The sequence below is a fragment of the Strigops habroptila genome, chromosome 7, assembly GCF_004027225.2.
Source record: "Strigops habroptila isolate Jane chromosome 7, bStrHab1.2.pri, whole genome shotgun sequence".
Lineage (NCBI taxonomy): Eukaryota > Metazoa > Chordata > Aves > Psittaciformes > Psittacidae > Strigops > Strigops habroptila.
In genome coordinates, this window is record NC_044283.2 from 39720011 (window position 1) to 39789961 (window position 69951).

General features: G+C 39.1%; 1 protein-coding gene across 7 annotated transcripts; it reads left to right on the plus strand.

Moving 5' to 3' along the window:
• Positions 1-37330: 37330 nt before the first annotated feature.
• Positions 37331-54152, plus strand: AADAT (aminoadipate aminotransferase). 7 transcript variants are annotated; one of them, XR_003992338.1, is made up of 16 exons: positions 37331-37540; positions 38538-38606; positions 40282-40450; positions 41539-41671; positions 42324-42398; positions 43687-43884; positions 44395-44460; positions 45627-45709; positions 46948-47044; positions 47878-47939; positions 48464-48626; positions 49652-49699; positions 50088-50152; positions 51040-51146; positions 51797-51898; positions 52884-54152. XR_003992338.1 is itself a non-coding variant. In XM_030492785.2 (14 exons), the coding sequence occupies exons 2-14, from the start codon at positions 38540-38542 to the stop codon at positions 52923-52925; spliced, it is 1266 nt and encodes a 421-aa protein (XP_030348645.1). In that variant the 5' UTR covers positions 37331-37544; positions 38538-38539; the 3' UTR covers positions 52926-54152. The 7 variants fall into 7 exon arrangements, 5 of the variants coding, with proteins under 5 accessions (XP_030348645.1, XP_030348648.1, XP_030348646.1 ...); XM_030492785.2 differs by lacking the exons at positions 48464-48626; positions 49652-49699 and having other exon boundaries at positions 37331-37544; XM_030492786.1 differs by lacking the exons at positions 48464-48626; positions 49652-49699 and having other exon boundaries at positions 37461-37540; positions 51040-51096.
• Positions 54153-69951: the final 15799 nt, after the last annotated feature.

The window sequence follows — 69951 nt, forward strand, 5'->3', positions numbered from 1 at the left end:
ACTTAAACTGGTTCTATAATATAACCAATTTACTGATTGGGACTATGTATTGGGATTCCACTCTGCAGACTCCATACATGAAAATTTTCAGTTCACGCAACATTGTTTCCTGTCTTCTCTTCCTTTCTGTTCATTTCTTTAATGAGACATTAATACACCTTGGCTAAAGTACGCAGTAAACACAAGCTTTTAAGTGTTTTATACACCTTCAGAATACTGCATACTCATTTGGTGTCTCTAGAAAAGCAATGTTGTTTTGTTTGACTCCCTTAAAATAGCAGACCCTTCTAAGTAAAGACTTGCAACCTCTGAATTACTTTCCTGACAAAAAGGCCTGATTTCATCTAAAATCCTGCTTTCAGTGCAAATGCAGATTTTCACTTTCATTTAGCACTTTTTAACCAGTTAGCCCAGTCATCTTTGCTCAGAAAACAATCAAAATCAGGAAAGGCTTTTTGGCTGTTGCAACTGATGCGTTAAGGGAAACTATTATACCATCTTGCGAATATTTAAGTAATCAACTTGCCCCACGACTAAACAGGGACCAAACAAACATATGTTACAAAATGGGCCATAATAAAGCATGGCCTCTGATCTATATACAGTGGCCAAGGGGACACTGTTACCCTAGTTTCATAGCCAGCAACTCCCTAAGGCATAAAAACAGGCTAAAAACCCTGCCCCAAATATTATCTAAATCAAAGAAAAGCTAATAGTAGATAATGAGAAAATATGTCCCATACTATGTCTTGCATTGGTGTTTAATGTACTCATCTGCCACCCAGAAAATCCAGTGCAAGGTTCTGCTTCACATCTCACATAGCCAATTTTGACCCTACTTGAAACCGCAGGGTCACAAATCAGATGTTAATGTTATAAATTTTAAACTGCCCTGTGGTAGGGGCTTTGTCCAAAACACATTCAAAGTTCAAGAATGCTACTTCAGGGAACCTTGGGCTTCAGTCTAAACAATAGGAGTGCAACGCCTGAGGAGCTGAAGCAGCCCTCTAGCCATGACTGACAGCAGAAACACAAGAACCTACAGGGTAAGATGGCAGCTGAGTGACAGCACCTGACTAAAGGATTCTGACCAAATACATCTAGGGACCTGGCTGTTTCAACCCATTTCAATGAGATATTACATCATTTAATAATCTATGATTTCACTGAGATAAAGACTCCTTTCAGAAGAGGCTATGCTGGAAGCTATCTTGTTGTGCGCCCCAGAACGGCCTGTTAGGCCAAACCCACAACAGCAAGTGGAGGAACAGTCAGGTGGATTCACTCAAAGCCACTTTCCAAGCAGAACTGATACTGTAGTATAGCCTGCCAGCATTAGCTTCTAAATTTTCTGACCATCCCATTTCTACCAATCTATAAAATTGCGGTAGTCATTCTGCCACCGTCTGAGGAAAGATTAATGCATGTGACACTATGCAAGTGGGAGACAATTCTAAAGACATTTCTTTTACCTATAGGTATGGGGACATCTTCCTGCACACTCATAGCTTTTCCTTTCATTAAGAAAAATATGAAGTTGCAGTATTTTTCAATAAGTATGACTGTTTCAGTCATACCAGTTACAGTTTGAACAGCAACTCAAAGTTATAGCTCTTCTAAAACATCACTTGCCTTTTTATTTTTCTCCCTAAAGTAGTCCATCTTGATCACATAACAAAAAAGTCTGAGCAGAAGCTAATGACATGTTTCTATAGATTTGTGTCTTGTGCCTGATTGATATTTTTAACTGCACTGTAATGCAGCAAGGCAAGGTTTATACAGAGTGGCAATACTAGTTTAGATCAACTGATACCACTGACGAAGAGGCATAGTTTTGAGCGTACAAGCCTTTTTCAAAATCCGCAGTTCTGAAAGAATATCAGCTCACCCCTTATTAGACAGTAGACAAGAAAAGCATGCCTTATTAGGGATTACATCCTCTGACTTCTAATACAGCACAAATTTTATTGAAAAACTTTAGGTCATTATTAATAATTTCCCTTTGAGAAGTCTGCGGTAAACAACAGGGCTCAGTTGACACTGCAAAGCCCCAGTTCTCTGGAACATAAAAAGATATTTTCTTTGCTTAGCTATTTTTTTCCCCTCATGAAATCTGAAGGCAATCATTGTCTTCTCGTTCCTCACCCTGTCAAACAATTCAGTCAAAATTCTAGTTACCTTAGGACTTCAGGTCAAAGAAAATACCATACAATCCCCAGACAGGAAGAAGTACTCGAGACTGGATTTATTACCACTATATATAAATCAAAAGTGTTATTGCCCATAACATTTCCAAGTCAATTGTGGAATTAGAATCTGTAGCTAGGCATATAAAATTTCCAATCTTAAATTACCATCCAGGTATTACAAGCATGAAAAAAAAAAAAAAAAAATCTACAGTGTAATGCAGTTTGTTCTTAATATTGGCAGAAAATAGTAACTAAAATCAGTGGTAAACTTCAGAACACTTTAATTGTATAGGCAGTCCAGTCTGATTCTGTACTGTTAAACCAGCAAACATGAGGGGTTTGGGTTGATTTGGGGTAGGGCTTTTTTTCCTGGCTGAGTAAGGACTACAGGATTCAGTTCTTTGCCACCTAAAGTGGCATTTTGAAAAATGATGTTAGTTTGGTTTGCAACCTCAGCTGACAAAGGGAAAATGCTAAGATGAATTGCTAATGTTTCTGCATGAGCTCTGGACAGATGATGCAATATGCTGAAACAACTCAAACAACAGGAAGTGGCACAAGTGCAAACAAACAGCGAAAGCAGCCCAGGTAGTCCATGAGTGATTAACTGCCTGCTCTGATGAAACTGGGAAACAAAATCCAAAACTTAATACTCTTGAGTATGCCCTTAATACTCTTGAACAGAACCTTCATTACTGCCGTCTATGAGAATAGATATGTCTGCAAGGCACAATGTAAGATGCATAATGAGGAAGATGTAGCATGATCATTCCAGGAAAAAAGTATCTGAAAGATTACAATGTGATTTCCAGAGCAACCAAGTAACTAATTCACGGCAGCAAACAGGTAGATTTCTCCTTAGAATATCTTGTTTAGGAAAATGAGCTGAAAAGGAATTTGTTTCCTTTAAACTTTTCATGTTGTAGATTTAACTATCAGGAGTAGAGACAGGGATAAACATAACCACCTTCCTGCCAGATCACACAAAGAAAGAGAATGATCTTGAAAGAACCAAAGGGTATCAAGTGGGGATGAAAAAATTAATCAAGGAAAAATAACATGAACCTGAGTTGATATTTAGGGGTTGAAAGAAAACAGAAGTTCTGGCACAGAATAAGTATGTATATCCAGAAGACATAACAATTTAGATTTACAGAGAACTTTGACTGGCAGGAAGCTAAAAAGCAGCCTCATTGTTTATCCAATATCCACTTTTAGTGGCCAGATTAGGTGCACTTTCCCCTAACAATTGTGAGTGAAAAAATTTTCTACATTTTTTTCAAAAAGGGTTAGAAATCTCAGAACTAAGCCACAACAAATCCTTCCTAAAAATGTTCTAAAGATTAAGTTTTGTTCTTATGTGCAGTGGAACTTGTATTGTCTGTGTTCATCCAGCACTTTAACTAGCCTTGCCTCACTTGTTTCATGCAAATTAAACAATTCAGAGTTCAATTTGCTGTTGGGTGTTAAACAAAATTGAAACAAACAAAAGGAAAACAAAGTGAGGCATTACTAATTATGTGAAATACGAGCTGCAGCTCTTGGATTTGTATTTTGATTATAAAAACAAATTGCTGTAGTATTATTATAGTAAGTATTATTCTGCCACAGAGAGGAATTTATCTCCTAATGTGTTGAATAGGACTGTATTGTTCCTCCAGTAGTCTAACAAAAAAACATGAAAATTCTAAATTATGGATAGCAAGATCTTCATTATTCAGGATGTCCATTCAGGCTCTCAACTCTTCCTATAATACATCTTACACAATCCTAAAGCAAGACACTGACAACGAAAACAGCTTTTGTTCCTATCATCACAGGAAAGAAGGTAATCGAGAAAGCAAGCAAGCAGACAGGCAAAAAGAGATGAGTGGAAAATAGCCTTCTGGCCTTTCATATGCATTTCAGGGCTACAGACACTACATGCAATTTTTTAATGCCACATTTAGAGTTGGCAGTGGCAGGTTAAAGAAATTAGGCCTCCTCTGCACATCATATGTCAGCTGGATTCAAGCAGATCAGTAGACAGGAACCTCATGTCCTCAAGAAAATATTTCAATTGAACGAACTGGTAAATGAGTACAGACCGAAGCAGCTCTGGTAACTGATGAACCAAAAGCTCAGATAGTTTGAGGCCTGGTAGGTTTTGTATCAGTGTGAGTGCAGTACATCACTATTGCTACCGGCCAGCTCTAAATCAATACGAATAGGGAGCTGTGCTCCACAGCACACCAAATATCCTACTTCCTTCATCATTCAGATGGTGGGTTTCATTAGAAAGGCTTCTCAGTTTCCTTGCTCAGAAAGTATTCCCACATCCAAAAGTTTCAGACACACTCTCTAATGAGATATTGATCCCCTACCTAGCAAACTAAAAAGCTTTAACAGACCTATGGTTGCACTTCTGCCATACCCCCTTCTATTTTTCCTTTAATGCCTATCCACCACATGCCATTGACTCTTCACTACTTACATTATCCTTATTTCCATTGCCTTCATATACCTGTATTAAATGTTAACCAGAGTTGACTCCCCACCACCGCCTCTTATTACTACTATACTGTCGCATAGGGTCAAGGGTCTCCCACGTTTCCTAGTGCTGTTCCTTTCCTGTCTACTTCAGACCCCTAGAAGTGAACAAAAGCACTGTAAAACCATTTTGTTAACTGAAAACACAATCCTTTTACAATTGCTGTGAGGTTGCCTTGTCCCATCATCTCTCAGGCATTTTCAGAATATAGCTTTATAAAGCAAGCATTACTGGAGTGTTGCATGTCTGGCTAGTCAAGCTGTTTCAGATTTTGCTCTGTCAGTACTGGAGTACCCAGGAGACTCAGTAACCTAGGACTGTTCTTTTTTTCCAATCCCTCAATCTACCTGGTCCTAGATTAACAACTCAGCAGAGCCTCTGGTATCTGACTAATGATTTGCAGTGCTTCAGTCCTCCCGAGAGCCCAGGGCTGAAGAGGAAGGCAGAGATGAGAGAACTGTAGTGGTAAATGGAAGGAACTGAGGCTTAAAAACAGAACAGCATCAGCTGTCAGTGACACAGTGGATGCACATTACTTATCTTCATAATCTATAAACTCCCAGAGCCCATCTGCTGGAAATGTAGCAGTGGTCTCAAGTAGCAAACTGGATCCAGATCCAAACTTGCCAGTACCATTTGTCTACACAGAAGACTTCAGCTTTTAGACTGTGTTTTAAAAAGACCAGGAGTGTTTCTGAAGTCCTTTTCTTCTACAAAGCACACCCACATCAATCAAAATAAAGCAATCCATCTCTCATGGTCTGAATGCAACTTGAAACATACTGCTGGGGACATCAATCACTAATATAGCTCCACAGCTCTGCTTTTAACACTATTAGAAACATTTGGTTTTCATCAGGTGTAGTTTTAAAGAGCTAATAATGACTGGAGTCCCTGTTCTCATTAACAGGTTTATAGAACTAATTTTAAATCTGTTCATGACCCAGAAGAACGTATTTAAACTTAGTGATATCCAGAAAATCATGCCAGAAAAGGAGGCCCTGGCATAGGGTGAATACATTGTGATTTTACAAAAAATGAACTATAGGGCTAGCTGAGGTCCAGCTCCTTGGGAAGCGCATTCTCAGAGTGTCTCTTTTTTTAATCTATTTATTACAATGCGACTTCACCTGCCAAAGAAACAGGGTAGAAGATAAATGCTCATAACCAGGTCAATGATCAGAACTGAAAAATGTCAGAAGCACAAAGGGTGATCCTCTCTGGTAAAGGAGATAAGGGGAATATCTACATGAAGAATCTTGAGTAATTATTTTACAAAGAGACACCTAAGGACTAAGGTTGTCCAGGCAATAGTATATCAGCTCTGGAGAACCATGAGAGACAGCCTGGGAGCAGCTTGGTTTGGCAGCCTGCTAGCTGAAACAAATAAAAGGAACACTTCAGAGTTAATCCTGAGTCACAGGTAGCTACTACATTAACTATTTTTCAGTGCTCTGAATCTATCCCAATACACACTGGCTGAGAAGAGCTTTGCAAAGCACTACAGAGTGTCATGCAAGCCCCCAACACTCCAGTTCCGAGGAAGAAGAGATCCTGAACAGGTGCCACATTTACAGGATCTGGCACCCCAGGGAAAGTCATCACTATTCAGTGGTAACCCTGCACTATAAAGATCAGAGAAAGACATCTTTCAGTGACAGGAACAAATCAGTCTCCTTTAGCACCAAGCAGCTGAGTGAGAAAAGGGATTAAGGAAGAAGATTAAATTGCAACATCGATATTTAAAATAAAGTACACCTTTGCTTCCTCTAGACATTGTATCTTTCAATTAGCAAGCTACCCACAAAAATCAAAAATTTAAGGATAAATCATTTAATCAGCTGTCTGCTACACCTTCCTTTCTTGAAAGGACTGCTCAAGTGAAAAATCCATTCCTCAGAGGTATTAAGAACTTCTGGGATCAAAAGGGCTGAGGACAACATGGATTAACTTCAGATGTCCATATAAGAAACTTTAATTTATGCCAATATTGAAATGGTTACATTGTTCTGGTATAGGACTACAATTTCTAAATCTTTTCAAGGTTGGTGGGTTTTTTTCCTAAAAAAGGAAAAAAGCGCAGTTATCTCTATAATGGAGCTTCTGAGCATCAGAATGACTTTTGCCATTTCTCAGAGCTGCATGATAACAAAAGGTCACAGGCTGGCTCCAGCTCCCTTGTATTTAGCAAAATAATGTGGTTCAGAACAAAAAAGCTCAACTTAAAGGTCACAACAAAATCTATTTTCCTCCACTGTATTAAACAGAGTATTTCCTTAGAGTTATATTCCATCCAACAGCAGAGTGAGCAGGTTTCAAAATGAACCTAGGTAACACATTGTACATGCCATTTCCTGAAGACTATCACTTTTTTTCTTTTTTGGAGGGGGCAGGCAAAGCTTAGTATGTAAAAATAAAATTTTGATGGAAAATTACCAGAACACTTAAGGTAGCTAAATGCTACAGCAAACCAAATTAACACCTACAAAAGTCAGCTGTCATGACTTTAAAGGCTTTAGGAAGCAATTCTTGTCTCTCTGCTTGGACTATTCTTAACAAAAAGCAATCAATAGTGATAAAAGGGGTTATTGCATCATCCGTTTCCAGACCTAAACAACTTTCCACATGCAAATGCAAAAACAGACAAAACCAGACTTTTGGGTTTATCTTCTCAATTAAAAGAGCACTGAACTGTGAGGCTCAACCTCTTCATCCTGGTCTGTTATTATTTCTTTAGGACCAGTTGTGAGTAAGAAAGCCAAGAGAAGAATTACTAGAACAGAACAGGGGTATTTTAAGGGTTTTCTACTGAGTGAGAATCAGCATTAACCTTACTGCCTGGAGGAAGCTTAGAGAGTAATGATACTATCGGTGGCTACTTAGGAGGGAGACATGGGATAAATCTTATTCCCACATTTTTTTCCTAGTGCTTGTGAAAAAGTTGCCACCCCAGAGAACGCTGTAACAGTGCAAAACTCAGTGAATAAGGAGTGCAGCTAGATTTTAGACAAATAAATGGATGGAGAATCTCTTTAAATCTTTGAACCCTTACAGTTTACAGACATCCTGTGAAGTTCACCTTTTTGCTTCTGTTTACTTCCTCAAGTTTCAGATACATTACAAAACACCAAAACCAAAAAAAGTTGATATTTAGGGTGTATGGGAGATCTTTTGTCATCTTCATTTGTGTAGAGGCTTATGGAATTATAGAATGGCTAGGGTTGGAAACGACCTTAAGATCACCCATTTCCAACCCCCCTGACATGGGCAGGGATACCTCCCAGTAGACCAGGTTACTCAAGGCCCTCTTCCTCCTCTCATGCTTTAAAATAAATCTGTTTGACATAGATTGTGATTCATTGCCTTCTTTGGGGTGGGGGCAGGGGAAGTCTCAGACCACAACCACTACCTAGATATCAGGTACTCTATGGAAAAACAGTACATATGTAACAAGTATATTCACATATGTATCACTAGAAAGATCTCTGTTCACACCAGAGTGACAAAAACAGCAGAAAAAGAGGCATACTAAGAAGATTCTGATAAAGCAGTGCAAAGGTGAGGCTATTTCATGTCTGGTAAAGATAAACCAGTTCTTATTAAGAAGCAATAACCTTTACAAGCAGTGATCTCATATACAAAATATTTCAGGGCACTTTTTAATCAGCAGGATAACTGAAATTACAGCAAAAAGCCTGCTAGCCAAGGATGTAATTTTACTGCAGAAGAATCAAAGTATATGTCTGAATTTTCACCTTTCTTGTTCAAATTAAAAAGAACAACTGTAGCTCTTGCTATGGACATGTAACGTTATAAACTCACACCAAAGAATGAGAGCACTGATGCATAACACTACTGCATGTAAAAGCCTGCAAAATAAGAGCTACATGACCAGCCTGTAACGGAACAAGACACAAGACTGTAAGCTTGATTTCTATTTTTTATCCTTAATGAGTATAGAAGCCAGAATCTAACCAAGAGTTATCTTGGAATAAGTGTAAAGGGTATAAAAGAAATCAAACTTAGCTCCATATAGGATGTTTTAGCTTGCCTGGGGTTGGGGGTTTTTTTTTCAATTTATTTGAAGGAAACTATTACTGATTAAAACAGAAAAAGCACCTGGTATGCCCACTTTAAAGGTGAGAAATAAACAACATTAAAGATATTCTTCCTTGAATCTTTCACAAGTTTTATTTTATGAGCATCAACAGTTCTTATTCAAAAGCAAATCTTCAAGTAGCAGCCTAACTAGAAATATGTGTGACTACAAATTTGGACATATTGTTCCTGTCTAGCTGAATTAGTAGCCAACCTACTCAAATGAACATGAAAAATTTTTGCTCACTTGAAGATTTTAATAAATCAGGAGTGATTACTGTAATTGCCATCAACTAATATTTTTTCCCATCTTTAGAGGTTGATGTTTGTTTACCTCTGAAATTAAGCTTCCAGATAACAGCCAATTTTAAAACATGATTGAGATGGGAAATCTAACTAGTGACAGAACTGTCCTGCTAAAAGCAATGAGAGGCTTCTGTCACCCAGGTTTCTGCTCAGCTATAACATATACACACTTTGGGTCTCTTTAAGGAAGATGAATTGAAAAGCAAGTATTTTTCTTCCTCCTCATACTTATAAAGGATCAGCAAAAACTGATTGGCCTCTTTTTATATGCACACTTCGTACTCAGCTCTATTTAGCATCATGCCATCTGGGCCTAATTTTTTTTCCATCTGACATCAGCAAGCTTCATAATGCAAAGCAAATTTCTCTTAATGCTAAGGCTACATGAAGAAGAATGAGCAGGCCAGCATGTTTTTCCACATTTAGACAGCCAGATGAACTCCTACTCATCTTCACCACATGCTACTGAAGAGTCAAGATTTTCCTATACAGGCTTAATGTCTTACAAGAAAAAACTGATGCAATATTTAGGAATTGTTGTACTGTTAACAGGTGGTAACTTTCAAATTCAGCAACTGTCAGCAAGCGAATTGTCCCAGCTCCTTGGATACTCACGGAGTAAGCTATTCCCTTCACAGACTTTTTTTTAATAAGTAAACAGAGGCAAAGTTTAGCTCCCAGACATACCTATAAAACCACTAAACAAGATCGCTTCCACCCTGTCTCCTAATCAGCACGGCTTATCAGCATTTGTTTAAGCATCTCATAAAAGAAAGGTGTCAGCAATACACATTCATTTTGCCAAGCCATGAGCTTCTGGTAAAGCTCTGCCAGCTTCAAGGTAATAGTGTTCTTGATTATAGCTTGAAGTTTGTTTTCACATACAGAACAAACTTACAAAGACAATATTTAAGATCTTCCTTTCCCTTCATCATAAGATTTTTTCAGTTGCTTGAAACTTAGCACGTACTTTAACTGCTCGGTTGAAGTCTGAATCTTGTCCAAATGGATACATTTTTTTATATATATTTTTATTTCAAGCAAAACAATGCAACCACTTAAGCTAAAATGCCTTCTCCATGTCAAAAAAATAACACATCAATAATCAAAATCTCAAGCATGCACATAGTCTGCAGCCAAGACTTGCTATAACACAGCTACAGGTCACTAAGCCTAATATACAGCTTTTGCCAGCATCATTTGCGTGCTTTGAAGATCAAGATTTTCCAGAGATTCAATGCCAAAACTTTGATAGATGCCACTTACACTGATCCAGTTCAACGCACAACTGATGAGGAATTTCTTTACAATTGTAGCTGTGAACTGGAGTGAAGCCAAAAAACAGAACTGGGAACTTTATCACCACACTCAAAGGAACAGACTGAACCAACACTCACAGAAACCCCTTTGTACATACTCTTGCTGTGGAAGAAACGTGTGAGCTGAGGGCTGGCTACCTGAAAAACAATAACAAAATACCCTCCATGCTTTAACAGCAGGTCTGAAAGGTCAAAGCTTTACACCAAGGGCAGGCACAGAATCCTGTAACGCTGAGAATCTCCTGCCTGTCATCTCTTCCCTTTTTTGATTGAAAGGAATCTCTCTTCCACAATCCCACTCATAAGATGACAAGAGAAAGGCAATCACTCTCAAAGGTCAGTCCCAAGCCCTCCTGTTTAAACTACTGAAGACAGAGCTGCAAACTGCATCTTTCAGAGCCAGCAGTGTGGAGCTCAGAAAAAGACTGCATATCGTATGAGAAAAAGTTCCCAAAAGGCATTCTGTCTATCTGATATGGACTAGTTACTGAAACTAGCATATTTCTATACATCACTTATCAAGTAGTTTACTCTAGAAAATACTTTCTCATTACATTTCTCACTATATGGTACACGTAAGGCTTGCGCAGCAAGCAAAAGATAGCCTCCTTCTTCCATTAAATAATTCTCTTAACACATGCTACAAAAGTTCTTCCAAACACTAAACAATTGTACTGTGCTATTTCAACAGTTTCTAGAGCACTATTACTAATGTAGCAGCACTCTGCATTCTACAGCACTATGGCTTTTTTTTTTTGCTGAGTGTTTTATCTTTTCTTAGTGGTATGCTAGCTTTGCTAATACACACGTGATTTATGAGATATCTGAAAAGGAATAGCTTTCCTTCCTGAAAACAAGGTCTGCAGAAAGATATGCAATTTATTCCAACTGTAATTCAGATTATACGCCTCTTCCTTGATCAAATAAACATTCTCTGCTTCCTGCTTTTCAGTAAAAATTGACCTGTTCAAGCCAGAAATAAAGTTTCACTTTTTGCCCCAATGTTTTACAATTTTACTCCTTGCCCATGTTAAAGACTAGGAATTAGTGACAAACATACCAAAACTCCTACAGAAAGGTAAAAATTACTACCAGCACAAGTTTCTGTGTACTGCAAAATGCTACCAAAGAAAACTTAAATTTAAAATGATAGGGTATTTGTTGACCATTAACAGAGAAAAGCAGTGTGCAAAGAGGAGGATGTATCTGAACTGACTTATTTCATGACTGATGAAGCTGCCATGAGTATGGCCTGCAGTCCTTCTATCCATTGCAATATCAAAGTTAAAAGCACAAATGATCAGATGAAAAATACATACTAAGCAAATTGACAATGCATTTCAAATGGTGTAATTCTTTACTGGCCCTGGAATGTTACTCAAGCAGGACTGACTGCTTCTAAGATTTATAACTGCAAATACAAGTTTGTGTACCAATCCAAAAAGTAGGAATGATACAAGGATAGTAGTACCAGCATAGTGCTACGTAAAATTATCAGAGCCACAACAGTTCTGAAAACTAGAGCACATTAAAATTACTAGTGAAGTGGCTGCCATCTTTGGCACACAACTAACTGAGAAGTAGAAAAAACAAACCACCACAGATTGTTTATTTCTTAAAATTTTCAAATATGCATTGACAAAAACACGGCCATATGGAATCCAAATTTACAAACATTTTAATAGTAAGCTTTTAAAGAGGAAAATGACCCATTTAAAACAAAGAGAAGAAACAGAGTTAAAGGTAGTGCACTGAAAGCCTGAGTTTCTTCTAACTATAAATCACACCAATTCACTACTATAATAAAACCAGCAAAAAATAATATTGTATTTTTCATTCATAAGCTGCAAAATCGACAGGAAATTTTTCCCAGCAGATAACAATAGAATTCTCTCTTGAAACTAGGTATGGATTTGGCGGTATTTAACACCATTTTGAATAATAAAAATGTTAGTTCTTTGTTGTAAGGAACACCTTACGACCTTGCAGTCAAGGTGTCACCTCAGAGCTGTAGGCCAGGGATCACTACTAGCAAAATCACTTATGCACAGATGCAGCTCAAAGACAAAAATTTTGTTTCCTGCCAAGATGTAAGTGGTTAAACTTAAGCTAAACAAGAAACAAAACTGAAATACCCAACTAGACAATGAAGAAACACCTGACATAAAGGATGCTACTGGTAGTTTTTAAAGCATTCCTGGTGATCACAGGAGATGAAACCACACTGCAGAAAAGCAATAATCATTACTTCTATTAGCTGTGATTCCACTTGAAATGCTGTGTGCGACTCTGGTAATATTCACCACCAAGCTGTGAAGAGTAACATGAATGATAAGACTGAGAAACCGATTTACGGGGAAAGATTAAGAGTTAAACACATGGATCTTGGCTAAGAGTGAAGAGTGAGCATAAGTACCCATGAATATTTGACAGATGTAACTTCTAAGGAGGAGGAGATCTATCTAGTGTGACACACAAGGATTAGAAGTAAAATGATGAAGACCAGAAAAGAGAAATTTTGATAAGAACTTCCTTATTGAAATATTCCATCAGTGAAATAATTACACTGTGAAACCACTTCATGTTTCAGGCTATCACAGATAAAAGTTTTTAAAGTGTGTTGCAGCAAGGATTTTCACTTCAGCAGGGATACAGACTAATATAGTCATTTCTCCTAGGCCACTGGATAGGTCTGTTTAAGTTTGAAAGGACAAACAACAACTGACATGTCAAGAAGAATGTGCATTACCCATTCCACTGTCATCTTATCTTTCTTAACTACCCACTCCCCACATACATGTCCAACTACCTCAGTTGCTTTTCTTGCCTATTCCCTTTACAAGCACATATACAGCTGCTGCTCCTACCCCTGTACATAGCTCTATAAGCAATGGACAGAGACAGGAACTGGTACAGATACGTGGAACAGCACATGTTTGTGCCCACCAGCATAATAAATTGGTGCATGTGTAGAGTCACTTAGTAGCAATGACAGAGGTTTGTAAGTGGGGAATGAGCAGGGGAAAAAATTAAATGCCAATTGTGAGCCATAAGCACTGACTGCAAGGGACTCATCAATAAAACTGGCTGACAAACGGTGACAAATTAATGCACGTCTGCCACGCTTTTGATGCTTCCATGTAGGTTTCCACCTGAGTTGGACTGCAAATGTAGAGCAGAACATGCCTTACTCTTGGTATTTTTATATCTAACAATGAACATCATTGTCACAATGCCACAAGCCAAATACAGGTAACCAGCAGATATTAAGCTTGGTGTTCACAGATACATCCTTCTAACATCACAAGCTTTTGACACTAATTGTGACCCTAGGAATACTCATAATTCTTAGATGAGTGAACACTGAAAGTTTTGTTGGGAAAAGGGAGTTCTTGAGAAAGACAGAAGTTTACTGCCAAACAACATTATTTATCCAAACAATACTGCTGGACTTGTCACTCCTGATATGTACAATGTCAGGGTGATAATACATAGTGAAGCTGCCAAAACCAGCCTGGTTGCATAGAAATTCTTAAGAGAACAGCCTTCCAATTTGTGTCCTGTATCACTCAAGGTGACTGTTAGTAATGAACAGATAAATAAGGAATAACCTGTAATCAATACTGAAGTATGCCCATTTCTTCCCCCCCATATAACCACCTTATTCAAGAGTGAAAGCTTCTAAAATGACTTATCCAAAGCTGGCTCCTTAAATGTCTAAATTGTCTCTACTGGAATGTAATTTAATCATTTGAGTCCCTATCTTCCCCAATCTACATATAAAATGTTTTGGGTTTTTTTTCACTCTCACCATATATTATCCTAATTAAGTGGTCAGATAAGCAAAAATTAAGCAATTTAAAAGGCAAATCAATTAGAGATATGACACACTGCTGTTCAACTCAATTCTGGCTGACAACTGCTTCCTCAAAAACAACATTTTATAGTAAATTTATGTTTTGCCACATATCTACTTTCATATACACTGATATAAAGACCCTGGTCACTCTACAGAAACGTTGGAATTCACTCACACTTCAGGTGCTGAGATTTAAGCCTCTGAAAGGAGCTGGTGAATGAAGTTGCTAAGCCACTGTCCATTACATTTGAAAAATCCTGGCAGTCAGGTGAAGTTCCCGATGACTGGAAGAAGGGTAATATAACCCCCATTTTCAAGAAGGGGAAGGTGGAAGACCCAGGGAACTACAGACCAGTCAGCCTCACCTCTATGCCTGGCAAAATCTTGGAACAGTTTCTCCTGGAAAACATGCTAAGGCACACGAAAAACAACGAGGTGGTTGGTGACAGCCAACATGGCTTCACTAAGGGGAAATCCTGTGTGACCAATTTGGTGGCCTTCTATGATGGAGCCACGGAACTGATGGACAGGGGCAGAGCAGTTGACGTCATCTACCTGGACTTGTGCAAAGTGTTCGACACTGTCCCGCATGACATCCTTGTCTTTAAATTGGAGAGACATCAATTTGATAGATGGACCACTCAGTGGATAAAGAACTGGCTGGATGGCCGCACGCAAAGAGTTGTGGTAAACGGCTCGATGTCCAGTTGGAAACCTGTAATGAGTGGTGTCCCTCAGGGATCGCTGTTGGGACCGGTCCTGTTCAACATCTTTGTCGGCGACATGGACAGTGGGATTGAGCGCGTCCTCAGCAAGTTTGCTGACGACACCAAGCTGTGTGGTTCTGTTGATACTCTGGAGGGAAGGGATGCCATCCAGAGGGACCTTGACACGCCTGTGAGGTGGGCCGATGCCAACCTTATGAAGTTTAACCAAGCCAAGTGCAAGGTCCTACACCTGGGTCAGGGCAATCCCAGGCACTGCTACAGATTGGGCGGACAAGAGATTCAGAGCAGGCCTGCAGAGAAGGACTTGGGGGTGTTGGTTGATGAGAAGCTTAACACGAGCCGGCAGTGTGCGCTTGCAGCCCAGAAAGCCAACCGTATCCTGGGCTGCATCAAAAGCGTGACGAGCAGGTCAAAGGAGGTGATCCTGCCCCTCTGCTCTGCTCTCATGAGACCTCACTTGGAGTACTGAGTACAGTTCTCAACATAAAAAGGACATGGAATTGTTGGAGCAAGTCCAGGGGAGGGCCATGAGGATGACAAGGGGGCTGGAGCACCTCCCGTATGAAGACAGGCTGAGGAAGTCGGTGCTGTTCAGCCTGGAGAAGAGAAGGCTGCGTGGAGACCTCATAGCAGCCTTCCAGGATCTGAAGGGGGTCTATAAGGATGCTGGGGAGGGACTCTTCCTTAGGTTCTGTAGTGGTAGGACAAGGGGTAATGGCTTCAAACTAAAACAGGGCAAGTTTAGATTAGATATAAGGACAAAGTTCTTTACAATGAGGGTGGTGAGGCACTCAACATGGTTTAGTGCGAGGTGTCCCTGTCCATGGCCAAGGGGTTGGAACTAGATGATTTTAAGGTCCTTTCCAACCCTAACCATTCTGTGATTCTATGAAACCAAGACAATATCCTACCCTCTGTTACAAGTTTTTCTACTTTAATCCAATCACTCCTCATGCACATGTCAAGTAGATATCATGGTCCTTCCAGCTCTGTAAGCTTGCAAAACAGGCAATAAAATTGTGTTAGGACAGAATTTTTACTATACAATTAGTGTGGTTTACCTTAGAATATATTTAGTAACACTCAAAGATTACCTATGAAGATTTATGGAACCTAGGTATTTTAGAAACTGTAAACAAAAGAAAATTAAAGCAAAGCATGACAACTTAAAATTTCAGCTTACTACAAGGAGGGAAGACAAAAAAAAAAAAAAAACACCACAAAACTTTGTTCTGAAGAGACGTGTCTACTTCAAGTTTGTTAAACTCCATAGTGATGGCAAACCATAACTCTACACCCAGAACATATAGATAGAAAATACTGGAAAACCCGTTGACCCTCTGTGTAAATAGTGGCCAGCTAGGGTATTGTACAAACTCAATTAGTGAAACAAAATTACAGTATATATTAAAAATATTAAAATATGCTGTAAAATAAATTCAGGAGACTTACTGCCACAACAGTTCAGGGAAGTAAGTAATTTAGTAAAAGCAACAAAAAACTGATATGAATATCATGAAATGTCTAGAGACCCTCTATAAAACTTGTGCAAAAAATAATGTATTTGGCCCAAGAATAACACTGTTTCTACTCATAGCTGGTAGAAGTTACAAGAATTACAAAGTCAGATGCTTTAAGTCTCAGATCAAAAACTTATTTGAAATCCATGCCTTTTTCCTTATGACTTGCCTTATAAGTACCACACGAATAAATGAACTATTACAGTTAATTTCCTCAAAAGCTCCCATAACAAGCAATAGTTAAGCACAGTCCATCAGTGAAGGTGTGTTACTTTCTTTTCTGATGGGCTTACTTTTTGTAGTTGTTTTACGAAGAACAATGAAAGGCAATGTAAGAGAGACACCATCTTCCCCAATGTTAACGTAATACGGGAAGGGGGAGAACATAGACCTTTCATCATTTAACTTCTTCAGAAATTACAATGAGGAGGGCAAAGCAAGTGTCACTGGAAGAGAACTGCTTGTTTTTCAGTGGTTTATCATGCTTGAATCATTATCCTTCTAGCAGGATTTCTCATGCATTTTCCCTACAGGAATAAAAAAGTTACAGTGAGCATCTCAGTATCCAATTTGCCCAGGGGGACAGAGAGTGAGAAGCAAAGCAGGTCTCTATTTCTGCATGGCTGGGGTTATTCATACATTGTGCCAATTTGTTCACATAGGATAAAAAGAATAAAAGCAGTAGCAAGTACACCCTTGGGTAAGTCTAATGGTTAGAGAGCAGCAGGTCAGAAGGTTTCTTGAAACATAACAGACAAGCTTTAAAATCTACCTTGTCATGTATCTGAAAACTAAGTAACATTCACTTATAATTTTACATTAAACATAAATAGTTATATGCTGTGTCACAACATCCTAAATGCAGTTTTCCAAGGTTATACAGGGAAACTGAGCAACTTTCCCACTCCATGACAGGCTTTTCTTTCCAAGACCAAAGTTATCAACATGTGGGATATAAGCTATAAATCACATAATGGGTATACACACACTCACCATGTATGTTACAGTACCTTTCCCATCATATTCAAAGATTCTGTCAACATTTGTGTTAACAGCATTACTCAAAAATACCCAGGTAATCACCAGTGTCACAGCGTCATCACTGAAATCCCTACTCATAACACAAACGGAGTTTCAAATGTCACCAAATTAACTTTTTTTTTTTTAAAGCCCAGCTCTGTTACCCAAAATCACTGCAACTAAGATGCTTCAGCTGAGTGGGGCTTACTTGCATGAATAAGTAATGCTATTGAACAGTAACAGAATTACATTATGTCACAAAGATCTTTCTGAATTCTGCTCTTTTGGTTAAAATTTCTTCCCAACCAGCTGAGTCAAATATACCAGTGGCATAAAATTACATAATGTAATTTTTTTTTTTTGTAGTATCTGTTATTCTCATTCACCTACAAGTCGGGAAAATACTAAATAAGTCCAAGGTGAAGAACCAAATACATCTCCTCCTGATATGTCAGCCAATTTCAATACTCAGTTTCAATTCTTGTTTTAAGAACTTCGCTTAACCTGTTTCACTACTTCTTTACACTGTGACCACAGTTTTTATTTCTTGTAATTGGAAATAAACTGCAGATTTCACTAACACTTAGCTTCTGGAACTACTTAATAAGAATTCTTATTAATTCCAAGAAATTAAAAGGCCAAGAAATAAAATTGAATGACTAGCCATTTTTTTTTCAAGTTTTTGACAAGAAGTAACATAATGGATTTCTGGTTTAAAGCACACAACACAGCCTTTCCTACATAGTCACTCTGAGGACTAACAAATGTCAGCTGCTTGGTAAAGCTGATCAAAACCATGGAACTTTCATGTGGCCACACAGCTCAGGCAGGTCCTTGTCGGAGCATCAGTATTTCAAAGAACATAATCACTGTATAAATACATTCCATTAAGCATAGGCTCAGATCCCATGCCTTCACATAATGATGTGAAATTTGTCACAAATTTTGTTTCCATTCACCTAATTTTGAACCATCCCACCTTCAGGTGGAATTGCAAAGCCATGTTCAACTCTCTGTCTGTTGGAAGGAACTGTGAGGGGAAAAAGTCACAACGTTACTTGCAGTGTTAAAAACATATTGCATTTAAAAGCAATAATATTTCTTCTGTTTCCCATCTCCCCTCCTTATACTTTGGTCAGTATGGAAAGCCTAACGGACACAGGCATCTACACGAACATGTACAAAGCAGTAAGAAACAAGTCTGCAGCCTTCTGTTCCTTGCATTCCAATGCAGGTTTAGGGAATTAGATTGCAAACTCTTGGAAGAGATTTTCTTCACACCTCCTGGAAAGCAGGCACAGCACTGTACATATAAGCAGCACAAAGAATGCCTGAAGCGAGTGCTCTCTCCCTTGCCAATCAAGAAGTAGTGTCTTAACAGCTGATTCTTTAGTAAAATTTGTGCTTAATTTCATCGTTTTCAAAAGATAGGAACTCCCTAGCAAATTTCACTGGCCAGAAATGCAAACCATCTCTGCAATGTTGTGCTGATACAAGACGACAGGGTGGGAGGGTGGTTATCTAGCAAAATGAATAGGCACCAATGTTCTGCTCCAGCAGAGATGAATGTTCCTACACATACTCAATATGTTTCTATTTGTAATTAGGACCTTATTTAAAAGTACTTGGGTAACTACTGATCCTGCAAGCCCACTGCTATAAACTACAAACCTCCCATTAACTTTAACAGTGCAGTGCAAATCTCACTGTTTTTAATGATTTAATTCTCTTTAAACCCAAATTAACAAGGGATAACAAGCAGACCCCTGCATGATTTCAAAAATATTTAAGGGAAAAACACATTTAAGGTAAATATTTAAGTCGCATCAAATTTTATACATGACATCCTTGTTTCGCGAGAGTTCAAAAAAATTCCGAAGGAACTTGTAAGACTTGCAAAATCCATGCATGAAGTCCTCTCCTGTTCAAGCAAATAAGTGCGATCATAATATGAATTATGTAAACAGAACTGTATCATACAAACAGAATTATATACTTTTTTCCTGTTACAAAGGCAAGATTGCTCTGCCCTAGATTTTGTAAACTACTTGCCTTGAGAAATTTCAGGATATGCCTCAAGTCTGATGACATTTTTCAGAGGTGCAGTCCCACAACATAAAGTTACATTTAAAAATACAAAGATTTTCAAAGAGAAAGGACAGATTTGAGAATTAAACTACCATTTGTAACTGAACTAGAAGAGAGCTTGGAGAATGTTGACATTTTAATTTCAGGGACAGGAGGGACTAGATATTGTGATTAGCTACAAGGACTATGATCTGAATACAAGTGCTATTATGGTCAAGACAAACGGCATAGAACAGAAGAGACTCATTTTCAAGAGGAGATTGAAGCTACTCCAGGGGCCAGATGGTCTGTATTATTGTCCATCTTAGACTTAAAAAGCTACAGTTAAACAAGTGATAAAAACAGCTATTCGCTTAATGTAAGAGTAGCAAGTGGAAATGTATCCAACACTTTAGCTTTCATCAAGTTAAAACACATTTAATTCCTGTTATGTTCTGTTTAGGTATGCATTTTGTCACCTAATTTTGAAACAAATTCTTTCCTCGACGATAGACGCAGTATATTACCTCTGTGTCCAGTTAGCTATCTTAATTCCATCCAAAACCTAGTGCCATCCACAATGATAGAGGTCCTACACCCAGAACAACAAATTTTCACAAATATTGGGATCTTGAGACCCATCATTCATTTCCTTCCAACTACAGTCCTAGGGTGGGGCCTGGTGGCATTTCTCTGCGCTCAGACCCTACTTCACACATTGCTCCTGCCCTCACCCTTTCACAAGGAAGATGCAAGAGCACGCAGATGAGAAGAAACAGTATTAATCAGCCACACCCCCCAAAATGAGGGGCTGGGAGAATCAGGACTGAAAAGCATGATAGCCAACAAACCTGCCCCTCCAGGCTGGACTCTGTCTGTGGTCTGTAAAGAAAAGAAACTTATTAGGGAAAGAAACAAAACTCTTGGCCTCAAATCATCTGCCCAAGACAGCCTGCATCTGGGCTTCTCCAAACCATGCAAACCACAGCCTAGACCCCAGCCCCTCTGCTTTAGCCAGTCCCCACAGCTGGCTTATTTTGAGATAAGAAACTACTCATATGAGTGAATTCAAATAATTCATTATAACCTTTCCAAGCAGAAACAATAACTGCAACAGGGCACGAGGGGTCAGGCTGAAAGTCTGAAGGCACAGAAATGTAATATTATAACTCTTCTCTTTACAATTTCTGCCCGTTTCAGAGTGCATTTTTCTGAGACAGCCGCCAGCCAAGCATAATTTCTTTTTATTATTCTAAGCTTGTAGATCCAATGCTCCTTGAAATAGTTACTCCTCAGCCCCATCCTACACATCCCTCACATTAAATAGAAGTGGCTCACTTGATACCTTTTATATCCAATCACATATACAAATGAAAAGCTGATATCAGATCAATATGCCTTTCTTTCAGAGTACAGAAATATATCTACACTATCTTGGCATTACAGATACACTAAAGAGTAAGACTAAGACACACAGACCTAATAAAACATTAGACAATGTAAAAAAAAATACCCAAGCTTTTAGCAAAACATGCACTGGAATATAAAATGTTTTTAAAATTTGTCAGTTTCATTGAATTTTTCATACTATAAAAAAACTTTAGAAGAACATTCCAGCATTCTGAAAGTGCCACACTTTCCTAACCTTTAGTTTTTGAAGTATGCATATATATGTACAATATTTCTATTTATATAAAATACACATTGAGAAATTTCTGGCACCAAAACAAAACCCTTAAACTTTATGTTCTTTAAACACTGAAGTTAACTTCACACAGTAATTTGTTTTTCATTCTGACTTGCTCAAACTTTGAAGAAAAAATTTCATTTGATCCAAATACCCTCACTCAAATTCCAACATAAAAAGAACCCTAAAGCACAGTTATTCCCCCAGTTACATCATAATAGTGTTATTCCGTTGTAATGCCAATAATCTTTATGTCAAAATTAGGAACCTCACCATTAAGCTATGTGAGCCTCTGAAACTTAAGGTTTCAAAACTCACTTGTGGAGCATTTACAAATGTTCACATGGCTCTGTTTATGGAGAGACAGAGTGTCCTTCCCTAGGTGTCAGTTCAGAACAAAACTTGTTCATTACTTTAAATCAACACGAGAAGGAACTTATCTCTTTGTCTCAATTGAGAATTAACAAAGTCTAGTCATCATAGACTCAATCTGACCAGCCTGAATCCCTCTTTTGGAGGACTTAAAAATCAACTGGAAATGATAAGTTACTGTCCTCTGGACCAAAAAAATAAGGTAACAGCTAAATCATTAGTCTGTCATAAACCACAGCAACATAACTGTAGCTTTGAGCAGGTCATTTATCTTTTTGTGAAATTATTATGTTTGTGATTCTCATAATAGTTTATTGACTTGTCCCTGACTTCCCTTTAATTCCATTATCTGTGGAAAATATTTTCTTATAATTTAATGGAAAAATGAATTTTTGAATAATGAAAACTAGTGAAGACATACCAGGAGGAAGCCATACACAGCTAGGGGACTAACTGAAGAGTCTTCGTACAGGCAGTTTTTTCCCCTGAAATACTACTTGATGAATATACTGCCGCCTTCTGTGCATATAAAAATAAACAAAGCCCCTCTGCATAGTGTTGTAATTATGTGACTCCTATAAGAAGTAGCAAAGCAGCTGCTACCCTCATTAAATTAAAGATAGTAGCAAAATGTAATCGATCTTAATTTGTACAGTGATAAGCTCTGAATAGATTGCTAATTGTCCTGCTAGATGTTGATTTTATGTTTCTCTTGTGATTCTTCATTCCTTCCTTAGTCTTGTGGCAGATATGAAGCAAAGGAAGCCAGGCAACTGCCACCCTAGGATATGGTGAGACAAGCCTGACTAAACTCAGACTGGCTTATTCTGTATTTCATAAAAAGCACTCTCTGAAGGAGAAGCATCTCCATTGTTTTCATGATCGTATCACATTTACTCCTCCACAAAAATTCCCTTTGCCTGCAGCAACCTGTATTATGCCTCAAAGTATACTCCTATGAACAGGGGTATTTTTTCTTCCTATTGAACATTACAATTTAGACAATTTAGACTTTTAACATAATGAGACTACAAGCATCTTGGTTTTAAATGAGGTGAAAAAGTATCCATGGAAAATATACATAAAGATCAGCACGTAGTCTTCCTAGATGAGATGCATTTTCTTCCAAAGGCAACAGATAATATTAAAAACATACGCTGGGTTAAATGTGAAATCCTAAGCCAAATCCTATTAGTTTCATTGGGGATTTTATCACCATGATGCCTGCCTCAAAAAATAGTCAAGCTACATGCACATCATGTAGTTATCAACAAGCAGAAGATGGAGAAGGAAAGGGAAAAGAGAAATAGCGCCTATTTAGTAGGGTTTGTAGGAATAAACTTCCTTCCACATGCAACATGAAAATAGTAGAGTCACTGGGATTCAAAGAGTAGCAAGAGCATTCAACTGTTAGAAGTCTCATGTAAAACTCACGTCAATGTCATAAACCCTTTGCTACACTGACTTGCAGCCATCTCTAAGGAATACAATGATAATCACACTGAGCACATCTGTGCACAGAACAGATAATGGGAAAGGCATGAATGGCTTAGCCCTTTCAAAGTAGAAAAAAAAGTCTTCAGGCTTAAGCCGCACAGGTGCCACAGATCAAATGTTAATTGAATTTAGGTACTTTGGTCTTTTTAAAGTACCTAGACACTACAATGCTTAGAACTGCAATACTCAATTTTTTAGCATCTTGAAACTGCAACAAATCACACAAGCCCTGAGAGCTTTTTCTGTTTCTCCCTTAATAACACAAGTGGTAAACTACAAATATATAGGAAGGATTAACAAATATTCTCATGCTGACCAGACCACAGAAAAAGCAAACAGACACCTTTACCCTAAACTCACCTAGCAATGCAATTCAAATGTCTTGCTTTTGCACTGCTAAGGCCCCCTCTGTTTGACATTCACAACCTTTAATTGTGAATTATGCTTTGAAACAGATAAAAAAAAACACAAACATGCAAGTCTCTTTATTCAAAGTATGGCTGGCAAGTCGTCTAGCTACTCAACCGCTACAACAGTCCAGCTTGCAGGTTTCTTTCTTACCTACTAATCGCTACAAAATGTGGAACTCTTCAGTTGAAGCTGTTGCAGTTCAGAAAGGAGCAACAGCTTCTGTGAGCCTAAACCTAGAAGTACACACCACAGTCCTACTGATCAGGGCAACAAGCTGGGTTCCGGTTCCTGCTTCAGTGCATGCTTTTGTTTCACTATACAACCCTCCATCTACAAATGCTCTATCTACAAACAGATACCATAGAATCACAGAATAGTCAGGGTTGTGAATGTCAGATTATACTATCAAGAGAGGAACAGCTTCAAACTGAAAAGACTTCACATCACAAAACATCTGTAACTTTGCAGTCAGGAGCTTTCACTGAGAAAGGGAATAAGATTCTGTTCTACAGTGTTCCAGCAAATAGTGTAACTGCTGCTTCCCCTGCAGCTTTCTGGAGAAGTGTGGGTTTTGAACTACAGCCAAAAAATACCACCACAATCTGGAGCTGGGCAGCCCTACAAGGTAAGGATCCTAACAAGTACAAAAGACACAAATACAGCCATTGCTCGTTTAATTAGAAGTTTGTACACCAGGATCTCACACTCACAAGCAGAGGAACGCTCCCACACACACTGTACAGGATAGCTACGTGTCTGTTTTGGGATATTGAATTCCAGAATGCAGCAAGGACTTCAAAATTATGTTGCTAAAACTTCACGACAATGTTAAGAGTTGTGTCAACTCAACCTTTTCATAAACTTGAATGAATAGAAGTTTAGGGGGACGGGAGAGTGTTCAATATTTTAGAAATGCCCAACCATTACTAAGTAAGAAAGAACAAGCCTCGTGATGTGGCTTTCCTCAAAGGACTCAGTAATATCAGATAGAATGCAGCTTTCTCGATCAATAACCAAAGGTTAGGAGTTTAGAAAGTTTGGACTGCATAGCCCTGAGTACCTGTAACAATTAATGCATTCAGTGCAAGAAATGCAGTGTTTGATAGAAGTGGCAATATTGAAAGAGGTAAGTATGAATGTACTTGTCAATATGTTGTATAAATCAGGAATCACAAATACAGTGTAACTTTCCATCTCCATGGAAAGATATGGTTTTAAACTAACTGTCAAGATATAACAAAATATATGACTTCATCTGAAAACAGATAAAACCAGATTTTTCTAATTAAGTCATTGCATCAGTCTTCTATAAAGCATTAAGAGCCTTTCTCTCACTGTGAACAACCCATTGTTTTGACAACCTTTTTAGACACGCTGAGAAGCATTTTTTTAAATAGCAAGGACATTTTAACTGTGGGTGACATAAATCAACTATCTGAAAGAACAGCTGCATCTTCAGATGACATGAAGAGAAGTGTGATCTGGATATAAAGTATAATAAAAGAACGTTTTCTTTTCCATTTACTATTTTTGTGCAAGTTCTACCTCAGAAATTTAACTGTTCACAAAAAACACAGAAAAGAAATAAGGTGGTAGGGAGAAAGCTTTTATGAGCATCTAAAGTCTATGTTCATGTGTTTCAAAGATTACCTTAAAAAATTGTTTTCTGTTCACTGAATCACACTGCTTCACTGAAGTCAAGAGCTGAGAGAACTCAAATAACTCTGATTTCATGAGTCTAAAAACTGAACCTTCTCATTTTTCTCATGCTTTATAATTGGAAGCAAACACTGAAGTCCAAACAGGTATGAAATTCAGCCTTTGCAGCTTAGGCATACTCTAATTATTCTTGTAGGATTATTACTTACGTCTTGTACAAAAGATGTCAAATACAGGAGGATGCCTCAAGAATTTAGACAGAAAATGAATGACAAAGCATGCCTTGAACACAAGAACTGACATCCAGCCCCTGGCATGCTGTCATCAATAGTAATCAGTGCCTGGTACTTCAGATACCACAACAAATGCAAAACAAGACGTTGGTGTATGTATTCCAACTAATATTTTGTACTGTGTACTCTTATTCCAACTACCGCAGACACCATTCTGTCCTAGGCAGTGAAGTGATATAAAGGCCATCACTTCAGATCTTTGCACTTACAGTTCAGTCTAGTCTGGGAGTTGACAAATATCACATCTATGACCACACTATAGCAAATAATTACCTGGTGAATGAAAGCAACATAAGCCAGTCCAGAGGAATGAAAAGAAATTTTACTCAAGCTGCATTAAATTTAAACTACCAGGTACAGTAAAGTTAGTATCAGCATAAAAGGAGGAGGGAAAACTGTTCAGATAATTCCAAAACCTTGTCACAACAACTTCTTGGGTGACTTTTCCTAACCCAAGACATTGCTAGGAAAATCAGCCCAAAAGGCAGACAAATGTAATACAGATAAATGGCAAATCTTTGAGACGGTCTTTTTTTCAGGAGAGGCATTTATATCAAAGTTAAAAGTTCACAAAACAAACATCAGTTTTGTCAATGGTGTATTTTTGAGAAGAGTTTGAAATACCTCCAGAGCAGATGCGGAAGAGTTTGAAAGTTGAGTTATAAACAGTATTTCAATCAAGATGAGGGAGTCGATCCTCTCTTGGAAATTTTCAACGACACTCTTAAATTTCAGCCAGATCTCAAAATCTTTCAGTACTTACAAAATCTTTCTTACTGCCAGTTTCATTTGCAGGAACTTGTAAAACCAAGACTACACCTGGATACAGAAAAGTCAATTGACAAAAAAGCAGAGCGGCTAACATGGATTATGAAATTGTAGTTGCCCTATCTTCTAGGGACACTGAAAAATAGAGAAATACAGTAAACAACTGACAGGGCATAGTAAAAAAAAAAAAAAAAAAAAAAAAAAAAAAATCACTTTTGTGCAAGTCTTGTCTAAAATTCTCAAAATACATTGTTTCTCAATTTATTCACCCTGACACAAGCACTTTCATAGGTCTGTAATCAGTTTACACGTGATTCTCAAAGCTAGAAAAATACCTTCTTCCCACAGTCTGTATGCATACTATTTGGCAACCAAAAATCTTCAAGAGTTATCAGATCAAATTTTCAAAGCAACTGATTTTTAACTTGAAATTTAGTTTCCAGTGCAAATCTCACCATCCTTTCCATCTATGCAGTCATATGGGAAATACAGATAGTCAAGAAGCTTGAATTTGCATTTTCTGCAATTTCTTCTGGTGGGATGAAATGCTGTGGATACAAATTACAGGGAGAAAATGGGCAGATTAGACCTCAGCTCTCTGAATATTTAGCACCATAATGTTCTCTGCCTTGAAATTCTTATTTACAGGTTGGGGAAAGAAGCTTCTGCCTTAAACTATAGGAAAATTCCTTTAAGGAAGGGCAATTGGAACACTGAAAAAGTTTCTTCCACCAAGGCTAGTCCTATCAGTCCCTTAGAGCAGGGGTGGAAATCCTATTACTTGGCTTATGCTTTCCACAGCTTCAAAAGGTATCCTTTGAAGCTGAAGAAAAACTTTTGAAGTGACCAGTTAGGCAAAAAGCTTTTTAAAGAACAGGTTATTATGGAATATTGCATTCTTCCAGATATTCTGTAAATTGGGAGATAACCAAAGATGCCTGGGGATCTGAGGAATATGCCACTAAAGTTAAGAATTTTCCCACTTATGTTTCAATACAATAGCTTTTCCTAAGTAAGCAGGCACAGTCAGCTGGACAGCTTCCCTCTGAACTGTCCAGCACTGCACAGCACAGTTTCAGACTTGAAACTCTCTCATTAAGCCCATTCAGACTTTAATACCCTGTGGATTTCAAGGCCTTTCTGCTACTTTCTGCAAGATTTACTTTATATGCAGTCCCAGAATTATAGAGAATGCTCATCACTTCTGCAGGAGAGAATAATTAAGAGAACTGGTCAAGCTTTCAAGTTGTCTCAGTGATATCCAAGCATGTTTGCAAATGTCTACAGTTGTGCTGAAATATCATATGACAAAATCTTTACTTCTCACTTACTTACAAGCAAAACCAAAATATATCAATCTGTAGTCATTTAATATTACATTAAATAAAGGCTAGAGAGCCATCAAACTAAGAAGGGGGGGGGGGAGGGTATATTAAAATTTTCAGTTTCATATGGTATGAAAGCAAGTCCAAAATTTTGATGCAGCTCTATCCAAACTAGACTTCACTTGACATGATACTGCTAGATTACAGAGGAAGGTCAATAAAAACAACGTTTCAAGTAGGTAATTCAAAAAACTTTTAGAAAACACCAGCAACATCTAAATAAATAAGTCTGAAGACAGGGTATATGATGTCTTCTCACAAACAGATCAATGTATAGTAATATTTCCATTTTGAAACTGATATTAATTTTCATTATGAGAGAGAAAAATATCTGGAAGCATTTGACAGTGGAACTCATTTAAGAAACAAATGTAAAAACTTCTCATACATTATATTCCTCTCACCTCTGGCACTCACATTTATTTCCACTCACTGTTGGCCACAACCCAGACGTCTACAAGATGTTTATGGCTCCTCATCTACGGCTTTCTCACTCTGCCACTTGAGCCTCACTCCTTCCACTCTCACAGGCTCACAGCCTTGTATATACAGTATTCTTCTCCACCCCCACCCCCCGCCTCCAGTGAAGCTCAGCCACAGAATCTTCTCAAGAGCATTTCACCACCTCCAGATGCTTTAGTTTCAAGACACTCATGTCATAGAAGCCAGAACTATCAAAATGACTGACAGCTGGAGAAGACTTAAGCATGCCACCTGATAGGAAATCCTCAAAAGGTGTCTAATACGCCTCAGCCCCGGTAGCCTCAGAAGCTGCAACACTATCAAGATAGCAAAAAGAATAAAAACGCTGATATTTTACCAAGCTTGATATGTCTAAGGTCCAACAGCAAATATCCAGCACAACACCTCAACAGTCTTCTGTAAACAGATAGCCAGGAATCAGGCACATGCTTCCCTTTTGGAATCATGATTTTCTTGCAGTATAGAGTGAAGAAAACTTCAAAACTCCTTCAGTTTGACAGTTTTCTACCGAGTTTTTAAAAAATCATAAATATCTAAGACACATGGGTAATACACTGTACTGCAGAACATGCTAAATGTCAAGAATGTTTGGGCACATTCCAAGAACACTCAATAAGGTGATTAGTTTTCTAAATAATATTTTCAAATATTTGGCTCATTCCTACATCTGCCTATGGTAGATGCAGTCAGAGCAAAGCTGGTATCTGGATAAGTTAGGCCCAAGGTAAATATGCTAAGTCCAGTTTTCTAAAAACTTACTTCAAGATTCAGCCTGAAATACCTGCGTGGGTAATATGCAGTCATCCTAAAAGCAAAAGCATATTCATTCAAATCCTGACTGCGGCTACTTCAGGCAATCCCAGAACATTCATCAACCTTTCCAACTACCTACCAGTCCCATGTCCATGTGACAATCCCTCCTATTCCTGCACACCACAAAAACAAGGAACTTTTCTAAAGAAACTTCTAAACTCTTATGTGGCTTAGAATTTCAATTCATAATTCCTGGGATTCCAAGGACACTCTCACAAACACAGATAACCATTTACACGCAATATTGTGGCACGTCATTATTTATCGATAAGCACTGGCAACAAACTATTCCCTCTGTCTACCCCTCCAGCTCCATGACACAGACATGGCATTAGCCAGAATTATCCTAAAAACATGGTGTGGTTTTATAAAGAGTTATACTTAGTGCTTCAGAGAAATTAAGGACATTCAGACATATTCTATACATGAAGGTAAGCGATTTTATTACGCCATCTATTGAATTTGTCTTGTGAATATTCTTGTTTTCTCTGTTTACTTCCATCATTCAACAGTTCATCTTACTTGTACTAATCTGTGCCTACTAATTAATCAGACTAATTTATAGAACTTAATTTCTGAGGAATTAACTTTAACAGTTTAACTGCTGACAGTATTAGAAACACACTGTCTAAATCCATTTTAAAAAGCAGTGATTTACAGCATGAATGCGAACAGAGAGCAAAGCAAAAGCAACTGAATAGCTAAGAGCTTTTGGTGAATGCTAAAATGCCATTAAAATGCTGGTCATAGTCTATATGATAGTCAATTTTATCATTCTTTCTGTGAATGCAATTGCTTCCTCTGAATATGCTGACAGAGAAGTACAAGTCCACAGCTTGTTGGTGTCTGCAGAACCATTTATCATTTTTTAAATTTAGTGGTGTATGAAAACACAGAAAGCTAGTGTGCTTTACAAATCAAAATCGTAAAACTGAACTTGGCTGAGGCTGTCTCTTTGAGGATTTTGAATCATGCCCCAGATAAGAGAAAAAAGGATGAGGAACTTCTCTGGGAGAGAAACACTGTACTAAATACACTAAACAATGATAGCATATCAAGACTCACTTGACACAGGAATAAAACTATTTTACAAAGTGAGATTGAGTTCAACATCAGAAGAAACCAACTGTACTATTTAAAAACAAGATAAAACTATCCCTCCTAGAACTTTCTTTTTATTATTTGATGATGAATTAATATAACCTTATTCAATCTGTATCCATCACCACTAAAAAAGCATTTCCAAGCTCTAGCAAACTGTAGAAATCATTATTTTGCTTCAATCTTTCCTGCTATTCCAACAGATAATACATCATTCTGACTGTCCTATGAAAGCTACATTGTGCATTAGAGAATTAGACACAGCAGCAGTAAAACGGTTTGTCACTGCCTAAGGACAGTTTTCTGTTTGGAAAAAAACCCCCAAAACCACCACATTTGGTATCAAGTAGTGTGCAACCAACCAAATGTACCCTGGTTATAAACTAAACAGGTTGGTTAAGGATATCCACCGAAATGAGAGGAGAAATCGGATGCACTTTAACGAGGGTGCTGTTCCATATAATATGAAAGAACATGATACAAAAGAAAGCAAAATGAGAAGGAAGTTCAAGAAACCAGTGACAGAGCTACAGGTACACAAGGAAAGCAGGAAGAGAAACAAGGGACTGAGCAATGAAGAAAAGGAAAGGAAGAAAAAAAAAAACCTGAGATGATGCCCAAAGATCCTGCAGCACTGCAGAACTCTGGCAGACATGAATATACTTCATGAAAAAGGATCACCTTGACCACCTGCAAGGATAGAAGCTCATGAATCTGAGCAACAGTGCTTATTTTTCCACTTTTGGGATTGCAAGGCTCAGCATTTGTTTGAATAAGGATTACAGAATACAGAAAGATGCCATAATTAAAAACAGGCCTTGCTTCAACCTGAATTAACGTATTAACATTATCAGAACAATGGTGTATTCAGAAATTTCATTAAGAAAGGAGCAGCCACTGTCCACAGAAGAGAAACCTGGTGCTTTGAGCATGTTCTGACAGAGACAACATCCTCAAATATGAGAGAGTAAAGAAAGACAAAATGAGAGGTGTTTTGAGGAAATAACAAAATGAATATACAAAGTGTCCCTGAAGCACCGCTATGAATGGATGGCACTCACCCTCTCAGTTCTCCCCATTCATGCCTACTCCTTTTTTGACTTCTTTCGAGTATGGAGGACTTTTAACTTTCATTGGAGATTAACTTGCTGTCAACATTACAGAAACCTTTTACAATGGACAGAGTCTGCAGCTTCTGAAGCTTCTTATCTTTTTTTGGTTTGAATCTCAAAGTCACTGGCCAACAGAGAGTTACACGTGATATGCCAAACAGTCATACAGTGTGTCAACATACTAGAAAAAAAGCCGCCAGTGAAGTTAAGCAGGAGATGGGGTTGGTCCACTTAATAAGACTCTACGAATATACTTTTCCAAAAGTTCTCCAATACTTTTAAAAACTCCTTGTTACAAGCAATAATTGTGACGTATATCAAGCTAAAACTGGATATCGTGGGGTACACAGCACAGGAGAGAATCTGCACACTTCAAAGGCAACAGCTACATCAGGCAAACGCCTCAGATTCCCTGTACATTCAGAGTGACAGAAGCACCTTCAGGCTGCTTTAGGAATTCTGTATCATCTCTGGAGCCACGTAATGACTGCAGGCAGATAACCACTGCAAGACTGACTGATAGGAGGATCTTGCATATCCACACCTCACTCTGGTAACACATGTAGATGTCTCTTCTCAGAATTTTCTTTTTACTACAGATGTAATTTGAACATGAACTGAAGAAACTTGGCTCTTAAGAACAAAAGATAGTGAAACAGAAGCATAATTCTATCAGCTGCTGAATGTAAAATTTGACTCACAGTAGGATACAGAGGAATAGCCTGAATTATTTGTTTATAAAAGCAAGACCCAGAAATTAGACAGATAAATGCCCAAGACAAGAGAAACTCACTCTTGTAACAAGAGGCTGAATTCTAATCAAGAATTAGCAACAAAGAAGTATCCTCAGCAGTTTGAAGACGACCAGATACAAAACCAGCAAATTATTCCACATTGAATAGACAAACTTCAAAATATACAAATAAACCATCTCTGGTACCAGTTGCCACCACACATGAGAAACATTTTTTTTTTCTCCAGGCAATGAAAAGAATGAAGCAACAATTTTACTTTTCCATGATCTCATTCTGCCTTTAGGATCATTCATTATTCCATGCCACTCTTGTGTCAGACTAAAACATATGACCTTGCTAGGAACAGAACATCACACCAGGCCAAGGGAGAAAAACTTTTGCCTGCACTAAATGAAAATGGGTAAAAAAGGCTGAGCCCAGGGAATAATGTATGTTGCAAATAATAGCAAGTACCCACTTCCTGGGAGATTTACACAATAGAGTTCACATGTCAGCAACTGTTTGCCTATAATAATTTCAAATCAACAAGACTCAGGTATTATGGAACAACATTTATCTCCAGATTGTCAGGAGAAGTCATTTCATTTCTTATGATTCATTTCATTTATACGTTAGTGTATTAACTGGGTACATTATTGATCTTTGCTCCATCCAATTTCAGTTTCTGTAGCATGAACAAAGTGATCTGAAAAATATCACTCCTGACTTTTTTTTTCCCCTCTCCAAAAAAGCCCAGGAGTGTCTGATACATATCTGAAGAAAAAATTTCATTGTATTAGACATCCTATCAAAGGAATGTATTCCGAAATAAGCAACTGCTTTTGAGGAGTATAGAATCATAGAATAGTTAGGGTTGGAAAGCACCTTCAGATCATCTAGTTCCAACCCCCCTGCCATGGGCAGGGATGCCTCACACTAGACCAGGTTGCTCAAGGCTCTGTGCAACCTGGCCTTGAACACCACCAGGGATGGAACAGTCACAACTTCCTTGGGCAGCCTGTTCCAGTGCCTCACCACCCTCATTGTAAAGAACTTCTTCCTTATATCTAATCTAAACTTCCCCTGTTTAAGTTTGAAGCCATTACCCCTTGTCCTACCACTACAGTCCCTAAGGAAGAGTCCCTCCCCAGCATCCTTATAGACCCCCTTCAGATCCTGGAAGGCTGCTATGAGGTCTCCACGCAGCCTTCTCTTCTCCAGGCTGAACAGCCCCAACTCCCTTAGCCTGTCTTCATACGGGAGGTGCTCCAGCCCTCTTATCATCCTCATGGCCCCCCTCTGGACTTGCTCCAACAGCTCCATGTCCTTCTTATGTTGAGGCCACCAGAACTGCACACAGTACCCCAATGTTACTGCAAAAATCAGCTTTTCTAGAGTTTGTACTAGAATATCTAGAAAACTGTTTTTCTAGATACCATGCCTTCCTCTGCTTGGTTGGAAGAAGACGAAGATGGAAGCAATGATGACAGCCCTGGTACATGTCAGCGCTTGTCAATCCGAAAATGACTGCTACATATCTGGGGGAACCACCTTTCAAGCACAGAGGGTTGCTTTAAACATATACAAGCCACAGCTGTCACACTGCAGAACCATAAGTCCTCCGCTCTAAGACAGTATTACTTGACAGCTGCTATGAATATTATGAATACCATGGATGTCCCATTTCTTTCATCTAACAGTCTCTGAAGAATAATACGGAGCTAGCCTTTAAAAAAGGCAAAATGTAACAAAATTATGAGCACCAGCAGAAAGCACACTGGTATCAGAATGTCATCCTAACTCTGAGGTGGTCAACTACATCTGTTTACAAGCTGCTGTTTAATTTTATTTGGATAGGCAACCAGATTTGTAACTGTTTGAAAACCTTTCTTCACTGTTCCCTAAGCCCTCTCCCATTTTTTGGATGCATCAAGTTCTAAAACCCTGGATAAAGATGCTACAAAGAGGTTTTTACTATGCAGTTACCTCAAAAGGTGAAGAAAAAAAAAAAAAGAAAAAAAAAAAGAGCAAGTGACAGCATTCTACTTGTTTTGCATTAGCTCTGATTAGGAGCCAGCAAGATCAGGTTCCCACTGAAAAAGGCACTACATAAAGGCAGAATAAAAGTGTTACTTTCCCAAGGAGCTTACAGTGAAGACAAACAAAGAGTCAGGAAATTACTCAAGTAATCTGTAAGCCCTAGGACAACTAATGTCACATCTCTGCCACTAATTCTCTCTAGACACAGAGCCAACACTCTCCTAGCAGTTTTAGCTTCCCACAGGAATGAGAAGTACCTCTGATCTTTACAGTAACTGTGTCAGTGGATGTTCACATCCTAGATTCAAACTGTTCTGCACTGCTGAGACCTTCTTGATCTTTGTAGCTGCTGCACATCAGTGATGGTTTGCTGCATACAGGGTGTTCTGCAAACACAAAGGTACTGCCAAAGTCAGCATTTTTCCTGCAGAAGGCAGCCCTTGGCAGTAGCAATTTGCTTCTGATGTTTAAAATGGCTGATCTCACACTTACCCATTTTCTGGTATTATGCAGTTTTCTCATGGGCAGCCATTCCAGTCTGTCACGTTAAAATTTCCACCTTCACGTCATCACCCTGTTTTGACAGCACCACAGTTTAATTGTGATCTATAACTAGTAATAAGCATTACTGGCCAAAACTTAACCCATTAATTGAAACGCAGATAGCCAAGCTGTTCAGGTGGGACTCTTAATTTCGAGTTTCAGAAACTGCCTGCAGTGAAGCAATTACAGTCAAATAAAATATGCCAATATGATTTAATCTGAAATTTGTATTCAGTCTGAGTTCACTACCAGGAAACGAAGTGCGTATGCGCCATCTCATGGCCAAGGAGAGCCGGTGCGAGCCCACAAACTAGGCTTTTCACAGGCTACCTTTACATTGCTTGGACCACCACACCACCACTGACTGAGGTTTTAACTCTAATGATTTTACTCCGGACTACGTCCTCTGCAGACAGTATCGTATTTTCCATAGAGTCACATTTAATAGATGTGAAATTATCACTTCAAATAGGGCACTCAACACTTACAGCACAAACTTGCTTTAAAACTATGAAAATTTGTAACATCCCAGGCTACATTGCAGCTTCTTAGGGTTACTTACACTTTACACTAAAAAACTGACATAGTTGCAAAAGCAGCACCTTCGCTGAATTTTGGTGTTTACTGTCTCAATTCTTTCCTCTTGCTTCTCTTAAAAGGAATAGTGTCTTAGTATTTTTGAAGTCTGTAGGTGAGAATAAAATAGTGCAGGAACATCATTTGCCTAATCTCATTGTTCTCCTAAGCCAAATTTCTTTAGGGATTTTTGTTCTGTTTGTTGTTTTTTTTAACACATAACTGTTATGTCCTAGCTTAGCTTCAGCATGTAGAGATTTTGGAGGCAGAATACATTTTCAGATGACAGGAGATGTTCCTCATTAGAAACAACCTTGGGCCTTAACAATGCTTCATGAATTAGCCAAGGCCTACACCAAAGAGACATTGTTCTAAGTGGGCGTGTAATACACAAAAAGCAAGGAAATAACTATTCTTACATAGTAGAAAAACAGAGCACTCGACTTGTGGTTGCTAAGGAATAGAAAGTGATGCAGAAATCTGCCATATGAATCCAGTGGGCATGAGCATCCAAACATTGGAACACTTCATAATTTCGGTTTTTTTTTTTTTTCCTTTTAAATTTGTTGCAATAGGATGACACTATAATTGGCTAAGAGAGCAGACAAAGCCCACAGAAATCAATGGAAATGTTTCTTTTGACTTGTTTGGGCTTTGGCCTATGCCATAAACAGCAACACTGACATCCAGAAAACAAAGACACAAAATTACACAAAAAGCAGCTCAGATTCAATTGGTGTTTTCACAGCCAGCTTCCCACAGAAGTTTCGTATCTCCCCATTTGTGGCTGCTTAGGGACACAGTCAGTATACCCAGTGGTTTTGTTACAGGTTGTCATTCTCTAAGTTATTTCATATTTATATGCCTGTCATATTCTTGTCTGTACATCACACTATTTGAAGGCAATTACATAAATTTAGTAACAAAATTTGATTTTCAGTGTAACAGCATTCACATACCAACTACGCAAACAATCCTTCCTCACCAACTAACAAGAACTTCCATCACAAACTAAGAAGGAACTCCATTTCTATTTCAATCCACTTCATCTAATTATGGAGCCTTTCAGCACATCTCAACATCACGCAATCACTCAAAGAGGAAAGAAGGTATTTTGTTATGGTGCTGCCTCTTTTTTTAACAGAGGCACCTCGCTGTCATACCTCAGCTCTGCCTTGAGCAGGTTTTGATAGGTGCCAGTTAAAAAGCGCCATAAGCACTGGGCACCTTAAAGCCTGGTGATTTACTAATTTAAAGCCTAGAAATGCTTCAGTGCTCCCCTTCCAGCATTTTTACTCTCCTGCCTCCAAGCTAACTAGGAAGACCTGTATGCTGCATGTGCCTGATTTAACACGCCCCTGCATTGGTTTTTCAGGCTATTTTATAGCTAGACCCCTCCCTTCCACTCTGCACTCAGGAGCAAGGCCCATGCCAGTGCTCAAGTCCAAAGACTACTAAACACCACCCTGTCTCTGGACCTAAGCAGCAGCAGCTCCTGTCACGTGTGTTGCCCAAAGCACAGGACGTGGCACCCAGAGAGGAGGGGACATGTCACACTACTACGGATCCTGCTTTTCCTTGCACTGAACCTGCTCACCTGTGGGAAAGAAAAAACACACACTACTTTCAGACGCCCCACTTCCAACTTTTATCTAGATCCTGCTTCCTTTTATCAACAGAAGCTTTAGTGAAAACATGATAACGTGGATTAGAGTGTAATTTGGTTGAAAAATGAGAATATTCTTGCTGGGCTTTAACCCGGTTCCTTCAACCATGCAGCTCCAGAAGAGCAAGCCCCAGTGAGCGGTGGGGGAACAGACTGACCGCTTGGTGAAGCTTTGGGAATCAGGAAAACGAAGCCCACGGTTATTCCATTACCTAGTTAGTATGTAAGACACCAGCAGATCTGGTTCTGCTCCACAGCATTGCCTCTTTTTAGCAATTTATAAATCATTATTTTATTAAAAAACTGATGCATTGACCAAGCAGGCCAGCTCCGCTAGCCTATCCTCCCAGATGAAGGAAAAACGACAAGAGGTTTCACATTCTCCTCCGTTCTCCCCACACCCAACTTCTGCCTCGGCCCCGCGGTGCTCTCCACCCGGCCACATCCACCGCACCTCTCCCGCACCTATCGGGCTTAGTGTCCCGGTTTTAGGACACTACCCGGAAAGACCCGATGGGGGAGCCGTGCGTTTTGACTTGTGCACCAATGTACACACGATCGGCGCCCAAACCCGCTCAGCGCAACGCTGCCAACTGCCTTCGCGGCCCCACGCCGCCCGCAGGCCGCCGGCCCGGCCACCCCGCCCGGGGCCCAGGAGCCTCCCCCCGCGGCCGCGGAGCGGGCGGGCCTGCACATGCCCAGCAGCGGCGCCCACCACCGCTGCCCTCTCCGGCCGCCGCCGCCCGCTCCGCGCTGGCCTGCCGGTAGGTGCGTACGGGGCCCGGCCTATAGCCGTCACCATGTCCCCCCCACACCGCCGTGAGGTGCCGAGGCAGCGGAGAGCGGGCGGGGTGTTCCAGGAAGTGGGGCAGTCGGGGGGGTGTCTGGGGGGAAGCGCTGTCCTAGAGCGCAGCCCTTACGTACAGCAACAGCGCTGCGGCAGGGTCTTGGTGCGCCTCTGCCGGGGGAAGCGCGCCTGGGGGCGGGTTAAGAACGGTAGGTTCAGAAAGCATGAGGTTGTTTTTATTCTTTAAAACAGCCTCGATCGACAGATCAGTTTTTAATAGCTGCCAGCTACATACGTGTTGCTGTGGTTCTAGGGGGTTATTTGTGGTGAGTTCAGGAGCAGCACACTTGGAAGCAGTAGGCCAAGTGCCAGGGTCTTCTTACCCTTCGTTTCATTCCTGGGCTCTCCTTCCTTACAGAGATGTTTTCCTGCAACAACAGGCCTTGAGGCTTCCCACCAGACAGTGATGGCTTGCAACAGTTAAATCACTTTAAATGCAATACGTAATACAGTTAAATAAAGCTGGATTCTCATTAAAAAGAGCTAATAGTTCTTCAAGATCTGTCAGATCTTCAAATTTGTAATCTGCCTTTTTAACTCCACAGCTGGCAGTAAAGGGAGGGGGAAAGGGCGTTTTCCTGCTAACTGGCATACCAAAATTCCCCAGATCAAAGTTACACTGCTATCTGTTTATCAGAACAACAGTAACTGGCCTAATCTCACTATGCCAGTGTCAGGGTCACCGGGAGGCCTGTGACCTGGGAGGGAGAACCTGTGAGTATGAAGTTGAAATGTTTTCCATTAATTCAAAGAGGAAAATAAATTCCAGCACTGATGTTAACATAAAGTGGCATTTAATTTATGATAGAACCCATCTGTGGAGATGACAAATTGGAAGCGTTATTTGTGGGAGATGCACTGGGGTTCCTATTCATTTTTCTAGCTTTGTGTCCAGCTAATCACTTTCCCTTTAGGCATGAATTACTCTCGATTCATCACAAGTGTGAGTGCAGCAAGAAAAGCATCTCCAATAAGACTTCTGAGTGAGTATGTGCCCATATTGTTCTACATTCTGGACTTTGCTGGGGTATCATTGCTAAGGACTTGAAAAGACTTGAAAGAAAACCATGCTGTAAGCTGACAAGCAAGGACAGTTAACTGCTTTAGCTTTTGTCAAGTTGAGATGTAAAGCAGGTGTAAAGAAGAAGAAAGTGAATAGCCTTGAACCATTTCAGAACCCAGACAGACAGAAGAGAGGAAGTATTGTCACTTCAGCATGTGTCTGGAAAAATCTCTGCTACTGCTTCTGAAGCAGGGCTTTTGACACAGTTTTCCACTGAATTTGCTCTAGTTGTCCAGGAACAAGCAACTGTTAATGACTTGGAATTCAGGCCCAGCATAATGCTTCTTTCCACGTAGCTTTCCTGTGTCCTGTCCATAAATTCCTCACCACAACAACTCCCTCAGTGTTACTACACTTTCCTTTTCTATATTATGCTATCTTTAGGCTACCATGTTACGCAGTCTTCTGTGTGACAGATAGAAAAGGTTAACTGCCTATTTATTTACTCAGTTGAAACCTACAGGGACCTGACAGAATCAGAGCATGAGACATACATCACTAGTTAGACCTTCAGGGGTCAATTTCCTCTCTTTGTAAGGGTTTGGCATTTGCTGTGCTGCTTAAAATGCTCCATGCTAAGTCAGCTAACTCACTCTAGACAGTCTCTATACTTTTTCAAGTAATACACTGATACACGTCATAACACCAGTACTAATTAACACAGCTTGTGCAGAAAGACACACTGAGGCTGCAGTTTTGATGACAAAGTAAATCTCTCTTTACCAGACCAAAAGTCATAGACATGACCCCTGTTACTGAACAGATAAGAATTAACTCCCCACGTTCAAGTTTGCTAAGTAGTAGTGGGGAATAAACTCCATAACGGGAGGCTTTAAGCCAGATCTGGTGTCATCTGTCCTCTCATACCTGATGGAAAACTGTCAAGCCAGCATGACTGCTATATTGTGAGCTCTTAGCTTTAATGCAGTCTAGTGCCCTTGCTGGATTAAGGTCTAGTCTGTGCTGCCTAGATTGGGTCTGAATGATTGTAAAACTGATTTTAAAGCAAGGGTTGTTAACTTTCCCTTCATATTGAATTATGTACACAGTGCCTCTGCCACTGAAGTTGGGCTGTCAAACTTTCCTACTCTCTTATGGAAAAAGCTATAATCATATATGAAACTATCAGTGTAGCTGCACTACTGCCAGCCACATAAGCTAAAGTGAGACTGAACAAAAAACAAAGCCAATCATTCCAAGTCAGTCTGAGCAGAAGATCAGTAAGATTTTGAATTCTTGAAGCTTAAAAGGTACCAGTCACAGGAAAAGTTGTTATGATAGTAGAACAGACTACTAAGATTTTGTAATCTTACTAGGTAAGATTACAGAAAGCTATTTATAGGTTACTTTAAAACAAAGATGATTTTTTTGTTTTGGTCTGTCCCATTCATATCTCCCTGCCCACCCCACCTATTTAATGCAGGTAGAAACGCGAGTTTAAAAAATTATCATCCTTCTGAATTCATAACAGTTTAAAAAAGTGAAGTGAGAAATGGAACAAGCTTCTCTGGACTATTGTTATATACTGACTAAAGGATATGATCAGTGTTGCAATAATCAAATTGTTACCAAGGTTTTTTTTCCTTTTACTCTAGGTGAACTGATGGAGAAGGCTCCTCCATCTCTCATCTCTCTGGCTGGAGGAGCACCAAACCCTGACCTTTTTCCATTTAAGAAAGCTACTGTTGCCATTGGACATGGAAGTGCTATTGAGATTGGGGAAGAGCTGATGAAGAGAGCTCTCCAGTACTCAGCCTCAGCAGGGTATCTATCACAACTGCTTGCATGTCAAGATACCAGAATTAAAGGATCACAAAATCCTTTATTATTTTACTAATTCACCTGTGGTTTTAAAACCTGGTTGTTAAACTTGTCTTACAAAAAAAAAAAAAAAAAAAAAAAAAAAAAGAAAGGTTTAATTTCTCTCAATTTGCCTATTTACATTTTGGTTTAAGTGGAAAGTTTTGAGCAGATGAGTAATAAATAAAAAAAAAGAAAACACAACCCCCCCAAAAAACCACCAAACCCTAATACTAGTGATTCTCATGTCAGAGCATTTCCTGGCTGTTAGTATTTGACACTCCAGGCTCCCAAGTCACTGGGAGGAATCATTCGGTGTTTTGCAGTAGGACACTCATTAAAAGATGCTGCATTGTGCTACATAATTCCCACATTCTAGAGTGTTTGGGTTACTTTCATTTGGTACCATAGATTGAAATCAGTATGTACTAGTTGGAACTATTTATAGTATTGTCAGTTTTAGTACAAAAATTGCATATCAGTAAGTTGCTTTAGCACTCACGTGAACTCCCCAGCAGACAGCACTGAGGCTTGTGACGAGTTTGCAAAAAAATATTTAGGTACACAATTACAGACACACACAAGGCATTAATCAGTGAAGTTAAGACTTTTCTTGATATTTAAATGAAACCAGCAATTTGTGAACATCCTGGAAGATCTTGAGACCTATTTTTTGGAAAACCTGTTTCAGAAATTGTTATTAGCTGTAGCCTATTACTAGCAGCATTGTGAGCTTTGGCACACTGCCACATTCGAGTATGGGAAGTTCAGCCTCCACCCCTATTCCATCCATGTCAAATCATTTCTGCCCAGATTTCAGATGGTTTGGTATATGGACCACAGATGGCCATCTCTTCTGCTTTTCCATAAGAAATATTTGTCTGATTTTTGTGATTTGATAAGGTAGTCATCGAATGAACATCTAAGTGTATCTGTGTGACAGCTGAAATCAGACTTAGGACTGTGTGCTAGGTTTGGCAGTGATTTAGAGGAACAGCCTAGCTTTGGTCTGCATAAGACATTAGATACACCTTACGTTATTCACATTTCAGGATTCCGGAGCTGTTGTCTTGGCTAAAGAATTTCCAGCGAAATCTACATAATCCCCCCACAGCCAGCTACAGCCCTGAGCAAGGACAAATGGAAGTGTGTATCACAACCGGCAGCCAGGAAGGCTTGGGTAAGGTATGAGCAAAAGTTTCGTATGTTAAAAGCATTTCTTTGAGATGTTTATTCTCCCATCAGTTCGGTTACACATGATTCATTATTCAGTTATATATGGCATTACATGCCATTGTATAACTACACACAGGGTACTTTGTTAAATACATGTCTCAGTATTAACAGTACAAGACAACAGAACTGAAAACTGATGTAGCAGTCTCACTGTCAGGAATGCTGAGGTAAACCAAAGAGCCTGTCAGAAAATACACTACTAAGGTAACCTTTCACATTACTCAGGTAGTGCAGTAATAAGTACATAAGTACATTATTTGCATTACTGTAACTGAATTCTAATTATTACACTTTCTTAAATAAGTACCCTTTCCAGTCCACTCCCTGCTGCTTAGTTGATCCTTTCTCTAACTGAAACACTGTTTCTACTGTGTAATAGAGCACTGTCTTTCCATGTCGGATTGGTATTCTATAGCTGATTACCCAGCTTCATTTGGCTCTAAAGCTTTTTTTCATCAGTTCAATGCTTTTCTCACAGACAGCATAATTATATGGTTAGGGAATTACTAATACCAAATCAAGATTTTTAATCCTGCTAAAGTTAGAAGTATGAAGTATGTGTACAAGAATGGCACAATCTTTCTAAAATACTCTTTTACAGGTGTTTGAAATGCTCATTAATCCTGGGGACAACATCCTCTTGGATGCACCAGCATACTCTGGGACACTAGCAGCTGTAAGTATTCGTTAGCTACTAAACATTGTGAATGTTACTTTTGAGGTAAACAGCAATTTAGTACTTGATCTGCAGGCTTAAATGCGCTCCTTTTACTGTCAAAATATATCTAAGAATCACATTTTTAGTGTTAGTCGAGTTAAATTCATAAATATTAATTCATAAAAGCCTTTCCACTAAGTTCTATAAAAGCTATTCCCAGGATTTGGAAGAGGAATTTCTGTCCTAATTCATTCAAGGGCTAGGGTCACATTTGGGGTGGGAAAGAAAGCCATCATAACCTAGTTGGGTTGAAACAAAGTTATAACAAGTGGGTATTTTAACATGTCAGCACATTCACCTGAAGTATTTTTTGGTCTGATTATACCATAGCTATAAATAGTTTAAAATTGGGATAGGCCTACCTAAAACATCCTTATGAGTATGAAGATGTGAATTAATAAGAACTATACAAAAGTAGCAAATTTTACTTCTGAAAAGTAACTCAATCAGTATGTAGTCAAATGTCAGCTCAAAATGCATAAGTAGTGTTAGAATAGATAATATACAATTTCAGTTATGTCCTCATGCATCAAAAGGAATTTTGATGTTTGCTGTGCTAAGTTTGAATATCTCGTCTAATAAATATACTTTGTTAGGAATATATTTTGACAATGCAGCAGCTTGCATTTTTATTTAAAGATGGAGACTGCTACATGGTACAAATTGAAATTCCATAGAGGGGAGACAACATGCTTTTTTGTTGCAGTTTTACCTGTATTTTTTCATACTGGTGTCAACATGTCACTGCAGTAGCATCATTCCATTCTCTTTTGTATTGCTGAGTATATCTATTAAGAACAGATTCTTTGCCCTTTGTCAGTGAGAAGTAGCTTACAGATATGGCACTTCCGCTAAGTAGAGTACAAATTATCAGTAGGAAATGAAGGTACTGTGAACTTAGTATCTGTGGTGAGACCAATGGAGTCCTGGGAGAATACAGTTTAAATTCAAAAAATCCCTTTCTGATTGCAAAACCATATGCGATTTCGTAGAGAACAGCAGCAGTTGGTCATAAGAGCTACCCCTTTCTTCTCAGATGGCTTAACGGGCCACATAGAGAGTAATGTGGTAAGTTTGACAAGCTTCGCAGCAAATTCAAACTTTTTTTAATCATGAGCAAATAGAGCTTGAGATTGTAGCTATAAATTCATAAAGACTTCGTATCAATGAAATTTAACAGTGTCGATGACAAAAGGAAGACCTTTGAATTACAGGATTATGACAATTTAATTCCTCCTATCAACAGCTGAGACCATTGGGGTGTAACATAATTAATGTTCCTAGTGACCAACATGGCATTATCCCAAATGCTCTAAAAGAAATTCTATCTACTTGGAGCCCAGATGATAGCCGCCACCTTCCCAAATTCCTGTACACTGTTCCAAATGGGTGCAACCCAACTGGAAATTCTCTGACCACAGAGCGCAAGAAGGAGATTTACCAGGTATGTAGCTGGGGCCTTGTGAACCTTGTAGCTGGAAATGGGGAAGTGTCAGTGTCATTTAAGTTGAAGATACCATGTGTGTGGTATTTGGGCCAGTTATTGGTCCAGTAGACATTCCTCCTAGAACTTATTTCTAGCAGAACCTCTTTCATGACAACTTTTCAGAGGTGAACTATGCATTAGATAAATTGGTTTTGCAATAGTAGCCCATTGGTGGCTGGTATCTTTGCCATGAGCTTCTAACTGGACTTATTGCAAGATTCCTACACATTTTGAACACTTTTGTGGAACAGATTCAGGTAGATTCTTGCACTGCAGGTACCATGTTTACTCTTATAATTACTTGATGTCTAAATTGGGCATTTGAAATCTTCTCTTGATAGGGCCTTGTATATAGTGAATGAGCAATACACGGGATCATAATATGGCCCTGGTAACAGGGCCAGGGTAGAGGAAGTACTTAGTGTCTTTACTTTTTAACAAACCCTTACTTTTTATTAATTTCTTTAGCTTGCAAGAAAATATGATTTCCTCATAATAGAAGATGATCCTTACTACTTTATTCAGTTTGAAAAGGTAATTTGCCCTCCATACTCCTTAGCAGTACTTTTTCTGGTCCAGGAGAGACCCAAGATATGAGCCATGGATCTTCCTGCATGTTCCTTCTTCATGTCCTACCCCAAGGTAGTTGTAGGCCTCACAGTCTATGCTACTTTCAATTGTTGTCCCCTTTGTGGCATTTCATTGCCTCAGTCACATGCAAATTCCTCAAGCCTTATTACAGGACAGAATTTCCTGCAGTAGTCAGAAAATAGCTAAGACTTTGCCTCCAGAGCAAAACAAGTATGCTACTGAAGCAGCATTTAATAGTAGCCCCTTAATGTTCCTTTCAGCCCAGTCTCATTCAGTGGAAGATTGCCTACTCCCAATCTACTATATGCCAATTTTACCCCTTGGCCTTTTGGAGAACCTGAGAGAATTCTCCCAGATACCACAGGAAGTAGTACTGGATAGGCAGGTTCCCTCCTTTGTGTGTATTTTCCCAAAATGGGTGACAATTGACTGTTGGCCAATCTTCACACGTGGGTCTACAGCAGCACAGTCTGCACAAGTAGAAGCTGGTCTTACAAAGCAGTAAAACACTGGTAGAAGCTAAAGTTCGGCATTTTCTATTTTGCAATATGTTTTCATGGAAGTAGCCAATAAAACCGCTTCACTTGTTGAACAGCATTACACAGCTTTGTTAGAGCATAAGGGGAAAAGGTGTAAAAGTAGAATTACTGATAAGGAAAAAGTGTGCTGAAGTCAGATCAAAATTTGGCCATAGCTTCTGATTTTTTTTTTCTTTAATAAATCTAAAAGCTACAGAGCCCCATCTTAAAAATTATGGTATCTGTTCACTCCATAAAAAAACTTGGCAAAGAAATAATTATTTTTCTCTTATACTTGTGGCTTCATACCAAAACTTGAACTGAGCACTTGTATGCTGAAGAGTGGGCTAAGCATCAAAAACCAAGGCTGCTTTCTTGGTGACTTTCATAGAATATTGTAATCACATCTCAGACAGCTAGCCTAAACGGCCACTTGCCAGCAAGTTACTGCATTTTCTTTCCCCTTGGAATACACATCAAAATATTATCAAAATAATTCTTTAAGAAATTAATTATGTCTTCATAGTAAAGAAAATTATTACATCATAATCTTTACTAGCATCTTGAATTTATTTTTATTTTTCTTCCAAGCCATGGGCTCCAACTTTCCTCTCAATGGATGTGGATGGTCGAGTTATCAGGACTGACTCTTTCTCTAAAATTCTCTCATCTGGGTAAGGCCAACTTTGGACTGCTCAGCGCTGCGTGTTCAGTTAAGGCACAAGACTTCATACAAAATGATCAGACATGTCAGTTTTTTCATCTAATACCTATCCATTTCTGGAATGCACTTTTGGATCCACAGCTTTTCGCAGTCCACTGACTTTTCATGTTATCTCTTGGCAGTCATGTAACTCCAATTTCTGTTTCTCTTCTGATACTGGTAACCATTCTCCCCAGGCAGCCCATTCTGCCTAGAAGCCCTTCTACCTAGAAGGCTGAAAGACAGATGCTGGATCCAACTCTGTTCCTGGAACTCCTAGCAGCTTTTCTCTCTTCTTTTTCCATTTCTCCTATCTCTTACCATTGCTGCAGACTCTCTAAACTTGTAGTGCAGAAAGAAATTATGGCATTCTCCACAAACTGTTCATAGCATTGTAGTGCTTTCTAGTCTTCTAGGCTTACAATTCTCTGCCTGAAAAACTAGGCTGGCTGTTTTCCATTTAACACAAATGAACATATTTGATTAACTTCCTTTTGTTTGTTATTCTAATAAATATAAGAGAATAATATGAATTCTGCACTGGCAGCTAGTGATTATAACCCTATACCCAAGAAAATGAGGAGATTACATGATGCTAAGTGTGATTGCACTTTCAAAAGTGACACTGAAAGCCATGATGAATTTTTGTCTTTGTCAAAGACACAGATGAGTTTACTGGGTCTGTTTTTCTTCAAAGAAAAACTTGAGCCACTCTGTAAAGATGGGTCATAAGAATTCAAGCAGGAATAAGAATCTAGTTTATCAGTCAAAATTCCATTTATTCTGTAGTACTGAAAGGGAGTGAAAGAGTAAAGCTGTTTGTCACTTCCATCTGTTTTTGAGAAAGTCTGAGCACTCATGATTTTTCATTATGTGAAAACCTGTCCTTCCTTCCCTTTGAGTCATCTAAATATGATTGCAGAGGAAAGCTTAAAAATGTGGGATATGTCCTGAAGTCTCAGAAGTAAGAAGCTACTATAAGCATTAAAAACCCTTAAATGTTTTTATTTTATGACTTTGAATAGTCATAAGTTGCATAAGCCTGTGGTTTAGGGCAGTATTAAAATACAGGTAAACTTAAAAACATAAAAGATCCTTACAGACCAATGAAATGGTTACATGTTTTCCCAGTTAGAAGTTAAACCATAATTCACATGAAGTATTAGCACATTGCATTTCTGTAGTAACTTTTCTGTTTTTTTTCTCTAGATTAAGAATAGGTTTTCTGACAGGACCCAAGCCTCTTATCGACAGAGTTATTCTACACATCCAGGTTTCAACAATGCACACCAGCACTTTCACACAGGCAAGTACTAAATGGCCAACTCAATTGGATTTAGAAAAGGTAATATATTCCAGGTCATAAGAAACCACAAACAGCTTTGCACTTTTGCAGTTCTTCTGCAGTTTTGGTTATAAGCACATACTTTGTCAATTCTGCCAAAGGAAGACAGACTGCCATAGAAATTACAACCAGAGCTAGATGGTGCCTCAGCACATGGAAAGTACAGCTAATATGCCCTTAACTCTCAGATTGCAATAATCAAGATGTAGAATACTTTTTAACTCTTGCTAGTAGGTTCACTTGAAAAACCTCAGTGTAAAGTATACATTGGAAGAAGCACTCAGGGTTGGGGTTTTTTTGTTTTTCTATCTACTTTATAATTAGAACAATACTGGCAGCCCACAAAAACATTACAAAGTAAGCTACTAACTACAGCCCTTTTATGGCTAGTAATAAGGAAAGGAGACATTGAGCTCATGTAAATATTACTTCCATCTTCCAGCTCCATTATTTTGTCAGAGGCAGCATTAAAGCAAAGAAGCCGATATGGGCACAACAGTAAACCTACATTGCCTTCCTTTTTCTCCCCAATTACCATACTTAGCTCTCCATCCATTTTTCCTTCCATCCACCCCAACTTCCAAACACTGCCATGATCCTCAGAGACAGCAGTAACATGGACTACAATGGCCTGTTTCTGTTGCCACCTCTGTTTATAAAGGGCTCCAAGAGACCCTAAATGCAGTTCTTGCCTGTGTGGAATTTTGCATAATGCATCAGGATATGTATCTTATGATGATTGCAGAACAGTCCTGTTTAAAATATTTTATTGATGATATGTTTTATTTCTTTAGATTATGGTATTACAGCTGCTTCAGCAATGGGGAGAAAAGGGTTTCTTCGAGCATATAGACAGGTAGGGTCATGTCCTATGCTGAATCCCATCATTTGTCATTCTGCTTCTTGTTTTCTACATAAAACATTCTTTGCAGTAAAGAGGTCAGAAGAGATAGGTTACTACTAAGCCAGATCACCAAGACTGACAATATTCACACAAGAGTCCTGAAGGAGCTCACTGTGAAGTTGCGGACATGCAGGTCAGGGCATGTAACCCACCACTACGGACCAGCAGCCTGCCAGTCCGCAGGCCCAGTCATTATGCAGCTCCCACATGAAGGGAACTCAAGATGATCCTGGGAGCTCCCACACAGCTTCCCTGCTGAAGCAAAGGCTAAGATCACTGAGCACATAATATATTGAGTGGTCAGCATGGCTTCTATAGAGGAAGCTCTTGCCTCACTAACTCGGCAGGGATTCACCCTCTTAACATCCTTAATCTAATGATTGTGGGTGCTGGTAGAAAGATCTGACATGCATTTTGTTTTCATTTATTATGCTGGAGGAGCATGGTTTCTCTTGACTATCCATGCTTCATTTCAGGTGCCATACCTGGTTGCCATTAGAACTCCAAGCTTCTTACTTCAGCAGGGGTGTGCTCTACAGAGACCTATAAACAGGAACATGAGCAAAGCATGGAAAAAGCTCTTACACCTCACTGTACCAGGCACTTCTGTTCCCTGAGCACCTGCCTGTTGTCCATACGGTAAATACCAATACTAAAAAAAAAACCAACACAAGCAAACAAAAAACCCAAAGCAGACACAGCAGCCCTAGCCCTTGTTTTAAAGATTAGGAACATATAGATAGGCTTTGCAAAGAAACTTGAACCACACTTCAGCTCAACTTTCAGCAGTTTGAAAAATGCATTTGTCCACTTACCTCCTTCTTGTAAGCCGAAAGGCATCCCTACTTAAGCCAGAAAACCATTCCTCCTCTGAGATAATGAAAACAGTACTACAGCAGGTTAGCTGCAACCATTTATAATCTTTTAGGGTCAGTTGTCAGGTGACCTATTGATGAGGCCCAACAGCTGACTGGAATCTCTTCCAGGTGATTTCATTTGGACAAGATTGACTTGTTAGAGTATGCTTTTGAGTAGGAGCTAGCTGCTTGTTTAGACCAGCTACATTTTTGTGGAAGTCTTGTCTTGCTACTATTTGTAATTTCATTCTGACATGAGAGTAAAATGGTAAGAGAAGGGCAAAATCTTGCAACAGATTTTGTGATGTGGTAAAAACTGCATAAGTGAGATTTACCATTTCATGTTGAATGTAGCAGTTGGTGTAGGCTGAATCCCAGAATTGTATAAGCCTGTGTTGGTGTTTGTGTATCAGGTGTAATAAAATACATCCAGAAATTAAAGCTGTAGGTTCAGAGAGTATGTAAAAAAATCTAAGTGTAAAATTACTAAGTATGTTTTCTTTAGACATGGGGACATATTTGCATCTGATTTATGAACTCTGTATCAGGCATTTCTCTTGTGTCTCCCCTGGCACAGCTGTCTCATGTTAACAAGAACAAGGCTTGTCCATGTTGAAACTTGGGTTAGGGTAATTTTCCTCATTTTCCCCAGAAAGAGACTGAATTATTTGTAAGCTTCACTTAAAGTGTGAAGGAGATAGATTCAGGAGTGTGGAAAAGGGGAAGCTGTCAAATAGGCATTATATGTTTATCATATGTTTTGCTTTTTACCTTGCGAAATATCATTTCCATGTGTATCTATTACAGAAATTCAACCCAATTGCACAAATGTTGAGCCTGTGCTTTTGCATATGTGTAAGTCCTTAATTTTCTTCAGTATGCCCGTTTATGCAGTAAATATTGCTGACAGGACTTGTATCCACTGATACAGACAGAATGGATATAATATAGAAAAAGTTTTTGTGACATACATAAAGCTTAAGGAGCAGCCAGGCAGGTACTTTCTCTGTGTGGTTGATCTGTGCTTTGCTGGAGACACGGTGAAGCATTCAAGACCTCTCTGATACATACACAAAGTTTTCTATACACAGTATACCGTATTTGCCCATCTAGGATATGTTTATATTTCCATTAAGTTTGCATTTAGGTTGTTCAAGTAGAAAAGCTTTGTTTCTGCCTTTGAAAAGAAATGTACTTTGAAGCTCTATGAGAGCATGACTTTGAATTGATAATTTACTTTCAGAGTGGTGGAGTTCTACAGGACCCAGCGGAATGCAATGATCACTGCTGCTGACAAGTGGTTAAAAGGTCAGTGAGTGCAACACAGCTAATTTCTTAAATTTTTTCCAAACTGTTTATCATGTTTGTGTTCAAGAAAAATCACTAAAGTTCATCTCTTGACGGAAGTGACAGAGAAGCACTATAGCAAATCAATGACATTAAATATTCAGCTAAGGACGAATTATCTGGTACTGCTGCTTTCATGTTTTTCTGGTAGGACAAGGGGATTGTGATGAGTACAAAGCTCGCCACATGACTGCATAAAGCACTTTAACAAAGAGCATGTATTTCACTCCACTATGTTCTTATACTGTTTATGTTTAAAATCTCTGTCTGAAATAGATGCAGTGGCCTTAATTTAAGAGAAATAAATAATTGATAGCAGTAATGATAATCATTTTTTTGTCAGAAATCAATTTCAAATGTTCCCTTTTGTGGTTAATCACAGCACAGAAAAATTTGATCAACAATAATTCAACTACAGTTACTGATTCACTCCTTTTAGTCAGTTTAAGTGGAGTCAGTAATAACTGCTGAAGAATTGCCCACCTACCTTAGATGATACTTCCATGTGACATGGGTACTTAGGCACCACACGATCATTAATGTACTTATTTTTGCTAATTCCAGGGGTTTAGATATGAGGTATTTCTTCTTTTTCTGCATGGATGTGAACAGCTGGGGGTTGTTGACCTGGTTAGGTCCTCCTTGTCTTAGTTCCCAAAGTATCAAAACACTATAATAGCACTGGGCTACCTTAAAGTGTGTTGGAATTTTGAATAATGCATCAGGATATGTGGCCTACATTCCCTTTGAGGTTATCAGAGCAACAAATCTACTTCACTGAATCTATGATGTATCAGTTAAAGATGGGGTGGAAGTTTCTTTCCTTTGTTTTCTCTCTCTCTCCCCAGACTTGGCAGAATGGTACCCTCCTGCTGCTGGGATGTTCTTATGGATCAAAATTAAGGGTATTTCTGATACTCAGCAGCTCATCACAGAAAAAGCTTTGCAGAAAGAAGTATGACCTATGGTTTAATGGCTTATGATGTTAAAATCAAACGAGGGAAGGATAAAATAATTTTACCATATCTATCTGCCCATACACGCACACATGAAAAAGCAGGGCAACTGGCCATATATCATCACTGAGCCTGCAAGTCAGGTGTTGTCACATAGTGACTCATTAATAAAATATTTTCATGTCTCTATTCAGATGTTGATATTTAATCAGCTTAATTATAAGAGCACAATACATCATGTATACAACATATATATAGAATATTAATATACGTACCTATATGAATAATGGCTGTCCACTATATCTTTTCAATAACAGAAATCAAGTGGGATTTTATTTCTACAATTTATAAGAGCCAGCATTGTGTATTGAGTAAACTACATCCCACCTTATTGGTGCTTCTAAACATTGTGATGATAAGCCAGACCTGGTAACCCACCAGCCTAGGTGAACAAAACCTAAGAGCCCTGTGATTTTGTTTTGAAAAGTCTGATTCAGATGCATATTTTTGGCTTCTAATTTTGAAGAAATACATTATGCCATGTTCTGATACCAGTGTTTCAGCAGTGAGACTTCTCAAATTTAATTTAACATAGTGTTTTAAAACTGCAGAAGTGGTGATAACCAGGTGGCTAATCAATTTTTCTTAGGTGTTACTGGTTCCTGGAGGAGCATTCAATATCAATACTTCAGAGCCAAGTTCTTATGTCAGAGCCTCCTTCTCTTTGTCTTCTCCAGCCCAGATGGATCTGGTAAGTGAGATTTTTTTCTTTTACTTTCTTATCAAGACAGTATCTCACGTAATAATGCTCCCTAATTTCTACTTATTTCTCCTTGTGTGTTTTCTTGAGTGTTAGTGTAGTTTGTTTAGTACTTGGGTTATGAAGCAGTACTTTTGAAGCAGTATTAGCTGTTTCTTAGGCAAGATGCTCATATCCAAATGACCTGAAAGGCAGCAAATTTTTAGGACCACTTGAAATTTTTCTGTGAATCTCATACATGTAGATTCTCACACTTAACCCTCCCCAACATTATTCATAAAGGCTTTACTGGAGGCTAGAGTAAGTTTTGCTATTTGCTTTAGCGTTAGTAGGCATCATATATGTTTTATTTTCCAGACTTTCCATTCCTGAGATTGAATTACCTGTTTTCTTAGTGTGTGTGTGTTGCCAATCCTTTATAAGAAAGAATATTGTTTTTCTTGCACACAATTGACATATATGTTATATTTCATTTCGCAGGAACAAATATATGTATTTTACATTTTGGATGATACTTAATGCATCTATAAAATCAGTGCATAGATAGGAGACATTTATTTGTACAGATGTAATATTTAATTCAGATGCTTGAAACAGTTTGGTATTTGTAGTTGTACTTTCAGTTGTGAAGGTTTGTAACTTTTAAATGCTTCTACTGCCTTTCTATTCCTTCTTTTGTAGTTCTTCTATTTCTTCCTTCTTCTTTGTACAAGTAATTCATAACCATACTATCGATAGTCAAATGTATCTTTTACATGCTTCCCCACTCAACTGTTCTTCCTTTTCTTTCACCTTTGGAGCCTCCAGGCCTATACACGTTGTTATTAAAGGAAAACAGAGAACATCAGCAGAATTTTGCAGTACAAAATGCTGAGTTTGTGTATAGTTAGGGTGGTTTCAGTAGCTTTACAGGTTTGACATGTTGCCTATTTAAGTAATGCTGGAATATAAATGAGGCATATTTGTGTCATTGCAGGCCTTCAAGAGACTGGCTGACCTTATAAGAGAAGCTTTGTGAAAAAGCTAAATAGAGATCTTGCAGCAATCAAAATCATCTCCAGAAAATATTTACTAACATTTACTAACATTTGTATTTCATCAGAACACTTCAAAAGCAAGCACAAGACAGTGGATGTTTCCTTGGAATGTTTCAGCCAAAAAAGAAAAAAAAAAAAAAAAAAAAAAAAACAACACAAACCAGTTTGCTTTTTTTGGGGTTTATTTTGACAGAACATTGCATTACTAAGTTTATTCGAATTCAGAAGCATTTAAAATACTCAAACCCAAAATGTTCTGTTTCCTGTCAAATCCATGGTTTTTTAGATTTGAATTGATTTTTGGTTTGGCTTTTGTTTTCTATTTGGGTTGGGAAACAGGGAAATGAGTTAGTTAGGAGGTTGTACCTGAGGTGGTCTTAGCCACTATTACTTAATCCCAACTGACACATTCCTTCAACACCTTATGTTGGAATTGTCTTGTGTGTCACTTTCCTTCTTGTCGTGTTGTATGGCATCTGGTTTTGAAGATCTGAAGATCAGTATTTAATTTTATTAATGTTTTGTCAGGTAAAACTGATGTAAGGGTCTCAAAAAATTGAAACTCATCCAGCAAAATTAGGCTATGATTACAGCTCAATCTCTAAAAGGTTTTCTAATTGCTGGCTTCTAACTTCAGTCTGTGAATAATTATTCTGTACCTGTGTTAGAAATGTTGTGGTTTGCAGAGCCATGTGGATGTGCTAATAGAACTGCTCCCTGCTCTTGGTTAATCAATCAGACGTGCTTTTGAATGGAGAGCATGAGTAACTAAACAGGGGACATAGTGGTATGGACAACACCCTGACACTGCCAGATGTACAAAGCAAGCAAAATTGAAAAATAAAGAAATGTTTTCATCTCTAATCTCTTGGTCATTATCATCCCAAACATTTGATTCTTGGCAACATGTACAAAACCTTCAGAAAGTTTTAACTGTACAGATTCTTCAGGGAAAGCCCACAGTCCCAAAGCTGCTCTCAGGGCACCACCAGTATCCTTGAAGACAAACTTCACCATCACTGTGTGATGGTGCTAACGGGAGGTCCATACTAGCAGTGCCTTCTGTGCAGTGCTGTTTAACAGCAAGTGTTCATGCTTCAACTTGGTTTCTCAACCACACACAGGAATTTTGAAAGCTCTGACTTTGCTAAGAAGTAAGGCAATTTTTATCTTGGATTCAATTTATTAAAACATTTTATATAACAGAATGAATTGGTGTGTCTGTTTAATTAAAATAATATATTTTTACAGAAGAATAAATGTAAACCTCATGTAAGACTGATTTTAGTTCTCAGGCAAATGCTATTGTCAAATACTACTGTCACATTGTCATTCAGCCCAACCTGAATTAGAAAAACATAATCAAAATATCATTATTAAGCAAGCTCTGTATTGGTGATGTGTTGAATAATACACCACTTAACTAAATACTAATTTAGTTGAATGTAAGCAAAATGCAATCCCATTTGCTGCACATTAGATGCTTTTGCTATCAGCTAATTTAATTTAGAGGGTTTTTTCCCTGACTGTGGTGAGGTATCTAAAATTAAATTAACACCCTGAACAGTGCAAATTGAACAATGGCAGTGAAATCTTATGCACATACTGTTTCCCTGAACCTCTGAAAGCAGAATTTCTGGACTCCTGGGAGAGAGCATTCACTGTGATTAAATGTTCCTGGAGGAAGCCACTGAGAGACAAAAGGCAAAGGGCAAAGGGCAAAAGGCAACAGGTTCACATAGAAAGAAATTATGTGGCAAATGAAAGCTTTGTTTTTCCCTTTCTGTTTCATCCATCCAAGAACAAATAACCTCTTCTTCAGAGCAGATTTAGTCTGATGCAAGTGACACAATTCACTGCTGGGGAAGAGAGGAAGGAAAGGTGTCTGTGGTAAGCACATCTTTGGTGCTATCTGGATATGGGCAGCTGTGGAAAAGCTTACAGCAGTGCTGTCAAGAGCTGCCTGACATGTGGGCAGCTCCTGGCAGGCCGATTCTCCGGGCTTATTTCTGAGTGGTCAATACCTGCCCATTCTCTTGTACCTACACTTTGATTCCACTGGATTTTCAGACTTTGGGCAGATTAAGAAGACCTATAAATTCTGGACAAATAGCTACTGTACATGACCCAAACAATTATGCTGTACAAGGGACATAAATCTTAACCCACCCTACATGCATCATGTGCCTGTGTTGCTGCACACATTCAGGCTTGTGCAACGCATCCCACTTCTGCTTTCCAAATGTTATCGATGTAGCAAGGGGCAGCAGTTCTTCCTCAGGAGAATGGAAATACTAACTGTAACAACTTCAACATAACTCCTGAACTTCTACATAAAATACATTTACAAATTTTAGGTTCATGCAGGTCATTACTCTAAAGGAAAGTATTCCCCTTTACTTTCAAATGAGAGCCCTTCAGCACTGCTGTGATTAATGAATAATTGAGAAGAAAAGATTGTTTTGGGGAATTCATTAGAAGAGAGAATGTATGCATGTATCCAATATGACAGTTCTTACATTAAACTGTGAGCAGTTAAACTGTGAGCATGCAGAGAATTACTTCATCTAACTGAATGCCAGTCCCTGAGAATCAGTGATGGTGTCCAAGAACAGAGTTTTTGTGGAAAACGCTTGGTTTAGTTTTGGATGGTTGTCCCCTAAATTCTGAATGCAAGTTTCATTTTAAACTTCATCCTTTAAAATTAGTTTGCTGTGTGTGGAACCTTGTATTTTAAAACCTTGTGGCCTACAGAACTTTCAGTTCTGCCATTGCAATATGAATTGTGATAACACTGGAGCAAACAGTTAAAAGAACTCCATTGAGCTCTACTGGTGCGTGCCCTAAACTGTCTTGTTTTCTTTATTATTTAATAACAGTTTTTGAACAGCCCACTGTAGACTGTGTTTTAGATGGGAACAGAACAATTGCAGTGTTTGAACTGTAGTAATTCTGAATGAAAAGCATTCTGCAAATACAAAGGAACACACATTTTCATTCTTCTAATGTTGCTACCAGGAATACCGGTGCCTCATAATGGCTATGGAAGCTATTGTGTAACCCTGCAATGCTCACATATCACCACAGAAGGATAAGGGCCTTGTTGATTCTTTTTGAGAATGCTGCTAGAAGATTTCCTGCTAGGAGAATACCTTTAAAATTATATTTTATTTTCAGCTTCTAGTAAATCAGGTCGGGATTGATATAGCAAGTGAATATGCTGTGATGTGACTTCGAAAAAAAATAACATGAAGGTATTTCTGTTCCTTGATTTACATACATTTTCACCATAATTCTATGATTAACAAGAGAGAGGGATCATCCCAGTGAGAAGGAAAGATAAAGAACACAACCCTGACAGCACAGAGCATCCAGGTGATTGGACGCTTCAGAAACGCCATCAGTGAGCTCTCGCCAATGTCACGAAGCCTGAAGCAAGGCCATGCAGAGTCTGTTTCATCAGAGTGTTGAAGTGAAAATATGCACTCCCTAGGCTGTGCAACCTGTGAAGAGGATTTCTTGAATTTACATTTTGTTTTAGTTCTCCAGAATACTTTCAGAAAATTTGGCAAATGCCTTCATGACCTGAAGGACTGGGCTTATAATAAAGTAACGAAACTTTTTCCAGCTAGAAAGCAATATGCAGAACAACCAGAAAAATAATCCAGATTTCTGCCCCCTTAAGCTTCTTCCTACTTCCCCCATCAGAAAGGAAAATTATCCCTTTTCAAAGTTCTTATGGAGAGCTGTTACCTTGCGCTTCTTGATAAAGCAAGACGGAGAGACCCATTCATTACATAGCGGTTTTATCATGTACGATCTAGTTTAAATCACACCATGTCATAAGACTAGATTTTAAAACATCATGAAACTCCACTCTTGTCCTCTTGTACCAAAGGTAGTCTAGATACAAACCACAGCAAGGACTCAACGTCTGAACAATGAGAAACAGTTGCTGGCACTGCTGAATGCACAACTTTCTCTAGCAAGGTCATGGACATGCTGGAAAATTTTGCTGCTATAAACTTTATTGACTTTCAGTTTCTGATAACACTAAGTGAAAGCACACTGAACTCTGGCACTGTGCCACGAGAGACTATTATTTGACAGCCAAATTCCTCAGTTCGCTGAGTCACCAAAAACGTGCAGCAATAAGTCTGTGTAAATGAAAGGAACCTTTTGTCAATGACAAGTTTGTAATGTAACTTTGACCAGACTTCAGTTACTTTTCTGCCCCTCTTACAGGGGAATATAACCAGAATATAACTCAGAGAGAAAAATACTGGTTCTGCATGTGCAGGTGTTGGAAAACCCTCTCGTTCACCCGGCCTGTAACCATTCTCGATTTCCCTAGTGAGTGAGTATACTGAGAGGAATAAAACAGCTCCAGGAGCAGTATAATTTAATTCCACTCATTCTTGTTGCATGATCACGGATCACGCTACTTCTCTGTCAGCATGCTTCAGTGACATGAAGAAAATGTAGAATATAGCTCTTTTATAAATACAGTTTCCTTTTTGCTTGCACAACTTTGATTTCCTTTGACAGAGGGTGACCTATACTACATTCTTCAGTAGGAATAGGTAAGTATTTGCTTGTGGTTTTTAGTATTTCTGTCATGAACAATTTTTCTTTCACAAGGAGCAATGTATTTTCATCTGCCCCAGTTAAAATATGCAAATAGTAAAACATATTGAAAGAATCCTTTGCTTTAAATATGTTTTGGCAGTTAGAGACCACCCAAGATGTCATTCGGTCAAATCAGAGCCCACAAAACCCACTTGCACTATTGCAATAGTGAAACATATACAACTGTATATATGCAAATTCAAGGAGCTGCTTAAACTCACTGGTGCTTATGTTTGGAAAGTAAAACTGCTGCATGGACCTGTGCAGAGAAAAGTAGGTGGTGGGTGTTGATCCTGTCAGGCTGCCTTGACAGTTCTGCTGGTTAACACAACACTCACCTTGAGAGCTTCCTGTACTCCAGCAGTGCACTTGACAGTGGAGGGTCAGCAACATGCACTGTAAGGGATGCTAAATGCACCAGTCCCTTCCGGAAAGATCCCAGCAGGTGAAATTGGCCAAGCTACCTGGAGAAGGAGAATTTCCATAGACATGACTGAACTTGCCCTAAAATTTGGCTTCCCTGGAGCTTTGCTTCCATGGACATTAGCTCCACACAGTGAGTTTCTCCTAAGCTTCACCCAGTGCTCCACAGAGATACAAAGTCAAAGAGATTGCCTTTTTACACTATACCAAAAAAGCCATCCAGGCTATTTTTGTGCCATCTAGGCTATGTTTAAATGAATATTGAAAGCCTAAGACACTATCTTTTCTTTCTGCAAACACTGATGGTAAAGTGATCAGGTTTGTTTGTTTTTTTTTCCAAAAATCATCTCTGCTGGGCAAGCACAAATATTTTCTTATATTACCAACTTCCAGAACATGTTCACGATTTCCGTAGTATTCAAATGAACAAAGAGCCTCAAGGTTGAGCCTCAACCTCAATAGTCTTTGCTGAGAAAATATATTTAAACTGGAATGTCATGTGCTGTGTAAGGCAAACCTCTAGAGACATAGTCAAGATCAGCAGAAAAGAAGTGCTTCATTACACAGGTCTAAGAACATCTCGCTTCTCCCCCTGACACCACGCTCCTGAGCAGTATGCCCTCTGCAGTGCTTCAAAGTAGCATGGCTGATTTTAATAGTCCTTCTCCCTGGTAAATCTTTGAGGACTCAAGTACTGTTCTTTCTCGATTCACCTATGAGTGACCAGAGTGGCCTCTTCTGATTATACTTTAAAAAAACAAATGTGTAGATATGTGATTCCTTTGGGGCTCATCCTTGGCAAGCAGGCTTTGTATTACTTAGCAAAGGCAAACACCAAATAGGCATCACCCCTCAGTCTATCGATAAAACCTTACACTCCATGCACATGATAACTCCCTTCTATATTTAATTTTTACTTTTAATGATTGCTGATAAAGCAAACTAAGGCAGAGCTACTTCACATAATGCGCAGTGCACATGACATAATAGGAGACAATAATTTCACCCACAAAAACCCACTCATTGCAAGTGCAGTGACTCATCAGCTTCCCCAAACATGATTAACAGATTCTAATGAAGCAAAACCACAGTCTAATAGAAACTGCTGCAGATTGTATGCATTTGCTTTTATGCTTTTTCTTTTTCTCTTTCTCTATGCACATCAGAGCAAAATAGGGAAAAGTACCTGCTTTCAGCTAAGAAAGTGGACTATCTCATGCCAGCGCTCACAAGCTGAGATGGTTGTAGGCATGCAACATGTTAGAGGACCCAGAAAAAGCATTTTATTTCTAAGATGCTCTTTACAAAAAATGGTACCTTCACCTCATACTTCAAATATTTTTATTCTGTAGTTTGGAACATTGAGACACAAAAATAACAACTTATTCAAAGTTTATGAGGAAGCCTGTGGTAAAGACGAAAACCTAGACCTTTCAACTTTCAGTTCTCCGATTCAGCCACAAGAGCTTTCTTCATTGTGCTGGTTTTGGCCGGAATAGAGTTAATTTTCTTCATAGTAGCCAGCGTGGGCTATGTTTTGGATTTGTTTGGGTTTGTGCTGAAAACAGTGTTGATAATTCAGGGATGTTTTAGTTGTTGCTCAGCAGTGCTTGCAGCAAGAGTCAAGGTCTTTTGTGCTTCTCACATCTCTCCACCAGTGCGGAGGCTGGGGGTGCACAAGAAGTTGAGAAGGAACACAGCCAGGACAGCTGACCCTAAATGACTGTATGGCTTCATGCTCGGTATATAAAGTTGGGAGGAGAAGAAGGAAAGGGGGATGTTCAGGGTGATAGCGTCTGTCTTCCCAAGTAACCATTACACATGATGGAGCCCTGCTTTCCTGGAGATGGCTGACCAGAACACCTGCCTGACCATGGGAAGAGAGGAATGAATGTTGTGCTTTGCTTACATGTGTGGCTTTTTCTTTACCTATTAAACTGTCTTTATCTCAAACCATGAGTTTTTTCACTTTTACCTTTCTGATTCTCTCCCCATCCCACTGGGTGGGGGAGTGAGTGAGCAGCTGTGTGATGCTTAATTGACAGATGGTGTTAAACCATGACAAACGTATAATGAGTGGTGCATTACAGACCAAAGTCTACCATAACTCACACTTACAGAACACATGTAATGCACAGCAGAATTTGACATTGCCTTTCATTTTAGTTTCAGGTAATACTATGAGAAACAGCTATTCCCCAAGGATTGTGCAGCCCCACTGCCAGATGCCAGGAGGCTGGACAGTTTCTCCAGTCGTCAGGCTGCATTTTTTGCCTGGTAGCTTCCTCCCAAAGGCAGGAATTCAATCAACTCACCAACTGCCACTGGTCAGCCACCAACTTTCTTTTTCTTTTTAAAGCTTGCATGAAGAAAAAAGAAATCAAAGGACTTGGGAAAAATATACTCAGAAGAAACTCCACCTAGGATAGCACTTAAAATCGATTTCCAATGAAATTATGGCTGAACATGACAGGGAAGGTAGTAAGGAATGACGTCTCTGTGACTGACTCATGTCTTTGCTGTTCTTTGAAATCAAAAGCATTGATTTTTTTATACTTTTATTTGGGTTTGCTTCCAGCATCCTGGGATTCCCAGGGCGCAGAAGGATACAATGCTTGACACACACGCAAATTGCCGAAAGGTCAGTGTGCTCCTTGCACATCGGTAGCATCTGTGCTGCTGCTATATTTGCCAACATCCAAGCAAATTCAAAGAAGAAAATTATATCTGAGAAGTGTTTACCTGCAGTTCTAGCTCAGCCTCCTGAAAAATACCCATCATTGCTAAATTCTATTTCTACATTTGTGCAGGACAATCCATATCAGTTTAAACAGGCTTGCGTCTGACTTTTTCCACCGTTTCTTTTGCAGAATCACTGTAATTCTAAATACATTCTAAATAAAGCCCAGAGTTTCCCCTAACCTAGTGACACCATCCAGTCCCACATGCACTGAACATCACAGTGACACAAACTGGCACTGACACCCAACATAGTCTGGCCACCTGTGTGTAACCAACTTGTCAGCAACAGTTATTGGCACTAGCAGAAGCAAATCCCAGCTTGTACCCCAAAACTAATACTAACCTTTTCCCCAACCTTGCATTTAAGCCCCAGAACAAAAGGTGGCTCAGAAACGGAATTCAACATCATTTCTTGAGTAAGTCTGAAACAAGTCATCACCTTAGCCTTGACTCAACATATATTCCAATCTCACCTCCATCCTTTCAGAGTGGAATTTCCTACCCCTCCACTGACCTGCCAGCTGAAACACAGGACAGAATTTCCCCTTGCAGACACTCTCCTTTACTCTGGAGCAATGTGAACTCAAGCTCCAACTCTAGCTCCAGACTTTGCAACCCATTTGTTTTCCCCAGATGCGGTTTTGCCCCATAGCTCTTCAGGGCCAGCTAGAAAATACAAGTAGGATTATGGTGGAGTTTAGTATTACTTTTTAGGTTTGCATAAATCATGGTTTTACTCAGTCTGACCCCTCACCTTCATCCCAGCCACAGATCAAAACTGCTTTAGAATCTCAACATAAACACAGCTCAGTGCTTTATGCCTGAACTCTAGGCAGCTTCCCAGGTAACCTGCTATGAACACAACCTTTGCCTTTTTTCTTTTATCTCTTTTATCTCCTATATATAGGAGGTCAAACTATACTTTACCCCATCATGTTACCCAGTGACCCAACCTCCCATCTCAGAGCTCATTTCACAATGACAGTGGATCACACCTCTCAGTTTAGTTTAACGGGCCCTATTAATAAGTGTTAATTATTACATTACTTTATAAATTTATATAAACAACCTTGAATTAGATGCAAAATCTCTTTACTCTCACCAGGACACGTAACCTTAATTTGGAAGGAAATACACAGCCAGGAGTACCAGCCTCTCAGATCTGTCTATCATCTTGCAGAAAACTGTCTTTTATTAAGACAAAAGCAGTGCCAAGAGAACTTCAAACACATTAAAATGCTCAAAGCTTGACAAGAATCAGCATTTCTTCGAGTTTGTATGAAAATTAACTTATTTTTCTTGCAGTAGGAATACAGTGATGTTTTAGAGATGAGACAATATCTGCTGTGCATGTGTACTGTCTCATACTACTCTGGATGCCACATTTCTACTTACACTATAGCATCAGAACACATTATTGACTAACTTAAAGTTAATAATCGGGAAGGTTTTATGAGGCAAAAATATTATGATCTGATATCAAATTGCCTTTTTTCTTTGTTTTGTTTCCTGCCTACATTTATAGCAAGCATCTGATGAGACTAGATTATAAGTAAGAGCAGCTGGGAATAGCTGCGAATGTTATCCATTAGCAGTAGTGGTGAGCCACATAATCAAACAGGGGAAAGAAGTGGTGCAGCCTCTGCCTGTCCTTGGATGTGAGTCTGCATTTGTAGACTTCCACAGGCATAGAGCCAGACTACATAGAAAAGGTTTAAACTAGCATAATCACCTCTGGCTTTCAACTTACAGGTCACACTCAATGTAACCTCACCAGGCTACCAGAAACTAGCTTGGCAGAGAAGCCCCTCTTCACCTGGAGCTCAAAGGCACCTCCACACAGAAGTGCAGACAGACACGAAGGACTACACGTGGGTGAACTGGACAATTTTCAGTTTTCTGAACACGGGAGTTAGGGAGATTTCAGCTGGGAGCCCATCCTGAAAGGGACAGTCTGCCACACATCTTCACTGAGCTGCTCACACAGAAAAAGTGGAATAGACAGAGGCAAAGAGCAGACAGCCTAAATGACCCAAGTCATCACAGATTGAAAGTGTTACCTGCAGCTTTACCAGAAGCTATCAGAGAGCAGTGTGCCAGCAGGAGCTAGGCATGTCAGCCCGTCAGACTGCAGTGCTCACAAAGCAGGTGACTCATCTGCTGCAGGAACATCACGGGGATCCAAAGGCAAATCACCCTGGCTCTGCCAAGGGTTGTCCTGCTGCCTCTCAAAGGCCAGCGACTAGAGGCAGGTCCACTGAAATCTTTTGCCTAGCAAAGACATAAAAGATATTCTGAGGACTGCCAAGAGCGAGAGCCTCGCAGAGAGAGAAGCACCTGGAAGGTCCTAACTTTGGAGTCACTCTGGTGATGGGAAGTGATTGCACGCTGCTATATTCATCTCTCCCTAGGTAAGTCATGGCTTCCAGACAAAGCATAAAACATAACCTGATTTTATTTTTCTTTTTTTTTTTTTTAATGCAGATTACTGCTTGTGGCAGAGGAAATGGTCAGTAACTCACAAGCCCCTGCAGCTTGTGCTCAGAACAGGAAAGTTTTGTGCCTGTCCTACTGCCTTGGGGCCATGAGATGCTTGCCTCAAGGTTAGTCTGTGTGATAAGCAGTGTCTGAAACGCACTGCTAAGGCAACTGAATGCTGGTTTGCAGACTACTAGCTTGTACACAAGCTGCTTCATACAGAGTACAGTGGGTTCATTTCCTTCAGGGAAATATTTTTTCACCTGATAAACTGCAGAGGTAGTTGCTGTCTGTGGGGTAAATAATCTATGCAAGGCATGCCTCGCTAAACAAGCTGGACTTCCCTTTTAAAGACTGCTACAAATATTAAAACTATTTAGAAAGATTTCTAACTGCATCAGACGACCCTGCAGTTCAGATTTACATTCAAAGCATAAATTTACTCAAAGGTAATTATACAAGACATGTGTGTTCCCAGGAAGTTGTTTTGTGATGCTGTCTGTTTTATTTAAAAGAACAAGTGCCATGCAAAATTGACCTGGTAAGCTGGACTTCCCACAAAACGCTGTTTAGCTTCTTTGACAATGATCAAAAAATGGATGAGAATGAAATAGATCATCTGAGAGAATAATCATTATTCAAAGAGCTGCATATGCTGATAAGCAGAAAGTATTGCCTATATAAACTTGTAAGGAAAAAAACTAGGGGCCTAAAAATCCCTTAAAATTGACACTGTCAATGAGCCTACAGCCCACCACTCCTGTGAGGTAGTAGCAAGTGAAGTTAACAGGCCTCTCACTCAAAGGTGCTACCTGCAAACAGGCTGTCTGGAAACAGTATTTTTTCAAGCGGATGCATAATTTTAAAGTCACAGCTTTCACAGTGAAATACAAGGCAAATTGGTACCATGATTTGCCTCAAATATAATGATTTAGCAGCAGGCACAGGTCGCATAATGAAATGATGGGAAGAGGCAGTGTACCAAGCTGCCAGACTCTGAATATATGTCCAGGGGGTCTACACATGCATCCTTGCATGCACACACATCTGCTGCACAGAAATCAAATTAGCAAGACCATTACCAGTGCAAATGAAGACACTATTCCTGCATTTCTTTACCTTTTGTGTCAGCATCATCTGGTAGTAATGAAGGATAATTATGCTTTTAAAATTCTTTTTAAAAAATATTTAACTTAAAACAAGCATTGATTAAGTTATGCTGAACTGCATACATCAATTATTTGGACTTATCATTGATTGACAAAGGGAAACCTAGCCCAGGTTCCACAAAAAGAAAGAATCGCTTGGTCATCGCATAAAACATGGCTATAAAACAACTGGGTAGCAAATTACCCACAGTACTGTGTATTAAATCTTGCCCATCTCGAAGTTACTTTCAGTATGACACTGTTGGAGAGTTGCAGGATCAATAAAACATTAATTTTATATCTTGTCTTTTGCCTGGCTTGGCAGAGTAGAACTGTTCATCCACTGGAATGGTTTTATGGATTACAATTAAGGAAGCCTTCAAAACACAACAGCTAATCATGGAAGAAGCCACAGAGAGAGCGGTAAGTAAAAACTATCCACCTAGGGGAAAAAAAAACCCCAATTTATTCCTCAAGTAGTTTTGCCTGCATTGTGAATTTTTAGTGTTCTGAATATGCTGTCAGTCAACTGATGTTTTCTCTCAAAAGACAATAAAATTTCAGAGGGTGGGAAGGGGGAATCACATGGTTATTATAGTGATTTGGATCTGATCCATTATTAGCACATTGTTTCCTCTGAGAACGTAACAGAATTCCATTAAATTAAATGGACACAGAAAACACCGACGAAGAAAAACGCTCGTCTCCTCAGGCATGTATAAAAGCCTGGGGAGACACGCCTGAGGGAAACCCTCAGGATGGGTGAATCTTTGTACCAATTTCTCTCACCTACTGATGAAAAAGGTTCTTCCAATTATTTTACCTGATTCTTTGCAGAGGTAACATGATTAGCAAGTAGCAAGAAGTATCACCACAGAGATAACAAGATTAGCAAGACTAGGACATGAACTTTTAGCACTTTTACAGTTTTTACACTAAAAAAATGTAAAACACTAGAAGAAGTACAAATATATTATAAGGACACCATCAGCCTGGAAGGTCTTCTGAGTGACCACACTCATATATTCAGAACTGCTGTCTCCAATAACAGCACTTCCACTGGTTTCTTTGAGACCCAGTGAAACCTGGCTTGAACCTTTGATATAAGTATGTAAAATGAATTTACACAGACTACAGAGAATTTTAAATGGTGTGAGCCTTCTGGTTCTTGGAAGCCCCAAAATTAATTTATTGATTACTTTTTCTTTATGAATACCTGGGAACATTATGCAATTTACAAACATCATGGCAAAACCAAAAGGAAACTAGAAACAAACCCCAAACTTTAGAGTGAAAAAAAGAAAAAAAAAACCAAAAAAACCCAGCAAACAGCTGTCTAAAGTCTAAGAAATATCCTGGCAATAGTCTTGGCTTTCTTTCCATCTTAAATTTTTGTTCTAACATTAACTACACCTGTAACCAAGCCACTGACTTACTTTCTTCCCATACAAAACTAGACACACATTTCTGATCCTACAGTCACTTTGAATCACTTTACAATTAGCAGAAAGGACTTTACAGGAGTTTTCTAGGTCTGCAATACATCCTCCTTCACTATGGTATTGGCAAGAGACATTCATACAAAAAACACAATCAAAGTGGCACCTAACTCTTCCTTCACTACTGAATAGGAATGATCCTTCCACAAAATAGAAAAATCCTCAGTTATTTCTGTAAATAGTTGAACAGGTTATTTGTCAGAATCGAGCCCAAGAGATTTGCAATTACTTGTCTGAAACCTTGTTAGGCTCAGATTAAGCTTCTGACTCAAGGAAGCATAACCTCCACAGATGGCAGAGAATGGATAGCTCTTGTACCTAAGCTTGTCAGAAAAACATATGAGAGTTTGCTGTGAGGAAAACTAAAGCTGATGACTGAGATGCTTAATTTTAATCCTGCTGAATCCTGTCAAATTTTCCTCACTTTTGTTTGCCTTCACATGCAAATGATTTGTTTTAAAAAACTGATGAGTGCCCAAATCATACAAACTGACACTTAACAGCAGTTGCACTGCACTACTGTCAAATATTTACATCCATTTTCCATCTGGCAACTGAAATGCAATTAACAACTTTGGGTTTATGGCCCCACTGGAGTTGGCTTGCACATCCATCACAAATGCATTCATTGACTCTAAATTTGCTCTAAACTTAAATTAAGGAATTACATTCTTTCCCAGTTCCTGTTAGCCATAACCTCTTCTGCCCATCAGCCTAGAGAGTCTGCGATAACCCTTTACTAAGTTATTTATAGCTTATAATCGCATCTGACATTGTCATGACATTATAGCCTATTCTGTTCTCTTTGAGCCTGGATCAGTGTAATGCCAGGAGAGAGGAAGGATATGCCAGGTAGTGGTGAAATTAGCTATTAAAAACTGTCTTACAAGCCTAAAGCTGTTATGTGATCCTGCATGTCAGTAATTACTTGAGGTCACACAGACCTAAGAAGTGGTATTCTGAACAAATTCAGAAGCAGCATTGCTTCTGCTTGTTGGAGACTACCATAGTATTGGAATGCTGGATAATAAGCAATGTAGGTATTTTCACAATAGGACTACTATGTAGATAAAATCTTAAATTGACAGTTGGGAGCTTAGAGAGTAAAATCCAGAACGGATCATAATTATTATCCACTCCTAGAAGCAACACCTCTTTGCTGCACAAATGGATCTGCAACCTCGTGCTGTGAACCCTACAACCTGATGATGGCTACAGGGGATGGAGCCCATTCCCCAATTAGCAGAGGTGGTTCGCTTTGCAACTAGCAGCAGTGAAGCTACATTAGAGTGGTGACATGCGTAAACTGAAAGAGAAGGCTCATTAGTTCCAGGGTGGTACCATTCTAGCAAGGTTGGCTATCTCTGAAGACTAAGGTAGAAACTCCGCTTGGTAGGTCTGAACTCTCAAAACTGCTCAAGACACATAAACACATGCCCTCCTCTCCTCTCTCATAGGAATACTCTAAAAATACTTACTGGCTCTCACCCTCTGGATGAGAAAGTCCAGGGAACCAAGGCATTGGACATCTCAGCAGTTCCAGACATGGTAGTGATGGACTCATAGCCATTCGAAGAGTCAGTCAGCCCAGGCAGACAAGAGATTTGTCTACAGTGACCAACACCGGCTTGAGTACCAAAAAGCAAGATAATGCCACATGGTTTAGCTTTCTCTCTACCTAATGGGCCCATCCAAAAAGCCACCCATCTTGCTAATGTGTGGCTATTTTCATTATTTTTAACCAAAATCATTTTTACAACACTGGAAAATTCATAACTGTTAATGCCTGGCGACTTTGAGCTATACATATTATTATTGCAAACTTCTCTGAACTGTTTTCATGCAAAGTGTACGGCACAGGTGAGATGAGCAGGACAGAGTCAGCACTGGGCATCTGCAGTGCCAAGCTCTATTGCTCAGAAGGCGCAGAGCAAGATCACCCATCTGCCCAAGGGAAGGGAGCAAATGCAACATAACGAATCAGTGCAGTTTTCCCGATATACTTCACTGCTTCCATATGCTTTTCTCCAGAGCTGAACCATCTATCTCTAGATCATATAGGATTTGTGCATCTCACCAGACAGCTTTCAGAGACTTCACTGTTTGCTGATTCCAGATGTTGGAGACGGTCCCACGGAAGTAGAAGTGCATCCCATTTCTCCCCTACTCCCTCAGACTGATTATTCAGTTCATTTCAAAGGAGGGTCATTTCAGACACTGACAAATCGCTGCATTAAAGTATAAACTTGGAACCATAAGACATTATCTTATATGCCCCCCTAAACAAGTGAGTCAAGTCAACTGTGATTTGAGACAACAAAAGCTCAACATGCCATCAAGTGGAATGGCATGGAGGGGAGCAAGATGGAAAGTTTGCCTGGGGTTTTTAATGTCTGAAATGACACTACTGCCTAAAGTTCCTTACAGGCACAGTGTTATAGTTTGATATTAGCAGTCAGTATGTTAGTTGCTGGTATTTGGATTTAGTCAACTCCAGCTTCTCTTCTTTTACGACACTTGCTTTTTCCTGTATTTTCAACTGCAGGATTTTAGGACACTATCAGAAACTGTAAGAGAAATTGCATGAGATCAGAAACAAAATTCTCTTGTGAACTGGCACTTTTTGAAACCTGCATTTATTAATGTATAGAAATTGTGCCTCTAATTTCACTCAGATGTTGAAAAAAAGTAACAATCTTACCTTCAGTAGCTATTAAGAATTGCACAATAACTCCAAATAATACTACCTTACACAGTATATGCAAACAGAACATCCAGCAATGACCTCCTGAAGGTATTTCTGTAACCTAATCATGAATTCACTACCCCATTTTCCTGGTGTATGAACTGTAGCCCAGGGCAAAGAGTTTCAGCAATTTGTTCAAGGATACACCCCACCTTACGAAAAGCCCAGGAGTTCAGAGCATCCAGACGCCTAGACATGTGATTTAAGACTACTGGTGCCTCTCTGTGTGACCAAAGTGCACAATGATTTTGTGCACTTTTTAATAAGTGTGTTTATGCTCATCAACAAACCTCCCAAGAACCCCAGAGAGAAAGAAATACTGGCTGCTCAGCAGCGTCACTACCATGTCAACCATAACGTTTGCAGCACTAAACAGTGGCTGCATACACCCAGTGGCTTCATATGCTTTCCTAGTGCTGTGACATCCTAAAATATGAAGTAGCAGACCCAAAAGAATGAATTCTATATTCCCCATGTAAAATCCAAGCATTTTCAATCCTTCTTGCACAGTATGGGAAGGAGGAGAGAACCATGAGAACAGCCTGCAACCGCCCAGCAGCACCTCCGTGTACACAGGACCTAAGCAAGTCTTATGCACTTGGCCTTACATTCCACAGAGAAATGTGACAATATTTAAATCTCTTTTGCATCCTTAATGTCTTGGTAATATTTAATAATAATGTTGTTTCAAAAGAAAAAGTTTTGTTTTGAAAATGTCTTCATAAACTATGTCCAAGCAAACAAATAATAGGAAATCCCCACTCAGATGAACTGACAGTTTGCTTTATCTTTATGCAAATGAATGACATTTGAGTGAATAACCATTTAATTTTTACATTTAAAAAGTCTCAGTCGACTCTCAAATCAATAGATGTTACAGCTAATTCATTTTACCACCAATTTATATTTTCAAAAGAAAATAAGAATACTGTTTTTTTCTAATACATCTTGATAGCCTACCTAATTTTTCTATCTAAATCATAGATATACTATCAAATATTTTTCTCACTTTTTATGCTTAAATACTATTTGATTTTATAAGCCTCACAGTACACATGATAAGTTACCCTCTGGACTGTGATGTTTTCCAGCAGTTTCATAATTTAGCCTTCTAAAGTGATTAAGCTGTTCTCTGGACTCCAGAAATAAAATGCTCAAGCAAAATTATGTATCTTTCATCGAAGAAGAGTGGAAGCGCTTTATTTTTCCAGCGCTGCAAATACTTCCAACAACTGCTTGTTGTCAATACATGGGCTATATATATCATGCAGAGAGAAGCCAATGACCCATGTATCAGTTCATTTGAGGTAAAGAGAAAGCCATGTGCTCCTGTTGCTGTGAG

Excerpts from the sequence above, each read along its gene's own strand:
- AADAT (XM_030492784.1), top strand. The coding sequence starts at position 37,471 with ATGCCCAGCAGCGGCGCCCACCACCGCTGCCCTCTCCGGCCGCCGCCG. Across the intron at positions 40,451-41,538 it reads CAGTACTCAGCCTCAGCAGG|GATTCCGGAGCTGTTGTCTT; the intron begins GTATCTATCACA and ends TTCACATTTCAG. Across the intron at positions 50,153-51,039 it reads TGCTGACAAGTGGTTAAAAG|ACTTGGCAGAATGGTACCCT; the intron begins GTCAGTGAGTGC and ends CTCTCTCCCCAG.